Here is a 72,089-nt window from a genome sequence, read left to right on the forward strand (position 1 = left end):
CGAAAAGCCTGCGTAGCTTGACTGTCGGGTAGTAGGCCTCAATAGGCCTCCCGGAGGGTGAGCTCCCAGATTGTGGTCACTCGAACAAGGTAGTAGGCCCCATCAGGCCTCCCTAATGTGTTCCTGGGACCCAGTCATTTGAAACAGTTAGCACGTATTGCAAACAGGTAGTAGGCCTCTCCAGGCCTCCCTGAAGGCTGCTTATCAGGTAGTAGGCCTTAATAGGCCTCCCTTGAGGGCGAGTTCCTTAATCAGGATGCTCGAAAAGCCTGCGTAGCTTGACTGTCGAGTCCCAGATGGTGGTCACTCGAACGAGGTAGTAGGCTCCATCAGGCCTCCCTCTGGTGTTCCTGGGACCCAGTCATTTAGCACGTATTGCAATCAGGTAGTAGGCCTCTCCAGGCCTCCCTAAAGGCTGGTTATCAGGTAGTAGGCCTTAAATAGGCCTCCCTTGAGGACGGGTTCCTTAAACAGGATGCCCGACTAGCCTGCGTAGCTTGACTGTCAAGTAGTAGGCCTCCATAGGCCTCCTTGAGAAAACAAGGGTAACCTCAGCAGGCGGTATTGCTGTCAGGTAGTAGGCCTCACTAAGGCCTCCCTGAGGACGGAGTCCCGAGCCTGGATGCTTGGGTTTCCAGCATGGCTTGCGGTTAGGTAGTAGGCCTCTATAGGCCTCCCTGGAATACCCGCTATCAAGTAGTAGGCCCACAGGGCCTCCTTGAAGTTGAAGTTCCTGAGCTAGGCACTTTGATTACCAGTTCTCTGTGAGAAATTGTGGTAGTTGGGCTTACAGCTGGAGGTTACTCGCCAGGCAGGCTCAGCTGCTCCCCTCTATGAGGGTCGTCTATGAGTGCTCAGCCGCCTGAGCCTGGTCAGACGGTCGTAGGCCTCTCATGAGGCCTCCCTGTTAGATCAGTCATTAAGGCCCTTTCGGCCTCCCTACTGCTTTGAAACACAAGCACCTGGTAGATCCTTGATTTGAGCAGGCAGACTCCCCTCGATAGCAAGGGTTGAAAAGCACTACGCTGAGTGTTGCTCTCTTGGATAACCCGTCTCTGAGTTCCGGGCTAAGTAAGACTGCCTGTGTTTCAGTCCCTTAGCTTGGACGCCCCTTGGGCACCATCCAGAGGCTCTGTTTGAACAGACAGGGTTGGCTAAACCGAAGTGTCCATAACACTTAGGGCACCAGGTCAGGCCTCCCTGGTGGCACTCGGGAGAACATTTCCCGAGTAGTGACTGGCTGGGGTTCCTTCGGGTCCCCTAGCCACATTCCCTTGAAGGGACCCCTTCTTTGGAAGTAGTGGTCCCGGGCCTTCAAGCTGTCTAGATGGAACTCCACGCAGTGCGTTAGGGTTCCGTTTAGTTGTATAGCTTGGGCTATGACCGTAGGGAGTGCTGTCACTGTCAGCCCAGGACCTGAGGGGGAATCGCTCAGGTTTTTCTATGAATTACTTGAGTTGACAGTTGTCACTGCCAATGGGCAGACACTCCCCTCAGCATGGCGGCGTTGGTATATCGTTCCCCATAGCGTCAGCTAGACGCAGCGAGAGTTCCCTTTCGAAAGGGAACGTCTAAGGTTACGTATGTAACCTCTGTTCCCTGAGAACAGGGAACGAGCGCTGCGTCGCGTTGCCATGCTTCAGGGCCTATCTGCCATACAGTCCCTTCAGACGAGAAGATGTGTATGTGTTGGCACGGCGCCCTTTTATACTTCCGGGTCGCACGTTGATGACGTCATGGGCTGACGTCGGTCAAAGACTTTGCCGTGATTCGATAGTAGCTTCAGACACCAGTCACGCCGAGGGCGTTCCCCCCCCCATAGCGTCAGCTAGACGCAGCGCTCGTTCCCTGTTCTCAGGGAACAGAGGTTACATACGTAACCTTAGACGGTTTTGCGAGTGAAGGCAAAGTTTATCAGGCAAATGCAAAGGTTTTGTAAACGAACTAAAAGTTTATCAGGCAAACGCAAAGGTTTCGTGAGCGAACGCAAAGATTCTCAGGCAAACGCAAAGGTTTTGCGATTGAAGGCAAAGTTTATCAGGCAAATGCAAAGGTTTTTTAAACTAACTAAAAGTTTATCAGGCAAACGCAAAGGTTTCGTGAGCGAATGCAATGTTTCTCAGAGGGATGCAAAGGTTTGTCTTAAATGTTTATTCTGGAGGTTTTCTTTCTACTAGCCTGAAAGAAGACATGTTATGGAAGGTCAAAATAGCCCAAAATCTCAACTTTGACGAGTACATGAAAGAAAAAAAGTTTTTTCCAGTAGTTTCTTGTCTTAATGAGTGAGTGGAGTAAGAAAATGTGTGCTAAGGAATGACTCTTTAATATGGTTTACCTCATCAAATGTATAACTAATTTGTCAAGCAGTGATTGTTTTGGCTATGATTTTAAGGACTGGTGGACAATAAAACAGACAAAATATCACATAGACAAACATTTTAGCAAAGGCCTGACTCATATTTAGAGACCACAGTATAGAATTGGACTAGTAAGTAACATCCTAACAACCTAGCAACGCCTTAGCAACCACACACAACATCCTGGTGCATCCTACATCCAACAAGTTTTGCACATATAGCCTCTCAAATGTTCTTCAAAAATGTATAAATCTATCCATTTGCATAATCCGATCAACCCTAATGAATCAAATTCTTCTCATTAGGATAAGTATGTGATTATGTTGTGGACAAGCTGACATGCTATGTGAAGTGAATTAATGTTCACAAGTATGCTGGACACTTGTTGGCTGGTTTTCTTCTACTATTAATTTAAAAATAAATAAATAAATAAATAAAATGATTGTTTTGTTAAGAAATTTATATCCAAGTTATTTATACAAAAATGAATTAAGCATTCAAGAAGACATCTTTAGAACACAAGGTTTTTTAAATCATGAGGAGCATAAATTCGTGTCCAACATTTTTGACTGGTATAGTGCACATATCATAAAAACTTAAACACACAAATCCCTTTGCATATTGCAAAGAGGATGCCAAATTATGGACCCAGAATGGTGAACGTGATTACACCAAGTACAACAATGTTGATCCTGGAACAACATTCCAATCAACCAATCAGATTTTAGAGACAAGTTTACAGTTTGTCAAGTTTAGTCTTCCAGCCAGGGTTAGGTGCTTCTACATGACTGTTATTCACCATCATTTCACTTGGACTTTAGGGATAACTTATTGGAAGGGTTATGTGTAGGGATATGGGGATCAACAAAATTTGGCAAAATCACGGTGACCGTACAGGAATATGCACATGACTGTGGTACAAATTGATAGACACACACCAAAACAAATACAGCTTCAGGCTGCTGAAGGAGAACAGAAGGTTTGTTCCCATGCGTCGTTCAGCCAGTAATCGGCACATTTGACACACACATGACATGACAAGATGAAAAGAAAAGATGAAAGAGTTTTTAAAAAAGATGTAATCTGCCCTCTAGCATCACACACACACCAACCATCTCACACTGATGACCTCAAAGAGACCGGTAAGAATAATTATGCACAATACATGTTACGTGTACAATACAGCTTGTTCAGTATTCTTTGATTAATAGACAGTTCAAAAGAAAAGCATTTATTTGAAATATAAATATTTTGTAATATTATAAATGACTGTCAATTTTGATCAATTTAATGCACCCTTGCTGAATAAAAAAATGTATTTCTTAATGGTATATAAAAAATTATATTTAGCATTTTAATTGTAAAATGATTACATGTAATGTAACTATAAAAGTAACTTAATTTTAAACATCCTAGTGGGCAACACTGATGATCATATTGAGTTGACAATCATACGGAGCCACAGGAATTGCACTTGCAAAGCGGAAAGGTCCACTTACATGTGTTCAGGCTTGAGTGTATGTAATCAGACACCACTAAACATACGGTGAGAGCACTCAAGGTTAAGTGGCCATGAGAGGTGAAGTGTCTCAGAATACACACACAAACATTTACACATACTAGTGAGTCCTCCTATGGACTTCAGTTGTTCTTAAAGTAAACATACACACCTACCACCACTGTTCTTTTTATTCAATTCATATTTCTACCATAGTACATGCATTAATAGTGCGAGTTGGGAAATGATATGCCTGCGAGATCAAACATGTCACAAACGCTCTGAGTTAGTGCTCCAATTCTTATATTGCTGATATATTGATTAAAGTCAATATATCAAAAGTTTTAATAGAAATTGCATAATAAAACGTGTTTATAAGGCTATAAATATAAACTGTTTAGTATAGAAAAGCCACATAACATTAAGATTATTTTTTTCCACTCCTTATGCATAAAACAAATACTTTTTCTCATTGTATGTGGATTCAGATTAGTATAAAGCATATATTATAGGCTTTCAATGAACCTTTTCAGGTTACACCTGCTTTAGCATTCATCTTAATATAAATATAATTTATTCTAATAAAAAAACATAGTTTGAAGAACAAAGACAAAACAAATACCAAATGTATTGGCCTAGTATTTTATTTCATGCAATTCATTCTTTTATTTATTTTAAATATTTCTTACTTGCTTATCTGTAATGAAAAAACAAGACGCTTTACATGTGGCAATCTGAGGACAAATATCATCATGTCATTATATCTCATGTTCAAAACAGCTCGAGGTGTTTATATCATATCATTTTCAATGCTGTGCAACTACACTTTGTCAACAACAAGAACCTGAAGTAGGCCTACACAAAATTCAATGATAACTTGGAGTCCAGTCCAGTGAGTCGGATGTTGATTAATTCAGTAACCGATTAACAGATTCACGGAGCTCATTTTCCTCAGAAATGGTAACTAGATTAATTTAAATTACTCGCTCAAAAGAGTCATGAATCTGACATAAGAATGACTCACTCATAACAGCGCGTGAATCCGATACACTGTCGCGCGGTAGGCTGTTTGTTTTTACGCGGAACTCACGAGAAAGACGTTTCTAGTCATTATTTTGCCATACATAGTTTATATATATATATATATATATATATATATATATATATATATATATATATATATATATATAATCAAATGAGACAGCAAAATCACTTCCACAACTAATGAAATATAAGCTAGCCTATATTATTTGGCCTTTCCCCTGAAGTGGCTTCATGTTTGAAGTAAATACTGTGTTATGCAAACTAAATTATATATATTCACAATTATTTTACAATATGCCGTAGGTTAAATATTAACAAACACACCTGAAATTAGTGAATCATGCGCGCCAACAGGTGCATTTCCAAACCACGGCCAGAAACTGAGCGACCTCTACTGGGCTCAAATCAATCCATACATCCTACAGCAGGAAGGCCTGTGGCCTAAAAGACTCGGGTGCCACCTAGAGGATCTGACAAAGGAGACAATGCTTTACTACTGTTCCTTTCCATTTAATGGCTTCACAAAGTCATAATTTGACACTTTGGGGTCATTTTGGCTCTGTTTGTTTTGAATATGGGGGTGGGCCAAGATTTTTCAATATTGTTATTTTTGATCTGTTCGTATCCAAAACTTTCACATTTCACAATCCTTAGCAAAACCACAAGAGTGTGGGGAACTTGCTGGTGAAGTAAGCACTGTTCTGCTTGCAGATTCCTTAGTGATTCCTCACATGTTTAAGATTTTATAATGATATCTGATGGAGAGAGGACAGAGGCATCAATTGCTTTTTGTAAACTAGACCTGAACCGGCACAATCTGTTCTATAAATGGGAGCCAAAAGACGCCCTAGAATTTGAAGATGTAAATAAAAAAATAAAAAAATAAATAAACAACAAATAAATGGTATGATGTAAAATGAAAAATATTATAAAAATGCAATATAGAAGTATTTTCAATCGTGGCATCAGATATATGGACCCCACAGTGTACAATTTAAAATGTATTTGCAAAACAAAACACTTTATTAAATCTGTTTACTGTTTGTATAGTGTAGATACACCGATCAGGCATAACATAATGACCACCTTCCTAATATTATGTTGGTACCCCTTTTGCTGCCAAAACAGGAAAAAACTGAAGGTGTGCTGTGGTATCTGGCACCAAGATGTTAGCAGAAAATCTATTAAGTCCTGTAAGTTGCGAGGTGGGGCCTCCATGGATAGGACTTGTCAGCATATCCCACAGATTGGATTGATATCTGGAGAATTTGGAGGCCAAGTCAACACCTCAAACTCGTTGTGCTCCTCAAACCATTCCTGAACCATTTTTGCTTTGTGGCAGGGCACATTATCTGCTGAAAGAGGGCACAGCCACCAGGGAATACCGTTTCCATGAAAGGGTGTACATGGTCTGCAACAATGCTTAGGTAGGTGGTACGTGTCAAAGTAACATCCACATGGATGGCAGGACCCAAGGTTTCCCAGCAGAACATTACCCAAAGCATCACACTGCCTCCGTCGGCTTGCCTTCTTCCCATAGTGCATCCTGGTGCCATGTGTTCCCAGGTAAGTGACGCACACACATCCGGTCATCCACGTGATGTAAAAGAAAACGTGATTCATCAGACCAGGCCACCTTCTTCCATTGCTGGTCCAGTTCTGATGCTCACAGGCCCACTGTTGGCGCTTTCGGTGGTGGACAGGGGTCAGCATGGGCACCCTGACTGGTCTGTGGCTATGCAGCCCCTGAGCCCCATATGCAACAAACTGTGTATTCGGACACCTTTCTATCAGAACCAGCATTAACGTATTGAGCAATTTGAGCTACAGTAGCTCGTCTGTTTGATCGGACCACACGGGCCAGCCTTCACTCCCCACGTGCATCAATGAGCCTTGGCCGCCCATGACCCTGTCGCCGGTTCCCTACTGTTCCTTCATTAAACCACTTTTGATAGATACTGACCACTGCAGACCGGGAACATCCCACAAGAGCTGCAGTTTTGGAGATGCTCTGACCCAGTCGTCTAGCCATCACAATTTGGCCCTTGTCAAACTCACTCAAATCCTTAGGCTTGCCCATTTTTCCTGCTTTTAACACATCAACTTTGAGGACAAAATGTTCACTTGCTGCCTAATATATCCCACCCACTAACAGGTGCCGTGATAAAGAGACAATCATTGTTATTCACATCACCTATCAGTGTTCATAATGTTATGCCTGATCGGTGTATAGGCTACTCTTTCATTGTTTTGTTTTGTTGGTTTTTGTTATGCAATGTATGTTACACTGTTCTGTGTTGATTGTGTCTGACAGCCAGAGTACCGAAATTCCCCAGATATTTATTTAATGGTTTATACCCTTATAAACTATATGCATATTTCATTATCATCAGATTCATCACCAACATTGCTGTTTCCTGTGTTTTTGCATATTTGAAAAGTAAAAACTTTGACTTAACTTTTGATTCTGCAAGAATATGCGGTAATTGACATGAACATATGTTGTGTTGTACCCTACTGTACTATACACATCTAAAGCCCATCTAAAACATTTAATTGGTTAATTATTATGCATGCAATTTTTATGACAAGGTAATCAAGAGACTGCATGGTAGGCCTATATTTACTATATTATACTATAAAATAATTTTTCAGCCAGCAATGACAAAGCAAGCTAATGAAGACACACACACAGGCGAGCTAATGTGTGATATATATATATATATATATATATATATATATATATATATATATATATATATATATATATATATATATATATATATATATATATATTTATTTTTGGTGGATAAAATACGCGTCCAACTCCCCTACTACAAAAGTAAGTGCGCCGCCCGGGAATCGAACCCGGGTCGCAAGAATGGGAATCTTGCATGATACCACTACACCAGCGGCGCTTCAATGAGAATGGAAATATCCCGCCCATCCCAATTTCCTCACTTGTACCTGAATGGCGTAAAAATAGTGAATACCTGAATAGTGTTAAAATAACTTTCGACTTTATAACATATAGGATATATTTCAATTTGCATGAGGGAATATTTGAAACTTACATTCCCAGAACCGGTAAATGGGAATCTGATGTAGTGATATCACTTTTGTGAATGACTCGTTCTTTTGAGTCAGATGGTGGGTCGTAAAACCAGTCTGAACAATTCGTTTACGAGTCGGACCGAATTGGTTCTCGAGTGAACAATTCACTGATCCATTAAACCGAGAACCCTCTATTTTAAGCATGTCAGATTAGAAGAAAGCGAAGCAGTGTTGATTTCAATAAACAGCGTTTATTAAAACATGCTCAATCTTTATCAGCAATGACTTTAGTATGAATTTTATCAATGGAACTTACCACGCCCGCTGGGATGTCAGGTGACGTGGTGACGTAAGGAATAACTGAATCATTTTTTGAACCAGTTCTTTGAACTGTTCGAAAGAATCGATTCGCGGAAATGAGTCGAATTTCTCATTGCTAGCTAGCCGCCTGCCAGCTGTTCGGGGCGCTGCAGCACTGCTCTCTCATCGAGCTGACACAAGAATCAACGACACTATCCACTGTTACACATCACCATTTCCCTCCACCGATAAAAGTCCCTTAAAAAGAAGAATTTTGCTGCAAAATACAAACATCTAAAAAACAGCACTGCAAATAGAAAAATAAATCAATCAAATCGATAATGACCGCTGGTAACCCGAGAGTGATGTCACATCAGTCTCCAACACGCGCCACCCGGCGTCAGCCAATGGGAAGCGGCGAGAAGCCGGCCCCTGCCATGACAACGCTTCCATCACTTCCGGGCTGAGAGCTACGGCGGCGCGAGTCAGCCACCGCAACATATAACGACCCAGAAGGGGGGGGAAAACAATTTGTTGCTTTATATCTGCGTATAGCTTTTCTAGAACATATTTTCGCAATTTAAATGGGATGTTGCGAGTCTGACTGAAGCAGCTGCGTCAGCTTGGAAGAATAAGGTGAGTGTTTATTGTCTATGGTTCGTGTGGTGCCAATGCGCGCGGAGAAGGTTGATTTACATATCAAAGTCGCGCATGCATGTAGTAAAGCGTCAGATGCGCGTTATTACTTTGGTATAAGAGGGTTTGCATGCTCTGACAGCTCTCGGCCGGAGGAATGTAGAATATGGATGGTATCGCATTCCTCTCTTGATACTGATGATCATCTCTCAGGCCTCTTCTTTTCGCAATGACACATACATATATACATATATGTACATCTCTCATTGTCAATACACTTGCATGCACACTCAGGTGATGACCACACACTAATCTCTCTGACACATAAACAAACAAACACGATCTCACACCAGCGAACGTGACATTTACACATTTCACACGCCATTAGCTTAGATTCCCTGTGTGATGGAAAGGCAGATCATGAATAAGATGTTTTGCATTAGGGCACAGATCAGTGTGCTGGTGGCATTGGACTGCAGTTTGTTATGGGTGATTGGGAAGATAGTGGGTTGACATGCTTTGAGATAATCCTGTGGATTATGTGCTATCAGTTGAAGGCCAGCTCTAAGAATAAGCAGTGCGTTTGGTGACAATGGTGACCATGCAGGTCAGTTTTTACCAGATGACTTGACTTTAAGTTGGTTGTAGAAATCGTTTGATAATGAGGAGCTTCTGTATAGCCTTTAGGTCACTAGACTGTGTGTGTGTGTTTCAGGAATAGCCTTATGAGACAGAATGTCACCACAAAGATGGCAATATCCAAAACCCTCATCCTTGTGGAGACATATTTTGGTCCTCATTAGGAAAAATCATTATGTCTTTGAAAAGTCCCCATAAAACATGAAACGTGTACATATTTTTCAGCAGGTGGCTCTGATATACAGTATGCAAGATGATACTGAAAAGAAAATGGCAGCTTTTGTCACCACAAGACATTTTATACATTTTTGAAAAGATGATATCATATATATCTGAACTCTTGAACTGCAGGTGTCTGCGTATCTATGGACTTGCACATTTAGGCGCACTGGATTTTGAAACATTGACTTACTTATTCTTATGCATAGCATATTTATGTAATGCACACCTTTCCTCAAGATTAGCCTCCTTGTTTTTTGCAGGTGCGTCAAATCTTCATTTCACTGAATGCAAACATGCTTTTGTCGTTCTGCGTCTTGTTATTCTAATAAAGTCCAAAATACACTTGTGCTTAAAGGGATAGTTCACCCAAAAATGAAAATGTTGTCATCACTTATACTCACCCTGAGTTTCTTTCTTCTGTTGGATACAAAAGAGGATATTTTAAAGAATGTTGGTAACCAGACAGTTGACGGTAGCTAGAAAAATACTATAGAAGTCAATTGTGGTTAACAACATTCTTCAAAATATCTTTTGTGTTCAACAGAAGAAAGAAACTCATACAGGTTTGGAACAACTTGAGTGTGAGTAAGGTACGCTTGCCTGGACCGAACCCGAGTTCGATTGCTCTCCGCTCCCCCTGCCCTCGCTGGACTGTGTTCATATTATATTATTTGGGTCCGTCCCGGGGTGCGTTTGCGTCATCAAAGCAGCAGCTGTTTACCCCGTTGCTTGGTAACGACTGCGAGCGAGAAGGTGGCAAAATGCGTAGCGTTGCTCACCTCACTTTTATATTTGGTTTTGTTACCAAAGCTTCAGTACGTAATGTACTGCAAATGCTCTAAAGAACGCTGAAAACGAGCAGAAATTACATTTACAGCTCTCTGTTTGCCAGGAAAATGAGTGAAACTCACACAAACGCACATTTTTATCAAATCCTACGTCATTGATAGCGGTTCACTTCCGCGATTTAGTGCGATTGCGTTCACATCAGAGTTCACTGAACCGAACCCTAGACCACCTTTTCAAGCGGACTCGGGTACGGTTCTGCGCACCCGAGTTCGGAAGACAGCACTCACATTAGGATGCAACAATACAGTTAGTCCACGGTTCAATACATACCTCGGTTTTTAACCACGGTTTTCGGTTCGGTTCTGATGGCTTGTCACATCAGTTTTTTGCTATTCTATTCTAAGGCGAAAGGAACAGCAAGAGGTTAAGGAGAAAAAAGTTTCTTTATTTTACTTAAAAGAATTGAAAAACGTTACTTAAACTTAAAACTTTACTTAAAAAAAAACCCTTGTACACATTCCTAGTGTATTGTATAATATAAAATAAATATATATAAAGATTTACACTGGCAGCTCAGAGCTGTACAGCAGTATTTAAGTATGAAATTTAATGAATAAATGTACAAAAAAAACACTACATAGACTTCACTATAAAATATACACTGATTCTTATGAAAGCTACTGTATTAAAGATCTTCAGTCAAGAGCAGTGAGTGATTTCTTTTGTTGTTGTATTAACATTAAAGGGATATTTCACTCAAAAATGAAAATTCTGTCATTGAGAAATGAATACAGGTTTGCAACAACATTAGAGTGAGTAAATAATGACATAATTTTAGAGGTGAACTGTCCCTTTAAGGACAGCGTGTTCACTACTGCACTGCTGTCACTTTAAGACCTGCGTGCATCTAATATACAGACACACACAATTTTTTTTTCACTTTAGACATAACCGACTGTTTATGTTAACCTTGTGTGTATTTGACAGTATTAGCGCAGTAAGACTAAGTCCAGTAATCACGTGTTTGACAGGCGTTTAGTGCGCGCGCTCGGAGAAGCGCATGTTAAAACGAATGAAGGCTTTAAAACGCATAATGAACTTTCATGATTGTGAATAACTATAGTGTTCCGTGAGTATAACTCTACCTCTAACGTGTGATGTGAATGTATGTCGCGTTGTTCAGTATTGGGAAGGAGGCAAATGATAGAATTTGTAGAAAAATAAGTAATTAAATGCGAAACCGAAGCAATTCACAAGCGCTTATTGAACCGTGAATGCCATACAGAACGGTTCAATATTATATTGAGAATTGTGGCATCCCTAATTCACATCATCCAAACGAACCGAACTCTGGCGTCTGTCGAACCCGGGTGCGCACCAAAAGTGCTAGTGTGAAAGCCCCCTAAATGATGACAGCATTTTTGGTTGAACTATCCCTTTAATAACAGGATCACACAGCTCATTATCCATCATGATATTTAAATGAATGCTTCACCCTCAAAAATGTAAATTCTAGTATTTAAGTTTATCTTCTTCAAGTCATTCCAAACATATAAGACTTCTGTTCATCTTTTAAACACAAATTAAGATACATTTTAATAAAACCTGAGATGTTTCTTACTGTCCCTCCCTCCATCGAAAGTCCAGTTAACCAAAACATAAAAGATCCAAAAAGGCGCTGCAAAATAAATCCATATCAACAGATTTCATTTAGGCTAGGTTTCACCTACATTCATTGAATTACACATCTCTTAATTTGTGTTTCAAAGTGAGTTTGGAACATTTTTACATTTTTTGGGGAACTATCCCTTTAACGCTATAAATAGTCCTAAGCATGATGCTGCATCTTTTACAGAGTGACCAGTGCTGTGGGGCAATGACATTTATTTCAAAAACTCATTTAGAAGAAGGGGGAGATGCACCGAGCAAGATTACAACAGGAATACAATGTGATCTTTAGAATTTATTCTGGTTTGTGTATGCAGTGTTCCGCCACACATGGTTTAGACGCACACAATATCATAGTATTGCAGCAGTTCTGTCAGAGTGTGAATTGATTTCCTCCTTCCCAGTGGGTCGGATTCTTCACGATTGTCCCACTACAGGAGTGTATGACTAATGTCTTTTTTCCCACACCCTGAGCACGAGGTGATGGACCAGACGAACAAGTCTGATCACACCCAAGCTCTTCTAGTGGTGTATAATGGGGATTATGGGAAGTAAATGATGGGCCTCTGATTTGCCTGTTCCTTCACTTCTGCGAGCGCCGTCTGCATTTTTGTGCGGAGGAGTTTGATCACAAAAGGAAAAGGGAAGCGAACACTTTCCAAACTCGTTTTGTTTTTAGTTCAAGTGTCTGAAGTTAGTAGTTATTTAACCCAAAGCCCCTTAACTGGTTCCTCCTCTCCATGTTAAAGATTTGCCACTTGGCTTAAGTGTTACCAGATTTTCACACACAAAACATGTTGGTGCTTGCCCGTGCAAGTCTCACAGTGACAATGCTTGTGTGTTGTGAGTGCGTACCAGATGGTTGCTGTTTGGTTGTTAAGTTGTTCTAGTACATTGTTTTGTAGCATGTTCCGGCTGGTTGATATTTCTTGGGTATGTCCTTCAATATGACGTACGATTTGGCCGTCTGAGACAAAAGTTGAGAATCCTAAAAGATTCCTCAGATCCTAGGCCAAAATCTGAAGTCAGGCCTGATTTTGTTTGATCGAATCACAAGTAGACGAGTTTAATCCGTCTCTTTTGCCCACTTTCAACCACTTCTGTCCTGATTTCTTCGAGGGGAGGTCAATGGGTGGGTGAATGTATGTGTTTGTGCCGCGATCGTTTCGGCACAGAGTCTATTTTTGCCGCGCTGCTCACGCTGAATTAAAGCCACAGTGGATTATTTATCAAAATTGACCTGATTAACATGAAAAACGTCAAATTTCACCATGAAATCATGTAGTTAAGTGTTCAGTGTGTTTCACAATCACCATATGACATCCAGTGCTTAAAACTAGAGGCATATCTTGGTTAGTTTTATCATGCAAACTACCTAAATCTGTGTGCAGAATTATTAGGCACATTGATTTTCTGATCATATTTTTTTTTCAGGCACATTTGACCAATTCCAAACCACAGTAATCCTAATAACTACTATTCATTTAGTATTTAATGATGTATAAGTGATATATAATTGTTCATGAAGGCTGGAAATGAAAAACACCTTATATTTAGGTGTGCAGAAATATTAGGCATGTTTTCTTTTACAGATAAATTGAGCCAAAAAAGAGATTTAACTCAGACTGAAAAGTCAAAAATTATTAATGCCCATGAGAAGGATGCAATACTAATGCAATACTAGACATTGCAGTTAAGGCATGACCTTTGGACAGTGAAATGCTCATTGGGTCAGCAGGGTCAGACGAAAACGTGGCGGAGAAAAGACACCTGTTAACTGCAAAATAATTAAGAATTACGGTGAAGAATTAAGTGTGAAACCATCAGGAACCCTTTTTCCAGAGCTGCAACCTGCCTGGAGTCTCCAGAAGTGCAAGGTGTCAGGATCTCAGAGACTTAAGTTAGGTAAAGAATCCTAAAAAATGACCCCCACTAAATAAGAATCTAAAAAAAGCTGAAGTGTTGTAAAATACATGAAGACGACTTAATTTTTTTTAATAGGCTTTATGGACAGATAGGTTGAGAGTGACTCTTGAAGGACCAGCACCACATCCTCTTGCACCACTGTTTGAAGAATTCATCTTCCAGAATCTGGCAGTACGTTTTGGGAGTTCATTTTAGTCCATCCTGAAGTCCGTTTTGCAGAGATGGACTAAAAATTATAGTTATTAGGATTACTATGGTTTGGAATTGGTCAAATGTGCCTGGGAAAAAAATATGATCAGAAAATCAACGTGCCTAATAATTCTGCACACAGTGTATAGAATGATATATGCATGTGTGTTTGGGACAGAGTCCCATGGGACATGGTCGCATTTGCAGCAGATATATGCTGTCCATTAAGTCAGTAAGCGGAGAGTAGGTGGTTTTTTGTGGCTGTTCGAACTCATTCGATCACATGAGCGTTTATACAATAAATGGGATTTCGACTACCTCTGGAAGTGTTCGAAAGTGGACAAGCTCAAAACGTTTTAGACCCCGTTTACACCTGTATTTAATGTTGTCAACTTGTGCTCCGATTGGTCAAAACACTTCTTAATACCAGGTGTAAACAGGGCCTTTGATCGCTAGTTTGACATAACATTGTGATAAAATTTTACCTCAGAGGAAATTCTGTCAGTGTCAGAAGATTTGACATATAGTCCTGCAATTTGGCTTCTACGACAACCATCAAATCAAAAACCAATAGGAGCGCAGAACCTGATGATGCAATTAGCGAGACAACAAACCACCACTTCCACATATACAGGTGCTGGTCATATAATTAGAATATCATCAAAAAGTTTATTTATTTCACTAATTCCATTCAAAAAGTGAAACTTGTATATTCATTCATTACTCACAGACTGATATATTTCAAATGTTTATTTCTTTTAATTTTGATGATTATAATTGACAACTAAGGAAAATCCCAAATTTAGTATCTTAGAAAATTTGAATATTGTGAAAAGGTTCAATATTGAAGGCACCTGGTGCCCCACTCTAATCAGCTAATTAACTCAAAGTTTAGTTCTGTAGGCTACACAATCATGGGGAAGACTGCTGACTTGACAGTTGTCCAAAAGACGGCCATTGACACCTTGGCACAAGGAGGGCAAGACACAAAAGGTCATTGCAAAAGAGGCTGGCTCTTCACAGAGCTCTGTGTCCAAGCACATTAATAGAGAGGCGGGCGAAGGGAAGGAAAATATGTGGTAGAAAAAAGTGTACAAACAATAGGGATAACCGCACCCTAGAGAGAATTGTGAAACAAAACCCATTCAAAAATGTGGGGGAGATTCACAAAGAGTGGACTGCAGCTGGAGTCAGTGCTTCAAGAACCACTACGCACAGACGTATGCAAGACATGGGTTTCAGCTGTCGCATTCCCTGTGTCAAGCCACTCTTGAACAACAGACAGCGTCAGAAGCGTCTCGCCTGGTCTAAAGACAAAAAGGACTGGACTGCTGCTGAGTGGTCCAAAGTTATGTTCTCTGATGAAAGTAAATGTTGCATTTCCTTTGGGAATCAGGGTCCCAGAGTCTGGAGGAAGAGAGGAGAGGCACACAATCCACGTTGCTTGAGGTCCAGTGTAAAGTTTCCACAGTCAGTGATGGTTTGGGGTGCCATGTCATCTGCTGGTGTTGGTCCACTGTGTTTTCGGAGGTCCAAGATCAACACAGCCGTATACCAGGAAGTTTTAGAGCACTTCATTGCTGCGTCCCAATTCGCATACTATCCGTACTAAATAGTATTCGAAAAAAGAATTAGTATGTCCCAAATCTTAGTATGTTGAAAAAAGTATTCCAAAGATTCCCGGATGGTTTACTATTTCCGGTCAGAATCCGAAGTGCAGATCGATGCGCACTCTAACGGCTGATATTGCCCACAACCCATTGCGAGATGGACGAGGATTCGATTAGAACTACAAACGCGGATAAAAAGTGTTTAAAAAACTACAAACATGACGGTTACGCGAGTCTGACGGTTAAGTGGAGAGGATTAGATAAAGTGGTTTGAGTGAGCAATTATCAGTATTTAACCGGACGAAAAGATATTTATTCAATATTATCCACATTATATTTCACCTGCAGCAGCATTGAGAACTTTTGTAATGATACGTTTGGCCATTAACTTTGCAAACACATGAGAGGAGTCTAAAGACCCACGAAAGGCAGATCAACGAGCGACTACATTTCTCTCTGATACGGTAGGAAATTAAATTTAAAGTGGGGGATTTGAACTGTGACGATGATTGACAGTTTAAACGGTGACGGGACGCACGTAACAGAGTCCGTTAAAGATGACGAAGTAGTATGTCCCAAAGCTTGCATACTCTTCTGCTACACACTCAAAAGTATGTACTTTTTCTTCACAAAAAGAGTACATACTTTTAGGACGTAGTATAAGTAGGCGAATTGGGACGCAGCCCATGCTTCCTGCTGCTGACCAACTTTATGGAGATGCAGATTTCATTTTCGTACAGGACTTGTCACCTGCACACAGTGCCAAAGCAACCAGTGCCTGGTTTAAGGACCATGATATCCCTGTTCTTAATTGACCAGCAAACTCGCCTGACCTTAACCCTATTGTGGTATTGTGAAGAGGAAGATGCGATATGCCAGACCCAACAATGCAGAAGAGCTGAAGGCCACTATTAGAGCAACCTGGGCTCTCATAACACCTGAGCAGTGCCACAGACTGATCGACTCCATGCCACGCCGCATTGCTGCAGTAATTCAGGCAAAAGGAGCCCCAACTAAGTATTGAGTGCTGTACATGCTCATTCTTTTCATGTTCATACTTTTCAGTTGGCCAAGATTTCTAAAAATCCTTTCTTTGTATTGGTCTTAAGTAATATTCAAATTTTCTGAGATACTGAATTTGGGATTTTCCTTAGTTGTCAGTTATAATCATCAAAATTAAAAGAAATAAACATTTGAACTATATCAGTATGTGTGTAATGAAATCATATAATATACAAGTTTCACTTTTTGAATGGAATTAGTGAAATAAATCAACCTTTTGATGATATTCTAGTTATATGACCAGCACCTGTATATTGTCTGTGGAAGGCGTAGGACCATAAAATGTTTGTCCAATACGATGTCCTACCTGCCTGTCAATTTATGCGTATTTCCATATCTTGGCGCACCTGCTCGTGCAGACATTACACGTCATCAGTGTTTCATGCTATGTAGACAGACATCAGTCACAGAGCACCGCAACTGAAAGCAGCCACCTTTTACAGTTCCTCCTGAACCAAAACAACCAGCTTATGCTGCGTTCACACCATAACTACTGTCATTTAGAAGCGATGGAAATTCATGATGTTACACTCTGAGTGGTTTGTGACTCGAATATATGTGTTTCAATGGCAACACTATCAACGCTGAAATCAATCACCTGCAGCAGTCAGGTGAGACAGGTCAGTGCTCTTTAAGATGTTTATGTTCATTATTATTGTAATGTTATGGGCTGTGAGACATGAGGTAGTTTAACGCTGTCTTGGAGATGCACTGAAGGGAGGTTGGGATCTCATGCTTTCAAAGCTAGCTCGCTATTGCTAGGCGCGCTGAAAATTGCCTTCCCTACCTTTAAAGTAACAGGTATCTCTTTTAACTCTGAGTTGTGGCAGTGCTAGTGAGTTTGGATCCGTTGCTAAGGGGAGATGATATTTGATACCTGAGTTTTGCTGAAGATCTTCACTACACTGACCACTTCTCAGGTGACCATCTAGTAATTAACTACTGTGCCTCAGGTGCACTAGTCTATCACAGTTAGATGCGCTTGACTGGACTTGGTTATGAAATTGTGATTGAAAGCGTGTATAAATGGAAGTACAAGGGACAGAGGATGATTGCACATTTGTTAATCATATTTCAATGGTAGCTGTGGTTTGGCATCACCTGGTTATGCCCCATCTAGCTTTTTTGAATTGTAAATTTGGTGTTAACCATAGAAAAAAAATACATTTAAGAAGGGGTGGTTGGTTGTTAAATGCTTACTGATAAAGAAAGAGGATGTTTATCTTTCCTTGGCTTTAGTGTCCACTGTACAAAAGATTTTTGGTGGGACCATCTTTTAAAAAGAGGCCATATTCTTCATGTTCTCCCACTGAATTGGCCATTTTGCATTCTTCACCAAACGTGTCTGGCACAGCAGGTCACAACCTGACGAAATTAAATTCCTCCCAGTCCCATTATAGTAAGCAATTATAATAATAAATAATTAGACAGCTAGAGGCCTTAAATTAATAGACGCCTATTTTAATGTTCAGGACAGCTTCTTCAGCAGCGTCATTCCTTTTCCCCATCCACCTGGAAAGGATTTTTATCAAGAAATATTGTTTTTGTGATGAGAATTGATATTCTGGCCTACCAATTGAAATCATGATTTCATGAGGTTACTGTTAAAACTACTGTTCCAAAGTTTGCGGTCAGTAAGAAATTAAAGAAATCAATACTTTTATACAACAAGGACACATTTAAATTTATCAAAAGTGACAGTAAAGACATTTATAATGTGACAAAATAAATGTTACATATAATATATTTCTTGAGCAACAAATCAGCATATTAAGAATGATTTCTGAAGGATCATGTGACACTGAAGACTGGAGTAATGATGCTGAAAATTCAGCTTCGCATCACAGGAATAAATTACATTTTAAAACATTTATTTTAATTTGTAATATTATGCAATATTACTGTTCTTTTACTATTTTCAAATTAACCAAAAAATGCATCTTTCAAAAACATACTCTTAGTATTAGTTTGAAACAGTTTTTTCTGTTCTTTGGGTACGTAAATGACCTCTGTAATGACAGGCTTACCTCATTCTTCGTTTGCCAAATTGTGAAGAGGCTTTAAAATATTGGTCAAACTTGTCCTATTGTTAATGTACTCATGGTTATGATATTACTGCTTTCTGGACGACCTAGTTTTTGCAGCTTAGTTTCTATAAATGGTCTGTGTGGACTAGAGAGGGAGTTGTGAACATTACAGGTCTCCCTAGTCTGTGACATTCCTCTGGAAGGAAAGGTTTTCACATCCATGTGCTACCGGTCTCCAGGCGAACAAGTCTGGGATTTAATGAGAGGCATGGAATGTGCTGTCTGTTATTGCTGCACCTTCTTGCAACGACTTTACCACATGATGTTTATCACAGCAACATTCTGCTTACAACCTACTATCACAAGTAGTTTGAGAAGTCTGTTTTTCCCCTCACATGATAGAGTAGGTGTCTCCAACCCTGCTCTTGGAGGGATACCTTCCTGTATACTTCCGTTCCAACATAGTCTTGTGTAGCCAGACATTCAGACTGATGGTCTGGACTCTATCGCAGCTTTCATTGGTCAAGGACCGCCCAAGAGGACATTTGACTGACATGTGACGCAACCAATCACAGTTTGATTTGTTCCGCGTCATGTTTAGGGGAGTGAAAGTGTAAAGTCGATGTTCCTGCTATAACAGACCGGCGTGCATCTATATAAGTTATTAATTCAAAAACATTGTGTAAGTTTACTGCAACAATGGAGCCCCAAACTTCTCATACTTTTGCAAATCGTTTAGTTGATCCTGGTAAGCGCTCATTGTAAACACAACGGCGTTCTTCTTCCCTGGGGGGGGGGGGGGGGGTTTGGCGTCACAGCATTTGTAAGCGGACCGTTAAAGAACGCAACACACTCGTCTCGCAGACATCCTGTAGAATTCAACCAATCAGATGGCGACTTTGAAAGTCCTGAAGTATTTTGAGAAAAGTATGCCATATGCACCAGACGTTCAGCCAACAGTCCGAGGATGAGACTAGTTCCAACCCTGCTCCAACACACCTGGCTGTAATTTTCAAGTAACCCTGAACACCTTGATTAGGAGTGTGTGGTGTGTTTGATTTTATATGCTTGGATATACTTGGTATACTTGGATTCCACTCCATCTTGTGCACAGTTGAGCGTGCAAGCCATTTAAAGTATACACATTTTGCTGTGAGTGCGGAAATCACGTTCGACATCTGCACACTCTCTAGTGGACTCTCAAGCCACTCGCACATGCATTGTTGTAGTACTGTCCACGCGGTCGCATAAATAGGGCTGGGCGGACGGCGTGTGTGGACGTCTGCGGACCCTCCAAATGACGAAAATTGTCACATGGGCAGCATGCGGACCTTCACAGCCGGCTGAAGTATACTTTGGACTTAAAGGGTTAGTTCACCCAAAAATGAAAATTCTGTCATTAATTACTCACCCTCATGTCGTTCGACACCCGTAAGACCTCCGTTCATCTTCGGAACACAAATGAAGATATTTTTGTTGAAAGCTGATGGCTGAGAAAGGCTTCAGATAGGCCTCCATTGGCATTCAGTACATTTACACTCACAAGACCCATAAAAGGCACTTAAAAAAAAAATTCTAAATAACGCCTTTATCCTACTTGTTCTTGTCTTCCGTGTGTGCCTCCACGACGCATGCGCGAGAATATTACGCAGATCCGGCGTTCGGACACATGACCCAGAAGCGATTTGTTTACAAGCAGAGGAAGACGCGCCGTATCTAAGCTTTTGAATTCTACATTGATCGTGATTTAGGTCTCGGCGTAGTGCTCAAATGGGACTAAAGTGTGCATTCCATGGATTCCCGAACGCCAGCGCTACTTCATATTCTCGCGCATGCGTCGTGGAGGCACACACGGAAGACAAGAAGAGGTTGAATAAAGTCATTATTTAGATTTTTTTTTTTTTGCGCACAAAAACTATTGTCGTCGCTTCGTAAAATTATTGTAGAGTCACTGTGGTGAGATGGACTTTGTAACGACGTTTTAAGTGCCTTTTATGGGTCTTGGGAGTGTAAATGTACTGAATGCCAATGGAGGCCTATCTGAAGCCTTTCTCAGCCATCAGCTTCAGTGGTTCTTCAGCGGTTCTTCAGCGGTTCTTCAGCGGTTCTTTGACTAAGGTGCTATATAGCACCAAAAGTGGTTCCTCTTTGATTACGACGAAGAACCACTTTTACTGCCATATAGAACCTTTTTTTTTTTTAGAGTGTAAGTTCAAGTCTTAAAAAAAATCGCCTGGAAATCATTTACTCACCCTCGTTGTTCCAAACCTGTATGACCTTCCTTCTGTGGAACACAAAATAAAGTATTTTAAGAAATGTCTCTGCTTTTTTCGTTCACACAACGAAATCATGACGGGATTAGTTTAACATGGGGAGGTGGGGGTAAAGTAATTTTACCTCAGGACATCTGTAATGTTAATGGCCAATTCGCACGGGATAAGACATCTCAGTAAAACTGGCAGAAGTGGGAGGGGTAACTCGCTTTACGCAACACAGTAACCTCCTTGTCGTATGACGTTGCTTCCTGTTATCATGTGAGCGAACAAGAAAAACGCGAAACTGGAGCAGGGAGGAAATGCTGTGTTTAATCTCGGAATATTAAAAAAATCTTAAATAAGATTTTTATATTATATGAATATTAAAACATATATTCTAATGTAAGTGTTGTGCTTCTAATAATTGCTTTCAATCTTCTTTTTGGTTTAAATGGTATGCGGAAAATACTGGAGGTTTGCCACAGTTGTCCCACCACCTACAACGCAACCGAGTGCTGTTTGAAGCGGCTCCATGCTTGCAAAACGCGCCAAAAGCTACTTTTAAACAGTAAATGATGGAATTTTACTGTACATTTTTACAGTGGGTCTATTCGAACGGGATTAGTATTACCCGAGGTCATTTTTCCGGACCTTTTTACAGAAGTTAAAAGTCTCCATAATCTTTACTGACATTGTCCGTAATGATTACCTAGATGGCACATTCGGACGGGACTAAAATCACAGAGAACCTCTGGTAATAATTACTTTACCCCCACCTCCCCATGTTAAACTAATCCCGTCCGAATAGGGCTAATGAAAGTCAATGGGCTCCAATGTTGTTTGGTTCCCAATGAACATATCTACTTTTGTGCACATTTTTCCAAAATAAAGTTATAGGTGAACCTTGACTATGTTCTGTAAAATGTGCATTTAATCATTTCAGTATTCCACTTCATATATTGGCATTTTATAGGCCACCTGACTCTCTAGATATGCATACAGTGACATCGGCTGACCACCTCCACAGCTCTCTGGGGAGTCCATGATTGAAGATCCAATGGAGAGAACGCATTTCTGCTGTATAGCTGATATTTGAGACTGAGATTATATTCTGGACTGTCTTTTTGACCTTCCTCTAAAGTATCAAAACCAACGAAAAAGTCTGCAGGTTGTTTTTCCCAGAAGGAAGATGGGAAAGAGGCTGTTTCCTTATTTGTTTTGCAATTGTGCAAGAGTGTTGTGTTTATCTCTGGCTGTAAAACATGCATCTACCCAGGGGGTTTTAGGGGTTTTTTTGGACCTCAAAATCATTAACCTATTTCAAACCTCATTTTTAAGTTTAGCACTGCTCATATCATATGGGCTGCTGGATTATCAGGTCAATCTTTATTTGAGATGTCAGAATTTGGCCAAATATCCCAGTCTGTATGCTTGTCCACCCCCACCCCCACCCCACACATCTTCTCTTCCCCTCAACACGCACATGCATTCATGAACACATCCTCCTCTCGAACAGAACACTTGTTTTAGTGTGAGCTTCATCCTTCTAGAGCGACAAAGCCTGTGTTGTTTGTCCTCTGAGCTCAGAGTATACACTGTCTACCAGCCGTCCCTAGTTAAATCACAATGATCCTGTCAGAGTCTTGGCATAGTGGTTAACACACATGCTTATACGGGTAGAGTAGGCTGTGTCCGAAATCACCCCTATACCCTCATTCACTATTCCCACTTGAGAGAGAGAAATGAAAACAAGTAAATTTGGACACTTGAGTGTGCAAGAAGGTGTGTAGGTGTGTGTGAGTGTGTAATAATCATTTGAAACTTCACAAACTGGCAGCTCCAGTAGTAAAATGAAAAGATTTATCTTGAACCCTGTCATGGAAACTATGTATAAACCGTAATTAAACAAATTAATAATCAATTAAAAAGGAATTTATACCTGTATATTGTATTACGCTGGAATCACATTCTACCAGCGGTTTGTAAGATGGATGGATGATTCAGCTGCGGGCGCCATCTTCTGGTCAGATGTGGAAATTAATTCGGCAAATTACTCTCACAGTGCATTATGGGAATTCTCTAGCTGTTGAGCGTACAACGGTTGTACACTCGTTACTGCAGTGCATTGTGGGATTGAATAAGTGCACTCTATAATGTCCACTATTAGGGCTGCACGGTTAATCTAAATCGAACCGCAATCATGATTTGGCTTATGTGCGATTATGAAAGCGCAAAGGCTAGGATTTTAATGAAATAAATAAATGCCCAACGTGTCAGTGAAGAGCGGCGCTGTGATCAGTTTAAGGCTGCTCTGTCTGAAAGCACCGCGAGTTTGAGTCGCTTATAACGTGCGTTTGAAAAAACAACATGTGTCAAACATCTTCACAAACTAGCAGTGTGAAGTGTTCATAAACCTGTTGTCCAGCAAAATACAACGTTTAATAACATGTTTTAACTCTCTTCATATCGTCTGTCGAGCTTATGTGGCTTCTTATCACAGAATGTCAATCAGCACTGCATAATTTATTATTATGACAATACCCGAGAAGGCTTGAAGAACTCAGTATACCATATCTTGTTGCAAGTATTATCTTAATTTTTAATTAGTCAAAGTTTTTCTATCTTCGTTTACAGAGGATAGAAGCTACAGAGCGAGCTTCACATTAGGGATTTCCTGAAAACGATTACTTCTCTGAGGCGTCTGTGGAGTTTCTGCTCGAGGGCGCCCTCTGGCTTCCAGTATGAATGAAACTTTTGGGTAGAAAATAAGAAAAATAATACTTCTAAATAAATGTATATGACAATCCATATGTTTTTCTTCAATGTACAGGAGTTTTAATCCCCACAGTGGATGCAGAAGAGGCTCATATTTCATATTAAAGACATAGACTTTAAGAAATTGATATCACAGATAAAAAGCAAAAATATTTTTTTTACAATAAATCCTTAGACCTTTCTAATGATTTTTAGTCATAGGCATATTAACAGGTAACCCATATAGGTAACAGATAACATATATATATATTTGTAAAATAAGTTTTCTGTGAAATTTAAATATTATTATTATTATATTGTTATATTTATTCTTAAATGCTCTATTTAAAATGTTTAATAAAAATGTTATTGTAATAGTAATACTTCTTATTTTTATTAGCAATAATAATAATCATAATTATTATTAGTCATATTCATTTCATTTGTAAAAAAAAAAAATAATAATAATAATAAATCGCATTTTAAATCGCAATCCCAATTTTAACCAGAATAATCGCAATTAGATATTTTCCCCAAATCGTGCAGCCCTATCCACTATGATTTCTGACACCACTAAAAGTGCCATATTTAAGGGTATAGTATTTAGGACACCAGCTAGCATCATTTCCTGATCCCACATTATTTCAACAATGGTGTTTAACAGTGAAAATACTGGTGAAAAACTACGACGCTTACACACCCGGCCACTAAGCGTCCGGCCATCCGTCTCTATGTACATTCATAATGTAAATTGTGCAATCTTATTTTGTCCATTAAAAATGGACAAAATAAACTGAAATATACCCGCCCATAGACCCTACCCTCGAAGAAATCAGGACAGAAATGGTTGAAAGTGGACAAACGAGACGGATAAAACCAGTTGTAAACGGAAATGTGTTTCCGTCTTCCACTTGTGATCCGTTAAAACCAGGTGTAAATAGGGCCATTGATGCGTCTCAAACAATTCTATGATTGAACAATTTGTAAATCGTGATTTTTAAAAAGCATATTTACAAAACACATTTTGCTTGTGTTTCCCTGCAGGGAGAGCTCATCCTTATACCCAGGAGTCTTTGCACCCCGTCAGAGCAGGAAGCTGGAGTGGGAAAAGGAAATGGAACAGGAAATTACCCTCTCAGCCAGCAGGTTTGACAAAAGGCAGTAGAAAGGTCAAGAAGTACCATCTATACTATAAAGCACTTCAAGAAGAACCAGAAGAAGTCAGCAAGACCTTCAGAAAAAGAGGAATACCATCAAGTGCTTGGAGGAAAGTAAAGAACAACGCAAAGTGAGTGGAAGACAAACATTAAAGACAAAGCTTGTGTGGTTTGAGGGCAGTAATCACTAACTTCTCTTTCTTTCTTGTTTCTCAGGATGAAGTTGAAGGAGGACATGTCTCCTCTCCTGCTGCAGGTCTTTCGATCGGTCGTCTGGGTTTATTCTGTCATCACGTTCCTGCCCTGGTACCTGCTCTCCGGAGCCAGCGGGAACCAGGCCCGTGCTAAAAGGATCAAAGCGCGCGCAGTAAGTAGAGCTTCAGAAATCATACCAATATGCTGATTTGCTTCTAAAGAAACCTTTCTTATTTTTATAAATGATCAACTTTTGCAGGAACGGTGATACATTTTTTTCCTCAGGATTCTTTGATGAATAGAAAGTTCAAAAGAACTGCATTTATTTGAAATAGAAATCTTTTCTAACATTCTAAATGTCTTTACTGTCACTTTAATGCATCCTTGCTGAATAAAAATATTAATTTTATTTTAAAAAATCACACTGTCCCCAAAGTTTTAAACGGTTGTGCACCTATTATAAATAGAGATTATCGCAATTTATCTTAGATTAACGGAGGGATTTGAGTCACTTTCATTACTGAACAACATCACTTAATTAAATTGCTAGTTTAATATTTTAGAGAAACTAAAATGGGATGAATTATGACACGAGTGGTTTTGGATTTTTTTTGTCCAGCTTACAATAGTGTTCCCTGTCACATTTGACACCCTGTGCTTGTCCTACATATTCCCCATGATTTCATTCTAATTGCCTGTCCCATCAGGTAAGCGGGAATCCGGCAGGGCCGTACCGGGCCGTGAACAGCCAGCAGAGGTTGGCGTCCCTGTTGCACGAGGGTGTGGATACTTTGGATAAAGTGTTTGAATATGCTGTAGTACACTTTCCTGAAAGAGACTGCCTCGGCACGAGAGAGCTGCTGAGCGAGGAGGATGAGCTACAGCCTAACGGCAAACTCTTTAAGAAGGTAAGACACACACACGCCCAGTTTGACTCGATGGCTTTGGAACTTCAGCCCCGCTTTTCCACCATCGGACAGAACGGTTCTAAGAACCATTTCAGTTGTATTTCCACTTGAGCCTGGTACGGCACGATTACAAACCATTCTGTTTCTGTTTCATTAGTTAAAGGGTTAGTTCACCCAAAAATGAAAATTCTGTCATTAATTACTTACCCTCATGTCGTTCGACACCTGTAAGACCTCCGTTCATCTTCGGAACACAAATTAAGATATTTTAGTTGAAATCTGATGGCTCAGAAAGGCCTCCATTGGCACAATGCACTTTACACTCTCAATACCCATAAAAGGTACTAAAGACGTCGTTACAAAGTCCATCACTACAGTGGTTCTAAAATAACTTTATGAATCAACGAGAATAGTTTTTGTGCGCAAAAAAAACCTAAATAACGACTTACATAGTGATGACCGATTTCAAAACGAAGCGTTATGAATCAGCGAGTCGAATCATGATTCGGATCGTGTGTCAAACCGCCAAACTGCTGAAATCACGTGACTCTGGCGATTCAAACGCTGAATCGACTCACTGATTCATAACGCTTCGAAGCTTCATGATGCATTGTTTTGAAATCGGTCATCACAATATAAGTCGTTATTTAGGGTTTTTTTGTGCACAAAAACTATTCTCGCCGATTCATAAAGTTATTTTAGAACCACTGTAGTGAGATGGACTTTGTAACGACGTCTTTAGTACCTTTTAAGGGTCTTGAGAGTGTAAAGTGCATTGTGCCAATGGAGGCCTTTCTGAGCCCTCGGATTTCAACAAAAATATCTTCATTTCTGTTCCGAAGCTGAACGGAGGTCTGACGGGTGTCGAACGACATGAGGGTAAGAAATGAATGACAGAATTTTCATTTTTGGGTGAACTAACCCTTTAATGTCAATTTCAACATTTACTAATGCGTTATTAAAATCTTGTTAACATTAGTAAATGCACTGTGAACTAACATGAACAAACCATGAACAGCTGTATTTTTATTAACTAACGTTAACAAAGATAAACAAATACAGTAACAAATGTACTGCTCATGGTTAGTTCATGTTAGTTAATACATTAACCAATGTTAACTAATGAAACCTTATTGTTAAGTGTTACCGAAATATCTGATCATCTTCCATAAGTCACAATTTACATCTCATAACATCTGTAAACTCTTGCATTATCAAAGCAATGACTGACAAAGAGCTCCGTTATCAGCTCCACAGTGGAAACAATATCCAAAACCATATTTAGGGCCCTATGATTTCCGCGATGCAGAAAATGGGACGTAATCGAGGAATCCAGTCATAAAAACGGAATTTCACGGAATTTGTCAAATTTTTGATGAATAAATAAAAGCAGATCAGTAGTTAAATGATATAGACAGTGTCTCTGACTATTAAACCGCTAAAAAACCTATATATACAAATCCTGCATGCTCTGCATGAATGAATGGCGCAGACGCATGGTTTCATTTCCCACACTCACAGAAGCATGTGTGTTTTTAACCTCTGCCGCCTCACTATATGAGGACAATAATGCATGAACTCCAGAGCCGCTCTGAGAGTCACTTCATCAGCATTTTACTGTTTCATTTGAGAAAAAAATGCTCATCGTACAGCACGTTTTTGACAAAAAAAGTTTAATTTAATATGATTAAAAGATTCATTAAATGAATGTAATGTAAATTGTAATTTAATGTTTGATGGGGAAAAAACATTTCATTGGGGCCTAAATATGTAATTTTTGTTAAACATTTAACAAATTGTTGTTAAATTGTTTAAGTTTCATTATTTCAATGGACAGAAAAAAACGGAATCCAGAAAAATTAAAACGGAAAAAGCGGAATTAGGAAAAGAATTTAACGGAATTTGGGACAAAATAAAACTTCATAGGGCCCTACATATTCATATCGGCACGGAATGTAACTGTTACAAAGAGAACGGTTTGGCCTGACAGTGGAAAAGCGCATTTTGTTCACACCGTAAATACTCAAAGTCCACATTGGTTACTACGTTAATGATAAAAGAAAGTCTCTTGCCATTGTGCTTTTGCTTACATGTAAAATAGCAAGCTAGAAGTTTTGAAAGAAGATGGAAAACTAAAGATTTTGCATGTGCCCATGTATGTTATGACATCTCATTGTGATGCTGAACTATTGAGGCGCATCAGAGAAAATACATTTTTGTATTTCAAAAACAAAAATAATTAACACCCTAAACGCATTATGTATGGCGTTGAACGTGCTGAGTCTGGAATAAAACAACTTGAGTTTCGATCACACTACTAAAAATCATCTTTTTATGAATTTTTGGATTTCACTTGCTGTCCACACAGCAAAAAGATTATTTTTAAGATTTTTTTTTTTTTAAAGAAAAAGTCTTTGAAAGAAGATTATTATGCTCACCAAGGCTACATTTATTGAATAAAAAATACAGTAACATTGTTAACTAGATAAAAAGGTTTGTAGACAAACTTTAAGTTGGCTGGAAAAAGCTTAGCCAGAAACTTGAAATGGTTTTAAATGGTTTAATAGTATGGATGGATGGACGAATAGATAGATAGTACTCAGCCAGGGTGGTAGGGTGGTTGCTAGGGTGTTGCTATGTGGTTCATACTATATACAGCGCACTTTCTTTAATGGTCGCAAAGTAATCATATCAGTACATGATATCAACAACAATACAAACCATTGAACAAACTAATTCTATCCGTTACAGCCTGTCAAAAAATAAATATGGCACTACCTTGACTAAGGTCTATTATTATCAATGTTGAAAAGTTGTGCTGCTTAACATGTTTGTGGAATCCATGATCCATTTTTTTTTCAGGATTCTGATTATGAAAATTCAAAATTTCTTTGAACTCTTTACAATAAGGTCTCATTTGTTAACACTAGCTGATGTATTAACTAACATGGCCTAACAATAAGCTATATGTTTGTTTCAGTATTGATTAAACTTTGTTTACAGTAGTTCACTGAATAAAAGTAGTTAAATGTTAAGTAAAATATCTTCCTGACCCCGATGATTAGGCTGTCAGTGTGAACATAGCTCTTTCCATGAGAAATGGTTTAAACACTCTTCTAAACATATACTTACTTTCACAATATTCAAGTAGATACAGATTGTGTCCAAGGTTAAGTGAACAGATCCCGAGAGAACTCGCTGTCAACTCTCTTGAGCTCCACAGGAAGACGTTCAGTGGCTGTCTCTCTGTAAACAGAGTTTATCTCTGGCCTGTTGTTGTCCAGAACTGTTTACATGAAATTGAAAAGAAGTCACATGCTGTTGTGAAAGCCACTGAGAATTTCAATACAGTGCATCTCTAACTCATCTCTGTTTCTCTCTAGGTGATTTTGGGCGATTATAACTGGTTGTCGTATGAAGAAACTTTCCATCTGTCTCAGAGGTTTGGTAGCGGGCTGGCCGCTCTGGGTCAGAAGCCTCTTTGTAACATCGCCATTTTCTGTGAGACTCGCGCTGAATGGATCGTAGCAGCACAGGCGTGCTTCATGTACAACTTCCCCTGTGAGCATTCAAATCACGCACGCACACACACACACACACACAGTGTTGTCTCCAATATCTGCTGTATTGTGCTGACCAGGACAAAATATCAGGTCAAAAATAGCCGCACTGCTGTAGTACTAGATGCAAGACACATCACACTGAAAACAGAACTGTTATTCAGTATTCAAGCACACACACGCATGCATTCTGCAGCAAATCTGATTCTCATTCATCAGTTCTGGTTTCATTCTAGTTCACATGCTAAACAATACTTTACATACTAAAAGTATGCAAGATATTAATTAGTGCATCTCAAATTATAGATGCACTATGAAGAGAGAATGCCAAAGATGTCTGGATGGACTTTCAAAATGCCCATATGTGCATGCTTTTTTTAGATTAATATTACCCACAACCCTTGTCATGGACGTTACAGAAGAGAAATTTGTGCGTTTTGAGTTTCATTCAAAACATTGCATAAATATAGAAGCTTAAAGGGGTGGTAAAGCACATTCTTTTGAAGGCTTGACTGTGTTTGTAGGGTGCACTGTAACATGTGTTCATGCTTCGTTTAAAAAAAAAATTGCCTTATTTTTCATATATTTGACCTTTATTCTACACTGCTCTGTCCCTCCTTGTAAAACGGTCTGATGCTTTCCGGGTTGTATGAAGCCAGTCCCTCAAAAATACGCAGTGGGCTCTGATTGGTTAGCTGGCCCAGTGTGTTGTGATTCGCTAAACGCCTAGTGCACGTATGTCGGAAACGTCACGCCCCTTACCGGAGGCTGTGCTTGCTTTGGTCAGTGTTAGAAACAACGGCGTCAATAAAACCATATGAGCCCGAATCAGATCCAGAACATTTGAGTGAAGATGATCGAGCAGAACCTGTTCAGTCCTCAAGAGTAAAGACTGCGGATCTATAATGATCGCTACTGAATGGCACTTTAACTTTTGTATTTTTAGAATGATTACAGCCAAATATCTGTCGCAAGAACTAACCCAAAACAAACACTAAGCACTGGCTTTAACTAGTAAGTTAGCCAAATCACACACAGAACCATGTTTCGCATGCCTGTAGATAAACAATACATAAAAGCTCTAATCAAAGAATCATTTACACTAATGCCAAGTTCGCTGTTGAGATTTTAACGTTAGTGTTTGTAATGTTAGGTGTTCGTCGGATAACGTTAAGTATGAATGAGCATTTAACAGACTGGTTTGCAGAACAGCATTGTCATCTGTTTACTTCCTTGCTACAACGTACAATTAACCTATTACAGGAAAACACATCGATGAAAAATAAATCAGACTTACAGGTTGTGGCCCGTGAACAGCTTCTGTTTGTAAATCCAGCTTTCAGGACAAGCCGTTGTGCATATCCTGTATTGAACTCGCGAAGTTTGTGTTGTCCTCCGTGAAATGTGCAGCGCGCGCGTCATGCATCCACGCACCGGGAGTGTTTTTTTCACGCAGCTGACGTTGTGCAAATCTGGCATTGAAATCGCGAAGACGGTGGATGCAGGGAGCCCTGCGCGCGCCTGATTCCCCGCTGACTCAAACACACGTGCATATAACATGCTGTATGTTAAACGCTCTGCAAGGCACCCCTGTCCCAAGGAAGGCTGAACAGAGCAAGTACCCCAGACCTGCAATCCGGATGAAAATAACAGCGTTTCCTCGGCATCGCGGCAACAACACTCCAGCCTAACTAACTTATACCACAACAGCGCCGCGATACAAAATGGCCTCACCCCCCCTTATTTAATATTCTCGGAGGAGGGGTTTATGTAAATATTGAGCCTGTTGATGTCACCAACCCTGGAGGAATGTGTGTAGTCGCCTACTGGCCGTTTGCTGTAGTTCTTAGAAACTGATTTCTTTAAAAGCAAATATCTCCCTTTGCTTTAAACTTTGAACGTTGTAACTTTGCAGATGTTGTTTATGCTCAAGCAGCAACATTACACGTTAGCTAAAGTTAGAATAGTGAAATCGTGGTTTACCACCCCTTTAATAGAGTGGGGGTGATGGGATGAAACCCGGAAGACTAACGCTGCATTCACATGGGGGATCGGCCTCAACGCTTGATGGAGGGCAAGTCTGAAGCTTGGTGCTGATGCGACCGTCATAGTGACAACAGCCAATTATACTACTTTTCCGGTGTTGCATGAACGCAATTGGCTAGGGTCTGCGCTAAAGCATTTGCATAGGTGATCTGATTGGCTGACGCCTGCATTGGCGCTTAAAGTTAAAAACTTTTCAACTTCTGCAGCGAGCTACACCAGTGACACGACTCAACAGAACCCACAATTGACCTATCTGTAAGCCCCGCCCCCCTTAGTTACTGTTGCTAACTCGGACAAACAAACGGAGTTGCTATATCTTACAATGTACAGCTGTCAGTGTGAAAACCTTATCCCAAGAGGTTTTTGGACACCGATTGTAGCGTATATCCCGTCCGAATGATGGCCAAACTTAACTGATGGTTTATCAAGTTTATTGCATCGTTATTCACTCCAAAAAATCATCGTAAGAGCTGAACAAACAAAGCATAAGAAGTGCGCATTAACGTCTCATTCACAAACTATCTCTCTCCGTTGCATTACCATTAACATACACATTACACAAAAACACTCATACAACTAACAGTAAACAAACATATACACAGACCTTATGCCTTTTCGAGGGTGCAATTAATAACTGGTAAACTTTGTATCTGCAAAACAACTCCGATAAACTGCGTGCGAGCTCTTCCTTTCGTTAATGCAATTCAATTCAAATTCAAATTTACGTTTTGTTACCCGGAGACTATAATACCCATCAAAATAGGAGTCCTCCTTAGTAGGACAGATAATGTAGACCTTAAACATATTTAAAATGAAAATAATTTACATATAACCAGTTTAATATGGAGAGGTACTGAAATGTAGACCTTCATGTTTTTGACCTAACATTACAGTGTTAACGTTACATGACGTGAGAACAGTTAGTTATTTCGGTTTGTATGTTAGCAGGGACTTTAATCGTAACTTAACGAGAGTATGACAAACAGAAAATCCTCTCAGGATCCCTGGAATCAGTGTTATAGTACCTCAGGCACCACGTTTTAGCATTTTTGTAGCATAAACACCATCAAACCGATGAGATCTTCGGATTTTCAAATGTTTCTCTATGGCGCTGACACCTAAAGATGTCCGAGTTCCGGTCCCAGCGCAACTGATACTCAACTGCTATTGGCTCATCTGCGTTCGAGGGGAGGGGCTTACCAATAGGTCAATTCTGACGCATGACGTCACCCATTCAATGTAAATGAGAAGCGTTGACGCCGACGCCCCGCGTAAATTCGCCACTGGCTCCCTCGAGATTTTCCTATGGTGTTTTATAATAGGGTTTTTCAGTTTAAATAAAACCTGTGGTAAACATAACTTCACAATATAAATGGATTTAATAGATATAGAAATGATATAAATGGATAAAAAGGACTTCTGTACAGACATCTCAGCCAGAGTCGGTAATGAACATTCGCTAAATGCCAAATGTAAAAATTGTTGTTGGAGAGTATACTTTATGTAATGCTGTTACTCTCCAGCTTACCAATAACTTAGAGAACACAGATAAGTAATACTATTGTAATTTTACTGTTGTGCTGTAAATAAATTACTTTATTGTTGTTATTATTATTATAAGTATTACTATTTAATACATTATATTGCAATTCACCGTTCGACAGGCGATCTGACCAATCATAATCCGCCATTTTTGTCTAACTTTGCAGTCAAGAACGTTCGTAGATTAACGTTGGTGGACTTGAAAAACGGTGTGTACTGACGTCTTTCTGCGGTTGAAACAACATTCCTTCTGAAGTTCATTCATGTTTATTTGATACTATTAATTAACTAGAAGGAAGAGATGATCGGTTCACGAGCAGCTTTAACTAAGGCGCTACAGCGACCTGTCACCACACATTAAAGATCCACAAAACGGCATTTATTGTTTACATTTATTTAATAAATTACAATTTTAGAGTTGAGACTTTTTCATATTAAAAGTAACATGCTCTGTCCTGTCTGCGTTGTTAGTATCATGTCGGACATAGCAACAGTAACTAAAGGGGGCGGGTCTTTGCGAACGGTCAATTGATTTAATTTAGAAAATGTAAATAAATAAATTAAAAATGTTTAGTAATAACAACAACACTAATTATGATTATTATTAAAATATAAAAATTTATATTTTTTTATATTTTATATAAAATAATATTTTTTTATATATATTAAAAATATATATTTTTTAAATATATTTATAATATATATATATATATAATATATATAAAATATACAATATATATAAAATATTATATATATTGGGGGGGGGGTTGATGATTGGCACAAATATATATATATAATTTTGATCTTGATTCAGTATCAATACATATGTATATAGCTTACTTTACATATAGGGAAAAATAAGTTTGCCTTTTTAGCACTATTTTAAACTTTTATTGGGTTAAATTATATTTGCTTGCATTAATTAATATTCACTTGTGTGTACTTATATAAGTATCATTAAAAATATTAGGATGTAAGTCATTAACGTTTTAAAATTTCACATTTAAAGAAATCTAGTGTTTGAACATGTCTAAATATGTATTAAAATGCAAAACCTAAAAATAAGTAAGCAGTTATGATCTGCAATACTTTTTTGAGCAACTAGATACATGTAATTAATTAAAGAGCCATACAGGCACCTATAGTGGTTAACCATGGCATTACAAATGAAATGTATCATTTTTCCAGCCACAAAATGACTGTAATTTGCCTCTTTGCATTGGAATTCTCTATTTAACCTTAATTACACTAATTGTAATATAAATAAGAAAAATATTAGAAGAAAAATATTTTAATTCATTAAATGGTCATTAATGGACCATAATTATTGCACAAATAGTAGGCCTATTTAGTACCAAAAGATATCCTCAAAATATTCAATAAATATTATTAAACTAAAATATAGAAAATGTATTTAATTGAAAAATAGTCAAGGTGTATGGTCACATTTGACCATCAATGAGTAGGTATAAGTGTGACCAATTAATAAGGAATACCTGAGGGCTAAATACAAGAAAAACATTAACATTAATGTTAACAATGTTGCATCTCCATCAATCTCCATAATAAAATGATACTGTAAATGGTTGATTCTATCCATTCAAATGCATTGACAGCGCGGGTTTGTGTGGAACTATTGAGAGCTCCGTGAACCATGTGACCGCGTGCGCCGCCGGGAGATGAGAGCATGCCGCCACTCTGTTTTTCAACGCCTCAGGCGTTAACTGCCACATTAGTGCCAAAACGCTTTTTTTGTTTGAATTTCGTATTAAAACTTACATTTTTTTTAAAGCTTAGATTTTGTTTCATATCAAAAGAAGGTTTGGCCATTTGAGAATGAGAGACGCACGTGAGTGACAGAGAGAGAGCAGGGAAAGGAAATGCTGCTGAACGAATACGCGTGTTTTAATTTTAAATGGCGTAAAAAAATAAAAGAATAACAACGCGCAATATGTGGCGGCCGGTGTAGATTCTGTGGCGCACCGCCACGAATTAGTCTATGTGTGGGAAACACTGGGTTTGGAACGACATGAAGGAGAGGAATTACTGACAGAATTTTCATTTTGGGGTGAACTAACCCATTAAAATCACAGTAACTCATTATCTAAATGATTTTCTTTGTCTCCGTCTCAGTGGTGACTCTGTACTCTACATTAGGAGGACCAGCTATAGCTCATGGTCTAAATGAGACTGAGGTCACACACATCATCACAAGCAAAGACCTGCTGCAGAGCCGCCTCAAGGTGAGAACGAGACAGACGACACGCCAGTGGGCTCATGAATTATCAAAGCTGCTGTCACTTAATGCTCTGAATGATTCTCTCTCTCTCAGGCCATTCTGTTGGATGTCCCCAGACTGCAGCACATTATATTGGTTGATATAAAGACCACCAGTTGGCCTGATCTCCCCAGAGGTATCATGGTCCACAACATGGGTGCAGTGCAAGATCTGGGTGCCAAAACTGAAAATGGTAAGTGCCTAAACACTCAAGTAGCATACTACGTTGTTTGAAATGTTTATACTGGTGGTCGAAGGCCAGTATTATCGGCTGATATTTGGCACTGGACACGAATGAGCGAGCAAGTATTAATCCCTGGTTTTTAAACCATGCTGAACTATATCCAGTTTACCGCTATGTCAGTCATTTTCACTGTGTACTGTATTCAAAATTAGCATTACCTGGTCTTTGAGAAAATCTGATTCCCAGACCACCAGATTTCTGAATGACCTGCAGGTTCTTCATTTGTGAAAAATACTATAGGATCATAGAAGTACTTAGAATATCCCAAATGTTTCCAACTATTTGTAAATCGTGAGAAATTGCTATTTTAACCAAGGAACCGGGACGTGTGAGGGAGTCGCCTGTCGATTGCGTCATATCTGGGTTAGCCTCGGTTTCCGGTTTTATTTAGCAGAAACGCTGTACTCTCACTGCAGTGTGAACAAGTATCATAGCAGCCGCCGAGCGAACGTCATAACTTCCTTTTCAGCACACGCAGATATATCTAATACGATAAACAGAGTTGCATTACCTCATACTCATGACTGGAAAAGAGGAAGTGGCGCCGGCGACCGTGTCATAATAAAAGTCCTGCCGGCGACTATGCCATAATAACAGTCCCGCTCTTCAATCGCTCCCGCGGCTTTGCTCAGCTTCCACAACACTCGGTCCTGCTCTGCTTCATACTACAGTAACGTTAATAATCGCATCCATGAACATGATTTCTGCCCGAGTCCTATCCTGACTCTTTTCCACCGGCTGTGAGGTGAAGAACACATGTCCCAAGATTCTGCGCTCAAACATGGCGTCATTACACTACGCCTTTGTTTTGAACAGGCGACCTCTAGTGGACGGAAAAGTTACATAGTGTAGCTTTATGTATAAATCTTTTTATTTTAGTTTAAATTAATTTTTCAAATTGATTAATTTCCATATTATTTTAGTAAATATCTGTAAAATAAATCTTTAATATTATATAGGTCTATATCCTTTGGATGAGACGTTAAACCGAGGTCCAGACTCTCTGTGGTCATTAAAAATCCCAGGATGTCCTTCGGAAAAAGAGTAGGGGTGTAACCCCGGCATCCTGGCCATATTTGCCCATTGGCCTCTGTCCATCATGGCCCCCTAATCATACCCTTATACTGATTGGCTTCATCACTCGGTCTACTCTCCACCAATCAGCTGGTGTGTGGTGGGCGTTCTGGTGCACTATGGCTGCCGTCGCATCATCCAAGTGGATGCTGCACGTTGGTGGTGGTTGAGGAGATTCCCCCCTTCCATGTAAGGCGCTTTGAGTATCCAGAAAAGCGCTATATTGTAACAAATTATTATATCGCTATATATCGTCCACCCGGCTCACTCATCCTGCTCAAGATATCGGCATAGGCAAATAGAATAACACTAGTTTATATGCATACTGTTATATTTGCATGGCACATATGGATTCACATACTACTTTTAGTATATAGTATATACTACACAGTTTAAATATAGCCTTGGGTTTCCAAACACAGATTAAGCATGAGAGAAATTCACAGAAGCCTTTGCTTAGCCGGTGATAAAAACACTACTTTGTGTCATGTTTTGAAGTGTATTGACCAAAACAGCTGTAAACATGATTTTGTTCGGTGAAGAAAGACAGCGGGACCTTCGTGTCAGATGAAAAGAAGACTTGAGGGCATGCGGACCGGTGTTGAGAGCATACACGCTCAGCCTTTGTGTCAGATAAGAGCAACTGTTTAGAAAACCCTTCTGGAGATAAGAGAGGGAGATGTTATCATTATTTCTCAGGTTTTCTCTGTTCCGAAAGACTGAGATTAAAGGTTTGGACATTTCACTGGAGTATTAGACCTTTGTTTTTTATGAGAGCCTGTCTAGCTAGTCTTAAGAGGTACCAGTTACGGCTGCTGATGCCAATGAACATCAGTTGTACATAAATTCTGCCTTTAAAAAAAGAGATGTCTGAAATTTTAAATGCTTCATATTTAAAATATTTTGTTTTTATTTGAATAAATATAACATTTAATAATTTCTTACAGTACCATTCATATATAATGTGTATATGTATGTATGAATATATATGAATACAGAAGTAAACAGGACATTCAAGTAAGCAATTACGTGTTCATTTATTGTGTGATCTGCCGTGGAAGCCAGTGAATTTATGTGCAGGCAATATAAAAAAAAACTAAGACGAGGATGCAAAAAAAGAGCAGAGTTTTTAAAGATTTATGATACAACCCCTCATGTTTTGCTTGTAGAGATGTCACTGTAATACTGAGTTGTGATTCATCACTGTCCTTCACTGACTACCTTTCGCAACTGTCTTGATCATGTGGGGCATGTGAAATCTTTGAAGCGACTCCAATGAGTGCAGAATTGTGATGAATGTTTGTCTAGAGTTGCGTAAAAGTTGCATTTGATATATATTCATATTTATTCTGTTTTTATTTTAATATATATATAACTTACACACACCCACATTTTTAAAGAAATTAATATTTTTTTTATTCTGCAAGGAATTAATCAAAAGTAGATTAATTTATAACTTTACAAAATGTATATTTCAAATAAATGCTGTTCTTTTGAACTTTCATTTTATCAAAGAATACTGGAAAAAAAAATGTTTTCAACATTGATAATTAAAAAATGTTTCTTGAGCATCAAATCAGCATATTAGAATGATTTCTGAAGGATCATGTGACACTAAAGACTGGAGTAATGATGCTGATAATTCAGCTTTACCATCAGAGGAATAAATTACATTTTAAAATATATAAAATGGAAAACAGTTATTTTACATTTTAAGAATATTTCACAACATTGCTGTTTATATTGTATTTTTGATAAAATAAATGCAGCCGTGGTCAGTGTTTATTTATATATAAATAATATGTATATATGACTATCAAATATTAATTTCATATGTTAATATTATGAAAAATATGAATTTCTATTTATTTCAATGGATATACAAAATACATACAACTTGCGGTTTAAAAAAAAAAGGCTTTAAATGTTTTTAGTAACTCGACAGAGCTGAAGGGCTTCAAGGCTTTTATTAAACTAGAGCGCATTTACTGGGGCCAGAGGTTTAATTTACGTTGCATTGGGCAGATTTATGACATCTGTTTTGGACGGAGAGATTCTGATGATGTGCAAGAAATCTTGGCTGCAAAGTGGCCTGGCCACCAGCTTCCCATTAAAAATTAAGTCAGTTCTCCTTCAAAGTAGTTATTTTAGAGCACTTCTGTCTGAAATGGCACTACATGGCTGCCACTAATGAAGGGATGCGTGTCTTTCTCTGTGTGCAGTAATGGTGTCCCGCAGGCAGCCTGTCCCGTCTGATATCGCAGTGATCATGTACACCAGCGGCTCTACAGGCATTCCTAAAGGAGTCATGATCTCCCATAGCAACATCATCGCTGGCATCACGGGCATGGCTGAACGCATTCCTAACCTGAAGTATGTTTCTCTGACGCCTCTATCAAGCGTGATTCTGTCTGTCTTCATTCAGCTAATCTTCATTGTTTTATTCATTGGCAGTGCTTCATGTTGTCTGTATAATAAATTAGCATTTTAATGTTGTATTAATCAAGGTGTTAAAGAAAAAAGCTGATCACAGTGATGACATGATTAAAGACGCTGATGATCAAAAAAAAAGGTTACCTGGCAAGCAAATCCATGATGTTTGCGGAACTAGCACTGCTTTATAAATCATCAGTTTTCATTTTAAGTTAATTTACCCATGATCCTGACCTTATGGTTAATGTACTCTGTCGTTCACTATTGTTTAGGGTAGTGTTAATTTCGTCAGACGAGACGAGACTAAATATGTTCGTTAACGACCTTTTTTTCCATGACGAAGACGAGACGATGACGAGACTGCACCAATGTCCAAAAACACTGACTAAGACTAAATTAACATGCATTATTGTTGACGAAAAAGGACGAGACTAAAATGTTTTGCATAAAATAAAAACTAAGATAAAATCTCTCTTCATTTTCGTCTACAATTGTCTCTACTTTTTCATCATGAGATGAATATTCAGCTGTTCAAAATATTCAGAAAGAGTTCCCGCTGTTGCTGGAGTACAGGTCTCTCTCAGACTCCGCCTGTCATCTCGCGGCCGCGCGCGTGTGGTCACGTGGTTCCCGGAGCGCTCAACACCTCTAGCGCTGTGTCAGTATATTTGAATGGCTTAAGCCGCGTAAGTTACACAACAGCTTCATTTTACAGGTGTTTGCAGCAATTTTTGGTAAACAGTACAGCATAGTGTGCGTCAGCCACATTTACAGTATCATTTTATTATGGAGAGTGGTAGAGATGCAACATTGTTAACATTAATGTTAATGTTTTTCTTGTATTTAGCCCTCAGGTATTCCTTACTAATTAAGTCACACTTATAGGCTACTCATTGGTGGTCAAATGTGACCATACACCTTAACTATTTTAAAAATAAATAGCCTATATTTTAATTCAATAATATTTATTGAATATTTTGAGGAGATCTTTTGGTACTAAATACTATTTGTGCAATACTTATGGTCCATTAATGACCACTTAAAATATTTTTCTTCTAATATTTTTATTATTTATATTACAATTAGTGTGTTAATTAAGGTTAAAATAGAGAATTCCACTGCAAAGAGGTAAATTAGAGCCATTTTGTGGCTGGAAAAATAAAAAAAAATTCACTTGTAATGCCATTACCCACTGGGTGCCTGTATGGCTCTTTAATACATACACATGTAGTCTAGTTGCTCAAAAAAGTATTGCAGATCATAACTGCTGACTTATTTGTGAAATTTTGAAATGTTAATAATAGTGAATAGTAAAGAATGCAAGCAAATATAATATAACCCCAAAAAAGTGTAAAAAACGTATTCTTTATATGTACAGTAGAGTATACATATGAATTCATACTGAATCAAGATCGAAATCAATATTTGTGCCCATCGTCTCATGAGCTAATGCTGATTTTAGGCATCTACGCTGTAAATCAACCAGTTAGCTATGGTGTTGTGGCACAAACATTATGCAGGTTATATATATTTTATGTAACTTATTTTGCCACAAAATATATTGAGTTTTCCTTTGACTAAAGCTAGACTAAAATGACTAGACTTTTGGTCGACTAAAACTTGACTAAGATACCTTGAGTTGTCTTTTGACTAAAACTAGACTAAAATGACAAGACTTTTAGTCGACTAAAACTTGACTAACAAAAAAAGATATGTGAATGACTAAATATGACTAAAACTAACAAGGACATTTGGCACAAGACTAAGACTAAGACTAAATTAAAAACAGGTGACAAAATTAACACTAGTTTAGGGTCAGTAAGATGGGTAAGAAATTAATACTTCTATTAAAAAAAGGATGCATTAAATTGATCAAAAGTGACAGTAAATACATATATAATGTTACAAAATATTTCTTTATAATAGTTTTTTTTTTTTACTTTCTATTCCTTAAAGAATCCACAAAAAATATTAAGCTAAATAAATGTCGTCAACATTAATAATAATAATAAAATCATCATATTAGAACGATTTCTGAAGGATCATGTGACCCTGAAGACTGGGGTAATGATTACAGGAATAAATTACATAAAGCTCATAATAACATAAATGCAGCCTTGGTGAGCATAAGAGTCAACAAATCTCACCGACCCCAAACTTTTGAGCGATATTGTATATTTAAATCTATAAAATCTCATTAAAATTAGATTTATTCATACTTTAATGTATTACTGGGCAGTTTATGTAACTTTTTTTTAATGTGACTTTGTATATTGTTCCTAAATGTTCCTAAAACACTTTAAATTGTGAATATTGTTTCTGCATTTAGAATCAGAATCACCTTTATTGCTAACTAAGTACAATGGGTTTACATGTACAAGGAATTTGTCTTGGTGTACTGGTGCTTAGAAATAGTAAAAAAACAAGAGGAAAAATTATGTTAATAAGATAGACATCTATAAGTTCAAATAGGAAAGTGAAAGAGAAGTATAAATATAAATCAACTGTAAAGGAATTAAAAAACATAAAGGAAGAATAAAAAATAGATCCATTAACTGTAGGATGTGAAAAGTAGGCCAGTGTAAAAGCTCACAGTTTGAAGAGACACTTTTGAAGCTGAACTTAAACTATTCTAGCCATTTTGATGCTTTCTGTGTCTGCGTGACTGAACACTGGCCTGCCAAATTGTCTGAAATGTAGTAGCTTGTTTAGATACCGGTATCGGATTTTCTGTTAACAATGTTTCTTTTTTATCGTGACAGTGAGAATGACACCTACATTGGCTACCTGCCACTTGCTCATGTCTTGGAGCTCAGCGCTGAACTGGTGTGTGTGTCACATGGCTGCCGGATTGGATATTCGTCACCTCAGACTCTTGCTGACCAGGTACAAACGCACACATGCATACACTTTAGTCATGCTATTGTGTCATCATCACCATGTCAAGCTCTTTTACAATCTTAGAATACTTTTGATTGCATTATTACTATCATTGTTTGCAATTATGATGCAAATGCAAAGGAAAACAAAAAATGCAAAAGTAGCATCTAGTGTGCAATATCTTCTCATGTTTTGTCCTTTCTCCCACAGTCATCTAAAATTAAAAAGGGCAGTAAAGGAGACACCAGTATGCTCAGACCAACACTGATGGCAGCTGTACCTGTAAGAACTCACATTCACATAAACGCACACAGTGGTCATAATTAGGGCAGGGTTGATATATTGATATTCTCAATTTCAATCGATTCTTATTTTGATGAACCTATATCGATTCTTAAAGGGTTAGTTCACCATTAATTACACATTGTCGGTCCCAACCCGGTCCCACGCCGACTTTTTGGGACTTTAGCTTATTCACCGTATCCCCCAGAGTTAGATAAGTCCATACATACCATTCTGATCTCCGTGCGTGCCATAACTGTCTGACGCACCCACCACTAGCCTAGCTTAGCACAAAGACTGGAGGTAAACAGCTCCAGGTAGCCTCCTGCTCAATAAGTGACAAAATAACACCAACATGTTGTGATGTGTATAGTTACAAAGTTACATTATAGGTACATTGAACAATCACTTTTCTCTGCACCGCTCCATTATGAATGCCCGAGGACGAGCCGAGCGCATTTACATTCTGTGAGTGAGATCCCATCCCTGTGGGCGGATTGAAAACATGCGGAACTAGTTCCTTCTACTGGCTGTAGTCTTCAAGGCCTGTTCACACCGGGACGATTTTCGCGCGCGTTTATCGCCGACGTTTAACGCCTCGTGACTAAACAATGGGCGCCAATGTGAGTGTTCACACCGACGCGTAAAACGGCAGGCGTAAAAGCGTCATTTTTAAAAAAACGCCTCGGGTTCGTTTTTTTATTTTGACGCGGCGCGTTAAAAACTGGCCGACCAATGAGATCAGCGCTTTTGTTCACGTGCCTGGAGCTGCTGAAGTGACAGTAAAACACGACTGGGTGGCGCCCAAGCACAAAATCGGTCTTGCCGAGCACACATTGATACGACGAAGAAGTAGTAAGTAGACAAAGAAGAAGATGAGCTGCTAATGCTGCTTGCCAGTTAGCAAAAAGTGTGTGAATGGTTTTGCCATAGACATAATATATCTGTGGTTTTGGCAAGCACGTAAATACTGTCTCTCTTCTTCTCCTGTGTGACAAGCGAGTGTCAGAAGCGTAAGTGCCGCAGCACCACCTTGTGTACCAGGAGCGCATCTACTGAATGTGCACATTCACTCTGCGCATCGCCAGTGGAAATCGCTTGGGTGTGAACACTCAAGACGCGCCGAAAAACGTCACGAAAAACGCTGGCGATAAGCGCGTGCGATATTCGTCCCGGTGTGTACAGGCCTTTAGGCTCTGGCCAAAAAATCCTCAGATGACGCAAAATGCCGATATTTGCATCATCTGAGGATTTTTTTCCAGAAATAAAATGTATAATTCTCTCGTCTCTGGGGGATATGAGGGGGGAGTACGATAATTCGAATATACTACCGGGTTTCTACTGATACATAGCTTAATCACTGAAGTAACCCTTTAAGATATTTTTGATGAAATTCGAGAGCTCTCTGACCTCTCCACAGACAGAAGGTCCAGAAAGGTAGTAAAAACATAGTTTAAATAGTCCATGTGACTCCAGTGGTTCAACCTTAATTTTATGAAGCGTCGAGAATACTTTTTGTGCATAAAAAAAAAAATAACGACTTCATTCAACAATTTCTTCACGTCTGTGTCAGTCTCCTATGCAGTTTACATTGGCCAGACACTTCATAAAATTAAGGTTGAACCACTGGAGTCACATGGACCATTTTAACGGAGGGGGTCAGCGAGCTCTCGGATTTCATTAAAAATATCTTTATTTTTGTTCTGAAGATGAATGAAGGTCTTACGAAGGGGTTTGGAACGACATGAGGTAGCGTAATTAATGACAGAATTTTCATTTTTGAGTGAACTTACCCTTTAATTCCCAGGAATCAATCTTTTAGTCTGTGCTGTTTTCAGTTGGTGCGTGAACAAAACTTCAATAAACGTTATCTGTAGCGTGCCTCCCGTCTAATAAATATTTTGTTACTTTTTACATGAAACAAAGTCTCAGCTGTCATATTATGTCAGTTGTATTATGAAATTGAAACTATAAATGCCGCTCTTTAACATGGTGTGACAAACCGCTGTAGGGCCTCAGTTCAAGTGAAGCGGCACCGCATACTTGAACGGATCATCTCTTCATCATTACTATTTATAGAACAAAATAAACATGAATGTACATCAGAATGTATGTTGAAAGATACAGTACAACTGAATCCTGTCTCATGTAATTGTGCAATCCGTTTCCACCGCTGAAAAACGTCAATAAAACAACTAGTGAACATTGTCATGTAACATTACATTTAATTCAGAAAAGCCATTCAATGACCATAGATTGATAGTTAGTTATCTAGAAAAATCCACTCTGGTGATGAGCATTTTGCTATATATTATACACTATATTACATATTCAATATATTTTTACTTAAAGGGATAGTTCACCCAAAATTTTAAATTAGCCCATGATTTACTCCCCCTCAAGCCGTCCTAGGTGTATATGACTTTCTTCTTTCAGACAAATACAATCGGCGTTATATTAAAAAAATGTCCTGGCTCTTCCAAGCTTTACAATGGCAGTGAATGACAGCCCAAAATTTGAAGCCCAAAAAAGTTTAATGTTAAGGTTTAATGTATATTTGAATAAATCTGTCATGAAAACACAAATTATGACAGCCACCATTTAAATGTTTATATTTCAAATTAGGAATTGGAGTAGAACCCTAATTGTCATTAAAGTCCCCCTGTGGTAAAAATCAAGTTTTTAATGTTGTTTATTTGTGTATGTGGTGTTTTTAATATGCTTTAAGACAAACCATGTGCAAATTCATCGGTCAACATCACAATGCTGAGTATTTTTTTCCTTAAAACTACAGTTTACCACAGACAGTCTCAAAAATGAGGTTTGAAATTGGCCATCGTAATCCCTGTATTTTTCTGTTGATACGAAAAATCAGGTACATTAGCAATATAGCGGGTGAATGTATATGTATATTACAATGTTATGATGAACTATATGCCTTTCTCCACTGCCGTTCTGGTGTTCAAAGCGTTTCTAAGGATGCTGATTTCTAGAAGGCAGCGGTCTGACTCTGAGATGGCAAACGGGAACATGGTTTGTGTAACATTAGCAACGCATTATTAGCTGTTTGATAACATAGTCGATCCAAAGGCTAATCATATCAGTACCCATTATGTGTCCGATGTAGAGAGTGATACATAAAACGCATTACCATTCTGATACATTGACTTGTATAATTCACTCGTCCACTTCTTCTGAATCAGTTTCTGGTTTAAACATATATGGCTGAATTAATCAGTATTTCCCCTTGCCATTGTGTAGCGTTTACTATAGTAAAGTTGACCGAGTGGAGCAGGTATTCTGAGCTGGTGTGAGTGAGTGGAGGCGGGGTCTAATGTGCATATTCATGGCTACACATACACTAAATGAAGCACAGTTGTAGAGTTACAGTCAAGCTATTTTAAGGCATGAAGACATTTTCACAGTTTAAAAAACTTTAAACATGTAATTTTGGTTATCAAAGATGAGTTTTAATAGATGTGTTTAATAGATGAAGTGTTTCTCTCTCATTTTGTCTGTATAGGAGATTATGGACCGGATCTATAAGAATGTGATGACTAAAGTTGACGAGATGAGCAGTGTGCAGAAAACTCTCTTTGTTCTGGCGTACAACTACAAGATGGAGCAGATCTCTAAAGGATACAACACGCCTCTCTGTGACAGGTATAATACAACAATAATGTGATGTCTTCCAAAACTCACTGGGTTTGTCCAGATGCAGTTGATTTTCTGTGTTATATATTTTTATGTCTAATTGCATCTTGTTTTTGTGTTCTGCAGGCTTGTGTTCAAGAAGGTTCGCTCGTTGCTGGGCGGTAAAATGCGTGTGCTGTTGTCTGGCGGAGCTCCTTTATCCGCAGCTACTCAGCGTTTCATGAACATCTGTTTCTGCTGTCCTGTAGGACAGGGCTATGGCCTCACCGAGACCTGCGGAGCTGGGACCATCAGCGAGTGTAAGCACGGGATTCACATAGAAGTTGAACCTATGAATCCGGACTGGAGTAATGGGACTTAGCGCAGGCCTCACAGACCTCATAGTATAAAATCAGAGACTGGACCAGTAAGGTGCAGTAAAGCCAATAGTGAGCTCTAGAATTAAAAGGTGTGTCGTGTCAGTACTTCAAATCAAGGGTGTAGGAGGTTCTAGTATTAAAATAATTATATAGAATTAGAAGCTTGTGCAGATTCTCCAAAGATTGTTAAGAATAAAATTATTCTTAGCTGCTGCTTTCTTATATTCTAACTTAAAGTCTGCATCTAACGGAAGTTGCGATCTTTTCTCCCTTATTGTGACTTCAGCGAAAAATGTGGGGCGGGACTTGATTTTGTCCTTCGGGATTTGATTGGATGGTTATGGTTTGCTATAGGTTGATCTTGTGAGTCACAGGTTGTCCCGCCAGATGTTGTTGCAAGAGGAAGAGAAAGTCAGTTTGATTAAAGATTACGAGGGCACATGATTTAAAAGAAACAAATTGTGCAAATCAATGTGCATGGATAAATAATTTATAATAAATACTGCAATATTTCATAAATTAATAATTGTCAATTGTGTTTTGAAGAACCAATGAGTTTCATTATTGTGTTATGCATCACGTTTGAGCTTCTGCAAGAACCAATGAGGTTGTTTCTCGTGTTACGCAGCACGTTTAAGCTTCCTCAAGAACCAATGAGGTTCATTCTTGTGTTACGAAGCACGTTTGAACTTCAGCAAGAGCCAATGAGGTTCATTTTCGTGCTGAGATTATTATAATTTTTGTGCAGTGTGATCAGAAGATACAGTAAAAGTTTTTCCCATATTCTGGAGCAGGGGTCTCAAACTCAATTTACCTGGGGGCCGGTGGAAGTAGACTCTGGGTCAGGCTGGGCAGTGAGATTGTGTGTGTGTGTGAAGATTGTGCACGAACCCCGCCTACTTTGATTTGATTGGCCATCTGAGCGCTGTTAGACCACATTGGTTTCGACTGTCTGATCAGCCCGGATCAGTCTCAAATTCTGTTCCTGTCAATCACGCGGTGTCAACCAATTATACTGCACGAGGGAGGGCCGAGCTAACGCTCTCTCTCGCACACACACACACATACGAAGTGAGGCGGCTAGCACGGCACACGCAACGACTCAGCAAAAAGGTGCTTTTCAGAACAACCCGCGGCCCGCACTTACACTAAACTTTGATGTCAAGTAGGGGGCCACCCGCAGGCCGCGAGTTTGAGACCCCTGTTCTAGAGGTATTCAAACTTTTGTAAAAAAATAAATAAAAAAACACTTAAAAAGAAAACGGAAAAACACTGAAGTATTGCAAACATGCATTTGTTTCTCCCTAGACATTTAGAGAACATATTGATATACTGTATTTCCTTCAATTTTATTCCTTCAATTTTCTTTAAGGAATAAACCCTGCTTTTGTGTTAAGTTCAACTCTGACATTTTTAGTCGTCCAGAAATAACTCTTTGACTGCAGTCTCTTTGGAATTTAAAATCATTATCTAGCAATCACAAACGACTAAGAAAAAGGTCATTGGAATTCATGGTTCAAAAAGTGTGGGATTAATACATTTAAATCAATGCCATGGGGTCTTGAATAAAAACCTGGGTTAATCCACTGGGTTAATGGAACTATTAGTTAGATTACAGGAACCTATTGCTCATAAAAATATGATAGCAACACCTTCAGTGCAGTTTACATGGAATTAAATCTGAGTAAATTAATGTGTAAAATTGAATAATTGTATTAATACTGTGTGTGTTTGTTTAGTTGCTGATTACAGCACCGGACGTGTTGGAGCTCCTCTAGTGTGCTCAGAGATCATGTTGAAGGACTGGGAGGAAGGCAAGTTCAGCTTTTTAGCAATTCAAATACTGAGATTTGAAATCTTATAAAATGTTGCCCATTGTAATGTATTTTTCTTTCTGTCCTTAGGTGGTTATTTCAGTACGGATAAACCAAACCCACGAGGAGAGATTGTTGTTGGCGGTCCCAATGTCACCATGGGTTACTATAAAAACGATCAGAAGAACCGAGAGGACTTCTTTGTGGATGCGAACGGCCAGCGTTGGTTCTGCACCGGAGACATCGGAGAGTTTCACCCTGACGGCTGCCTCAAGATTATCGGTGTGGAGAGACACATACACACAAACAAACCTTTTTTCAAGACATAGGCCCGGTTTCACAGACAAGGCTTAGATTAAGCCAGGGTTAGGCCTTAGTTCAATGAGGACATTTAAGTCGCTTTTATAAACGTTCCTTAGAAAAAAAAACATTACTGATGTGCATCTTGAGACAAAACAATAACACTGACATATTTTAAGGTATGCCAGTGCAAGTTGCTTTCAGTTAAAACAGCACAAACATGCATTTTAGTCTGGGACTAGGGTTAAGCCTTGTCTGTTAAATCGTGTAATAAAATCTCAGCACAATTTAAGTGTTATCATAGTAGTTTCTATGTACGTTTCTCTAAATCAGTGGTTCCCAAACTGGTACATGAGGTGACAGAGGGGGTGGTACGCAAATAAAATGTGGAGTTTTGACTTTCATTTAATTTGACGCCACCGAGCATGTCATTCTAGCAAGCAAAATGCCATACATACATGACATCCAATCAAATTACATCATCTTACGCGGTCCAACCTGACTGCATCCACTCAAGCAGCGTGCATATGATTGTGTTGCCTTAGCAAATCGTGCTACATTACTGCCATTCTGGAGAATGTACCTTTGTAAAAGTGGGTTTTTAGGAGACTGACAAGCCAGACCCACATCGAGATGTTGGGTCTGGGAACACACCATTGGCAGGGCTCAATCCGAGCGGAGGGATAAACGCTTGTCTTTCAAATTCCCTCTGCACGTTATAGGATAGCGCTATATCCAGCCAGAGCCATATCAGTGGTGACAACAATCACAAGCGGTTTGTGGCTGAGTTCCATGCGTTTTCCCACCAGCGGAGCTAGTTGATAGATTACACTTTTGCTGTAATCGGTCGGCAAAACTCAGAACACATCTTCCTTTTTTAAGAATGACTTCAGTGCCGTAACGTTCTTTGTTAGCAGGGATTTCACGCGGAACCGCCACAACCCTGCCGTCATTATGTTAAGCCCGCCCACTGACTCTATACACGCTGTGATTGGCCTGACCAGAGTTTGGTTTTTCAAGCTCGCAAGTCTATGGAAAGTTGCTAGACGACCCTGGCTGCAAATTACATTTGCTGCCGCTAGGGTGCGTCTAGATTTCTAGGCTAGGTGTTTAGCACTTTAAAAATAATAGCCTATAGACACAAGACTGTATAGGGATTGATTCAAGACTCAATATATTCTCAAAGAACTTTTGTTGAGTTTATGCAAGCAAGAATGCAATTTTTCTTTCCCCCAAATATCCAAATGTGACATTTGATTTTATACAATTGTTCAACAAACAAAAGCGTAATATTAAGTGATGTGCATTTTAAACACAGTACTGTCATTATTGTTTGCAACTAAATAATAGTTCCAAAGAAAGCCACAGCAGAACTGCAACACACAGCAGTGTTTCGTGATCTGTGGCTTTGAATGAATCGTGAGAGTCAATGAATCAAAGACCCATTCCTAAATACAGCCACTTGCTTTATTACTCAAAGGGTTAGTTCAACCAAAAATGAAAATTCTGTCATTAATTACTTACCCTCATGTCGTTTGACACCCGTAAGACCTCCGTTCATCTTCGGAACAGAAATGAAGATATTTTAGTTGAAATCTGATGGCTCTGAAAGGCCTCCATTGGCACAATGGCACTTTACACTCTCAAGACCCTTAAAAGGTACTAAAGACATCGTTACAAAGTCCATCTCACTACAGTGGTTCTAAAATAACTTTATGAATCGACGAGAATAGTTTTTGTGCGCAAAAGAACCCTAAATAACGACTTGCATAGTGATGACGATTTCAAAACAAGGCATCATGAAGCTTCGAAGTGTTAAGAATCAGTGAGTCGAATCATGATTCGGATCGCGTGTCAAACCGCCAAACTGCTGAAATTTGGCGATTCAAACCGCCGATTCGACTCGCTGATTCATAACGCTTCGAAGCTTCATGATGCCTTGTTTTGAAATCGTCATCACTATGTAAATCGTTATTTAGGGTTTTTTTGCGCACAAAAACTATTCTCGCCGATTCATATAGTTATTGTAGAACCACTGTAGTGAGATGGACTTTGTAACGACGTCTTTAGTACCTTTTATGGGTCTTGAGAGTGTAAAGTGCATTGTGCCAATGGAGGCCTTTCAGAGCCATCAGATTTCAACTAAAATATCTTCATTTCTGTTCCGAAGATGAACGGAGGTCTTACGGGTGTCGAACGACATGAGGGTAAGTAATTAATGACAGAATTTTCATTTTTGGGTGAACTAACCCTTTAATGAATAAATGACTCAATGACTCACTCATTATGATATTGATTTACTGGCGGTTTTAGTTTAAAGGTCCCGTTCTTCATGTTTTTTTGAAGCTTTGATTGTGTTTACAGTGTGCAATATAACATGTGTTCATGTTTCGCGTGTAAAAAAACACAGTATTTTTCACACAATGTACTGATCTGTGTACTGCTGTTTTCACTGTCCTAAAAACGGCTGGTGATTTCCTTGTTCTATAAAGTCCCTCCTTCAGAAACACGTAACGAGTTCTGATTGTGCCAGCGCTTACCGTGTTACTGTGCTGTGATTCGACCGCAGCTTAGCGCACGTGCCAGCAGTTCCTGTGTTGTGATTCGACAGCAGCTTAGCGCATGTTGGAAAGGTCACGCCTCTTAACGGAGAGATGTATGCGTTCAATAATCTCTACAGCGTCCCTGGGAAAGCCAAACAAAGGTGATTTGACTCCTGGATGAAAATAACAGCGTCTCGACGACATGGCGATAAACACACTCAACGCAACAGTTCCTTTTCTCCACGCGACACGTCCTCTTCTCCACGTGGGACAGCAACAAGACCACGCCCCCTTTTTCGCGTTTCTTTGTGGGCGGAGGTTAGTCTGCTCTACTGCTCTACTGACGTAATTAAAGAAGGAAGTACCAGGATGTAGTCCAAGCCAGCCGTTCGCTGTAGGCTTTGAAAGGGAACTTCTGTTAAATAAAATATCTCGCTTGGCATTGAACTTTGAGCTTTATAATTTTACAGGTATTATTTATGCTCTAACAGCAACATTACACACTAACTAAAGTTTGAACAATGGGATCATGCGGAATGGGACCTTTAATATTTAAAAGTATCACTTCTGTTTTTACCATCATTGCATATTTCTCTATTGAACATTGTTTTATTTAAAACACGCACTGGAAAATCAATTTAAGTGTGCAAATATTGTCCCTTAATGACTGCTGTCTAAGGGGTATGCAGAAGGATGATAAATGCCTCAGGGGGTACGCCACTCAGAAAAGTTTAGGAACCACTGCTCTAAATGGTTTTGGCCTGTGTGTGTAGATCGTAAGAAGGACCTGGTGAAGTTGCAAGCTGGTGAATATGTGTCTTTGGGCAAAGTGGAGGCTGTGCTCAAAAACTGCTCCTTCATCGACAACATCTGTGCTTATGCCAACAGGTGAGTGCAAACGTTCACATACACACTGTGGCAATTCAGCACTCACACATGCTTCACAAATGTTGTGTGGTGTTTTAGATGAGATGTATAAATCTTTCCCTCTCTTTACACAGTGATGAGTCTTATGTGATTGGGTTTGTGGTGCCCAATCAGAAGCAGTTAACCACCCTTGCTGCGCAGAGGGGCATTAGAGGATCATGGGAAGAGATCTGCAACCATCCAGTGATGGAGAAAGAGGTTCTACGTATCATCACAGACGCGGCTATTTCAGGTCTGTCAACAACAGGGCAAAATGACAATTGTGTAGATAGAATATATATATTTTTGTTTTAAAAATTTGTATAGTTTTATTCAGCAAGGATGTATTAAATTGGTCTAAAATAACAGTAAAGACATTTATAATATCACAAAATTTGGTTTCCTCAAAAATAAGCAGATCAAATGTTTCCATTACCCTTTAAATTGCGAAACACGTCAATCGCAAAAACAACGTTTTTACGCTCCCATGAGGTGGTTTTTCAGGCAATTTGAAAAATTACAGGTCGCCAGGGGTGTAGTTTAGGGGGGGATGGGGGGGAGGTAACCCCCCCCAATATTCAAATCCATCAGTTACAACCCCCCCAATATTTCAACATGAAAATCACAGTAGATCAAATGAAAAATATGTAGAATTAATTTATTTTGTAACAATAATTTTGTTCCTAATCAAATATGAGTTTGTCATAATAAATCAGACAAAAAATACTCCCCCTCCATTGAACCCATTGGTAACGGCGTGGTGTTTGAATGGGAGAGCACACGGGTAACGTTAGCGCCAAAAATGAAGAGAAGCTGGTCAGAGAGGGATGCAAAAAAAATAAAGCATGTACTGAGAATGAGGTATGAGAATATTGTGTATAGCTAAATAGCTAAGTACACACCACATATATTTTAAGTAGCTAATCCATTGCAATGTATTTAGCTATAACTATTGGTATAACAAGTTACCAAAGCAGCCGTCTATTTTGCTAGTTAATTTTCAATAGTGTCTGTAATTATCAATGACAAAAGTATTCACATCGGTGTTTGTTTTCTTCCTAAATTAATCTGACTTTTGAACGAATTGGATGAATGAACGATTTAAGTGGCTCACTCACTCACTCACTTTCAAAAACATTTTTAAATGCATTAAGGTGGAATGTAAAAATCTTAAAATAAATGTCTAAATGTTGTCTCTTTCATATTGAATTTGTAATCAGTTAAAGCATATAGATGTTCCCCCAATGTTCAAACCAAATCTACGCCCTTGCACCTGGCGTATGTAATAAACAATCATTCTGTAAAGATGACGCCGTATGTCGGACAGAAGACGAGACCGAGTTCTTTATTAAAATCATAAAAGACAATAGAATTACAGGAATACTGGATTCTAAACAACAAAGAAATGCCACAAATTATTAAGACCTTGAAGCAGATGTGAGGGAGAAACACCCACAAACACCTGTGGCCGCTCCCAAGTATAAGGTGCTTTCCTTGCCATTAATACTTGGATAACACGCCTACGTCTCCTTTGATTAAAAATAATGGCTAGTGCAGTGACTGGGATATACACAAACCTACCAGCATACGTGCATAATTTTGTAATGACTTATCGCGAGAGGAAAAAAAAATGTTGTAGTCGTATAACAATTGTTAACGGAAAGGCTGTCATTTCACAATCGTTTTTTATTGACATTTAGTTTTGGCAAATCTGTAATGGAAACACGGCTACCGATATAAGGAATGTTTCTTGAGCACCAAATCAGCATATTAGAATGATTCATGTGACACTGAAGACTGGAGTAATTTCACTAGCCCAGTTCCAATAAAAAAACAATTAACTGTCACTCAAAACTTTTGCTAAAAGACTATCCACAGTATTTTGCCATTTTTTTAAGCTTCTTGCTGTTTATTACTATGTTTAATATTTATAGTAGCTTAGCAAGCTACAGTTCTCATCACCATAAGGCTTTGAATTTGATATATAATCTCCTTTTTCTTATTCACAGATAAGCTTGAGCGCTTCGAGATCCCAAAGAAAATCCGTCTGAGTGCCGAACCCTGGACGCCAGAGACGGGCCTGGTTACCGACGCCTTCAAACTCAAACGCAAGGAACTAAAAACACACTATCAGGACGATATCGAGAGGATGTACGGCGGCAAGTGAATGAAACCAGGGGTCAGTCGGTGGTGTGATGTGGGGGGAAGGGGTTTAGGACACACCATGCCACAATGCCTATATACGAAACAAACAACCCACAATCCTCTGCCTTCCTGCTTCCTGTGATGTTCTGCGATCAAAACAGGGACACACTTGAATTCTGGTTATGGTTCGATGAGAGGGAACGGAGCGAAAGCGAACGCCACCTGCTGAAGCGGGTACTAAACGACGCATTTTTCTCAGATGATTCGCAAGAGTGACTCCTGGAACGGGCACAATACAACCTACAGACTGTGAGACTTTTGGACCCCACCCATTTCTCTTCCTTTTCTCTCATTGGCTCTCTTTGGTAGACACCCCGTCCTCACATTATTCTGTAGGCAGATGCGCTTGATGATTCCACCTGCAAAGCGCTCGCACTGAATTCTCACCTCGAGTCTATGCAGGGAAACTTCTTTTTTTTTTTGCTTATTTCTTTGTTCGCTTTGACCCATTTGTTTTTTCAAGGACTGACGTTTTGGTATGAAACTGATTTGTGAGCCGTGCAAGATTTGGATGTGTATGGAATGTTGCTCTAAATGTATCTGTTACAATGTATGGAATCTTGGCGTGTGTACTTGACATTTTGTTACTCGGCTTCTGTTGTTTACCTGTATCCAAAGGCTGTTACTGTCACCCTGCGTGAAATTAATGCTAACGCACATTGAGGACTGTGTACCTAGAAAGAGCTGCAGAAAATCCTAACAATCCAGACCAGGAGAGACCAGTATTAAACCAGACAGTTGTTCTAATGCGAAAAAAGCAGCTCTAATTCTACACAAAATGCTAAGAGCTTTTATGGAGAGCAATCTTAAGCCAGAGATGTGCTCTAATACAATACAAAAACCTCAACATTAATCCAATTTCACTCGCATACATAATCCAAATTTTGCGTTTCTATGTCAGCGAGTTGGCGTCCACCCAAGTGTATGCTTTGCATCTAATATCTGATCTGCATCTGAACAATTCTCTCCTCGTACGTTCCTCTTACTCATGTCTACAGGGTTTGCCTAAGGATCACACAAAATGTATGACTCCATACTTTCAGCGTATATATTCCTTTGAACTCATTTTTTTTTTGGTCTGAATTTGTAAAGCCTTTAACCTTATTCCTTTTTAAAATGTCATGTAAAGTATGATGTCTGCCATTGTGTTGCATGGATGTTTTGCAAGGGAGCCAAGTGTTGAGGTGGAGTAGTCTGGGTTTTCTTAAATGGCCATTTTTTTTATTATATTGTGATATTGTCATCGTATGAAATGATTAGTGACTTCAACAAAGAGGAGACATGAATTTGAATGTGCAATAGACAAATGATACGCACAGTCCGGCCCCAAGAGCATGAATGTCTCCAGCCTCTTCGATGGAAGAGACGCATTTATTCTGCTTCAGACTGTGCAGATCGCTAACACGATTCGACAACTGATGCATTATGATTCGCATTTGACTTTGCATGATTCAGGAGATGTAAACCAAACAAGCTTCGAATAAGAACATATTGTATCTCGGACATGGACAAATGTGGCATACGTTTCTAAATCTGTACATTTATTCATTATTTATGTGAAAATGTCCTGTATTTGTTGATTTTCAGCATTTTGTTTGTTTTTTTTATAATGTTTTCTGGTTTACTTTAGATGCTGTTTTGATTAATCTTTGGTTGTAGAAACACTCCAGCTTTACCGTCACAACATGATGCTATTTCTTTTATTTGTCCTAAAAGGAACTGAAGGCAAATGGTGTTCCTAAACTAGACAAGTCTGCCTTTCCTGAGCTCGATGGAGGATGTCGATTGCCTTTTTTTACACAGTGGAAATTAAAAGTGGTTTATAGGAATTTATACTTTTGATTAATTTATTTTTGTCTTCAAATTCAGGGAGTGACTCATCCCCTCTTAGAGCTGCTATTCTGCTCACCTTGATTGTGCTTAATTTACATCCTGCAATAGCATTGGTTCCAGCCGTAAGCAGCTGGCCAATCAGCTGTCAGTCCAGAGAGACGGGAACGTAATCTGATTGGTGTGTTCGCTTGTCAGTCGTGTCCTTGGCAACAACTAACCCAAATGAATCACAGAGTTCAGCCTGTTGGACACTGATGCCGTCAACATGTCTCTTTAACCGCATTTTAGCTTACGTTCTTGACGTCCATGATTCAGAATGATGTTTAATGTCTGCACGCAGACCTATTGAGCACACACAAAAAGGACGTTTGGTGGATTCATTCTCTCTCCTTCTGTTGCTCGCTCCATAAATATGACGTTTAGGTCAGAAATTGCATTTAGCAGATGTACGGTTATTAACTCCTTTAAATTTGTTTAGTCTATTACTGACCGGGTTTGGGGTCTTTTCTCCTCTGTGTGGGTGGTTACTGTCTTACGACAAGCAGGTCATAGCAAACATCTCCATTATTTATTTGTAATTTGGCCTTGAAACTATGTTATATGGAATAAAGTTTTGTGAATTATGAGGGGATTTTTGAGTATTATTCATGTGCCATTATTTTCAGAAAATGAATGGTTCATATTTATGATTTAGAATTATTAGGGGCCAAGCACCGAAGGTGCGAAGGCACCTATTGAAACCGTTCCCGTTCTTATTAGGGGCCAAGCACCGAAGGTGCGAAGGCACCTATTGAAACCGTTCCCGTTCCTATTATTATTATTATTAGGGGCCAAGCACCGAAGGTGCGAAGGCACCTATTGAAACCGTTCCCGTTCTTATTATTATTATTAGGGGCCAAGCACCGAAGGTGCGAAGGCACCTATTGAAACCGTTCCCGTTCTTATTATTATTATTCATCTTCTTCTTCTTCTTCTTCTTCTTCTTCTTCTTCTTCCGCCACAAAGTCTATGGCAGCCCATAGAACCGTATGGTAAAAAGTTGTGAAATTTGGCCCACTAATAGAGGACAGTCTGAAATGTCACCGTAGCAAATTTGAAGTCTCAAACTCAATCCCTCTAGCGCCACCATTAGTCCAAAATTTGACTCATGTTTATGCTAATAACTTTTTAACCATAAGGGCTAGAAACAAAATTCTTTTTTCCTCTGATTCCTTGGCTCAAGACGATTCGATTGCACCCTATGACGTCATTTTCCGTCATAATAATTTTCCCGCCATTTTGAATTTTCCGAAAAACCTACTTTTACGAACTTGTCCTAGACGGTTCATCCGATTTGCACGAAAATTGAACCAGATCATCTTCAGACAATGTTGACAAAAAATCTTGCAAATCAAGTTGATTCGTCAAATCATTTGCGATAAACGCGCAAACAAATTTTACGTAGCGGTTGCAAAAACACACTTAAGGCAATATCTCCGCAACGCTTTATCGTATTCAAACCAAACTTGGTACATGTCATCACAAGCATGACTTGAGGCATCATACAGCGTTTCGGCGCAGCGCCACCTACTGGTCCGGAGATACGAAAAATTGCTATTTTTGCTTATAACTTCTGAACTGTTTGTCCAAAAATCATAAAAGTGGTCTCGTTACATTCAGGACGGCATGCCGAGTCGTCTGATATTCAATTTTACCATATCGGCCATTTTGGCTGTCGGCCATTTTTAATTTTGTCAAAAAATGCTCTATTTTACAAATGCATTAGTATATTGTTACTAAACTCGGTATGTGACTTCCATGCTATGCCCTGAAGGTACTCAAAAAGTTTTAGGGCAGTGCCACCTTGTGGTCAAAAGATATAACAAACTTGACAAAAATGCTAATAACTTTTGATTAAATTAGCCTAGTATATTGAAACTGGTCATAATAGAGTCATTGGCTCATGCCGATTCAATTGCAACCTATGATGTCATTTTCGGTCATGATAATTTCCCGCCATTTTTAATTTTCCAAAAAACCTACTTTTGCGAACTCGTCCTAGACGGTTTGTCCGATTTGCACAGAAATTGAACCATATCATCTTCAGACCATGCTGACAAAAAATCTTGCAAATCAAGTTGATTTGTCAAATCGTTTTCGAAAAACGCGCACACAAATTTTGCGTAGCGGTTGCAAAAACACTCATAAGCCTATATCTCCACAACGCTTTATCGTATTCAAACCAATCTTGGTACATGTCATCACAAGCATGACCTGAGGCAACATGCAGCGTTTCGGCGCAGCGCCACCTACTGGTCCGGAGATACAAAAAATGGCTATTTTTGCTTATAACTTATGAACTGTTTGTCCAAAATTCATGTCTTTCACACCATGCTTTGAAGGTACTCAAAAAGTTTTGGGGCAGTGCCACCTTGTGGTCAGAGGTTATAACAAAATTTACAAACATGCTAATAACTTTTGATTAAATTAGCCTAGTTTAATGAAACTGGTCATAATACAGTCATTGGCTCATGCCGAGAACAGAGATACTAATTTTGCCATATTTGGTCAAACATCATGTCCTCAATGTTCTTATTTGATCAAAACCTACTTTTTCAAACTCATCCTAGACCGTTTGTCCAATTTCCACCAAAATTGAATCGTATCATCTTCAGACTGTGTCAACAAAAAGTTAGGAATTTTGCATCAATAGATGAAACCGTTTTTGTAAACCGCAGTGACGAAGTTGAGCCATGATGCCAAAATGACTCTTGAGGCTGTATCTCTGCAATGCTTTGACATATTGGCATCAAACTTTGCATGTGTCATTGTTCCCTTATTCTGACCACACCACATACATTTCGTAACTGTGCCACCTATTGGTCAAAAGTGATAAACCATTAACTTATATTATCAGTGACTCTATATATGATATTTCAGCCATTTTGCCTAATCTTCTTAAACTGTATAATTGTTCATAGCTGCAGTTGGTCTGACACTCTCAGACTACAATGCATTTTCAGCCTTATGCCTAAAATCATCTTAAAACGTGATTAATTTCTCATTGCTGCAGTTGATCTGACACTGCCAGCCATTTTGGCATGTCTTGTCTTCTTCTTTGCGCTTGGCCCCGGTATTGCTGCTTGCAGCTATATTTCATCTTCTTCTTCTTCTTCTTCTTCTTCTTCTTCCGCCACGAAGTCTATGGCAGCCCATTGAACCGTATGGTAAAAAGTTGTGAAATTTGGCACACTAATAGAGGACAGTCTGAAATGTCACCGTAGCAAATTTGGAGTCTCAAACTCAATCCCTCTAGCGCCACCATCAGTCCAAAATTTGACTCATGTTTATGCTAATAACTTTTGAACCATAAGGGCTAGAAACAAAATTCTTTTTTCCTCTGATTCCTTGGCTCAAGACGATTCGATTGCACCTCATGACGTCATTTTCCGTCATAAAAATTTTCCCGCCATTTTGAATTTTCCGAAAAACCTACTTTTACGAACTCGTCCTAGACGGTTCATCCGATTTGCACGAAAATTGAACCAGATCATCTTCAGACCATGCTGACAAAAAATCTTGCAAATCAATTTGATTCGTCAAATCATTTGCGATAAACGCGCAAACAAATTTTACGTAGCGGTTGCAAAAACACTCTTAAGGCAATATCTCCGCAACGCTTTATCGTATTCAAACCAAACTTGCTACATGTCATCACAAGCATGACTTGAGGCAACATACAGCGTTTCGGCGCAGCGCCACCTACTGGTCCGGAGATACGAAAAATTGCTATTTTTGCTTATAACTTCTGAACTGTTTGTCCAAAAATCATAAAAGTGGTCTCGTTACATTCAGGACGGCATGCCGAGTCGTCTGATATTCAATTTGACCATATCGGCCATTTTGGCTGTCGGCCATTTTGAATTTTGTCAAAAAATGCTATATTTTACAAATGCATTAGTATATTGTTACTAAACTCGGTATGTGACTTCCTTGCTATGCCTTGAAGGTACTCAAAAAGTTTTAGGGCAGTGCCACCTTGTGGTCAAAAGATATAACAAACTTGACAAAAATGCTAATAACTTTTGATTAAATTAGCCTAGTATATTGAAACTGGTCATAATAGAGTCATTGGCTCATGCCGATTCAATTGCAACCTATGATGTCATTTTCGGTCATGATAATTTCCCCGCCATTTTTAATTTTCCAAAAAACCTACTTTTACGAACTCGTCCTAGACGGTTTGTCCGATTTGCACGAAAATTGAACCAGATCATCTTCAGACCATGCTGACAAAAAATCTTGCAAATCAAGTTGATTTGTCAAATCGTTTTCTATAAACGCGCACACAAATTTTGCGTAGCGGTTGCAAAAACACTCATAAGCCTATATCTCCACAACGCTTTATCGTATTCAAACCAATCTTGGTATATGTCATCACAAGCATGACTTGAAGCAACATGCAGCGTTTCGGCGCAGCGCCACCTACTGGTCCGGAGATACAAAAAATGGCTATTTTTGCTTATAACTTTTGAACTGTTTGTCCAAAAATCATGTCTTCCGCACCATGCTTTGAAGGTACTCAAAACGTTTTGGGGCAGTGCCACCTTGTGGTCAGAGGTTATAACAAAATTTACAAACATGCTAATAACTTTTGATTAAATTAGCCTAGTTTAATGAAACTGGTCATAATACAGTCATTGGCTCATGCCGAGAACAGAGATACTAATTTTTCCATATTTGGTCAAACATCCTGTTCTCAATGTTCTTATTTGATCAAAACCTACTTTTTCAAACTCATCCTAGACCGTTTGTCCAATTTCCACCAAAATCGAATCGTATCATCTTCAGACTGTGTCAACAAAAAGTTAGGGATTTTGCATCAATAGATGAAACCGTTTTTGTAAACCGCAGCGACGAAGTTGAGCCATTATGCCAAAATTACTCTTGAGGCTGTATCTCTGCAATGCTTTGACATATTGGCATCAAACTTTGCATGTGTCATTATTCCCTTATTCTGACCACACCACATCAATTTCGTATCTGTGCCACCTATTGGTCAAAAGTGATAAACCATTAACTTACATTATCAGTGACTCAATATATGATATTTCAGCCATTTTGCCTAATCTTCTTAAACTGTATAATTGTTAATTGTTGCAGTTGGTCTGACACTCTCAGACTACAATGCATTTTCAGCCTTTTGCTTAAAATCATCTTAAAACGTGATTAATTGCTCATTGCTCCAGTTGATCTGACACTGCCAGCCATTTTGGCATGTCTTGTCTTCTTCTTTGCGCTTGGCCCCGGTATTGCTGTTTGCAGCTATATTTCATCTTCTTCTTCTTCTTCTTCTTCTTCTTCCGCCACGAAGTCTATGGCAGCCCATAGAACCGTATGGTAAAAAGTTGTGAAATTTGGCACACTCATAGAGGACAGTCTGACAAGTCACCATAGCAAATTTGGAGTCTCTAACTCAATCCCTCTAGCGCCACCATCAGTCCAAAATTTGACTCATGTTTATGCTAATAACTTTTTAACCATAAGGGCTAGAAACAAAATTCTTTTTTCCTCTGATTCCTTGGCTCTAGACGATTCGATTGCACCATATGACGTCATTTTCCGTCATAAAAATTTTCCCGCCATTTTTAATTTTCCGAAAAACCTACTTTTACGAACTCGTCCTAGACGGTTCATCCGATTTGCACGAAAATTGAACCAGATCATCTTCATACCATGCTAACAAAAAATCTTGCAAATCAAGTTGATTCGTCAAATCATTTGCGATAAACGCGCAAACAAATTTTACGTAGCGGTTGCAAAAACACTCTTAAGGCAATATCTCCGCAACGCTTTATCGTATTCAAACCAAACTTGGTACATGTCATCACAAGCATGACTTGAGGCAACATACAGCGTTTCGGCGCAGCACCACCTACTGGTCCGGAGATACGAAAAATTGCTATTTTTGCTTATAACTTCTGAACTGTTTGTCCAAAAATCATAAAAGTGGTCTCGTTACATTCAGGACGGCATGCCGAGTCGTCTGATATTCAATTTGACCATATCGGCCATTTTGGCTGTCGGCCATTTTGAATTTTGTCAAAAAATGCTATATTTTACAAATGCATTAGTATATTGTTACTAAACTCGGTATGTGACTTCCTTGCTATGCCTTGAAGGTACTCAAAAAGTTTTAGGGCAGTGCCACCTTGTGGTCAAAAGATATAACAAACTTGACAAAAATGCTAATAACTTTTGATTAAATTAGCCTAGTATATTGAAACTGGTCATAATAGAGTCATTGGCTCATGCCGATTCAATTGCAACCTATGATGTCATTTTCGGTCATGATAATTTCCCCGCCATTTTTAATTTTCCAAAAAACCTACTTTTACGAACTCGTCCTAGACGGTTTGTCCGATTTGCACGAAAATTGAACCAGATCATCTTCAGACCATGCTGACAAAAAATCTTGCAAATCAAGTTGATTTGTCAAATCGTTTTCTATAAACGCGCACACAAATTTTGCGTAGCGGTTGCAAAAACACTCATAAGCCTATATCTCCACAACGCTTTATCGTATTCAAACCAATCTTGGTATATGTCATCACAAGCATGACTTGAAGCAACATGCAGCGTTTCGGCGCAGCGCCACCTACTGGTCCGGAGATACAAAAAATGGCTATTTTTGCTTATAACTTTTGAACTGTTTGTCCAAAAATCATGTCTTCCGCACCATGCTTTGAAGGTACTCAAAACGTTTTGGGGCAGTGCCACCTTGTGGTCAGAGGTTATAACAAAATTTACAAACATGCTAATAACTTTTGATTAAATTAGCCTAGTTTAATGAAACTGGTCATAATACAGTCATTGGCTCATGCCGAGAACAGAGATACTAATTTTTCCATATTTGGTCAAACATCCTGTTCTCAATGTTCTTATTTGATCAAAACCTACTTTTTCAAACTCATCCTAGACCGTTTGTCCAATTTCCACCAAAATCGAATCGTATCATCTTCAGACTGTGTCAACAAAAAGTTAGGGATTTTGCATCAATAGATGAAACCGTTTTTGTAAACCGCAGCGACGAAGTTGAGCCATTATGCCAAAATTACTCTTGAGGCTGTATCTCTGCAATGCTTTGACATATTGGCATCAAACTTTGCATGTGTCATTATTCCCTTATTCTGACCACACCACATCAATTTCGTATCTGTGCCACCTATTGGTCAAAAGTGATAAACCATTAACTTACATTATCAGTGACTCAATATATGATATTTCAGCCATTTTGCCTAATCTTCTTAAACTGTATAATTGTTAATTGTTGCAGTTGGTCTGACACTCTCAGACTACAATGCATTTTCAGCCTTTTGCTTAAAATCATCTTAAAACGTGATTAATTGCTCATTGCTCCAGTTGATCTGACACTGCCAGCCATTTTGGCATGTCTTGTCTTCTTCTTTGCGCTTGGCCCCGGTATTGCTGTTTGCAGCTATATTTCATCTTCTTCTTCTTCTTCTTCTTCTTCTTCCGCCACGAAGTCTATGGCAGCCCATAGAACCGTATGGTAAAAAGTTGTGAAATTTGGCACACTCATAGAGGACAGTCTGACAAGTCACCATAGCAAATTTGGAGTCTCTAACTCAATCCCTCTAGCGCCACCATCAGTCCAAAATTTGACTCATGTTTATGCTAATAACTTTTTAACCATAAGGGCTAGAAACAAAATTCTTTTTTCCTCTGATTCCTTGGCTCTAGACGATTCGATTGCACCATATGACGTCATTTTCCGTCATAAAAATTTTCCCGCCATTTTTAATTTTCCGAAAAACCTACTTTTACGAACTCGTCCTAGACGGTTCATCCGATTTGCACGAAAATTGAACCAGATCATCTTCATACCATGCTAACAAAAAATCTTGCAAATCAAGTTGATTCGTCAAATCATTTGCGATAAACGCGCAAACAAATTTTACGTAGCGGTTGCAAAAACACTCTTAAGGCAATATCTCCGCAACGCTTTATCGTATTCAAACCAAACTTGGTACATGTCATCACAAGCATGACTTGAGGCAACATACAGCGTTTCGGCGCAGCACCACCTACTGGTCCGGAGATACGAAAAATTGCTATTTTTGCTTATAACTTCTGAACTGTTTGTCCAAAAATCATAAAAGTGGTCTCGTTACATTCAGGACGGCATGCCGAGTCGTCTGATATTCAATTTTACCATATCGGCCATTTTGGCTGTCGGCCATTTTGAATTTTGTCAAAAAATGCTATATTTTACAAATGCATTAGTATATTGTTACTAAACTCGGTATGTGACTTCCTTGCTATGTCCTGAAGGTACTCAAAAAGTTTTAGGGCAGTGCCACCTTGTGGTCAAAAGATATAACAAACTTGACAAAAATGCTAATAACTTTTGATTAAATTAGCCTAGTATATTGAAACTGGTCATAATAGAGTCATTGGCTCATGCCGATTCAATTGCAACCTATGATGTCATTTTCGGTCATGATAATTTCCCCGCCATTTTTAATTTTCCAAAAAACCTACTTTTACGAACTCGTCCTAGACCAGGGGTGTCCAAACTTTTTTTAAAGGGGGCCGGATTCGATATTGTGGACATACCCGGGGGCCGGTCCCTTTTCTATTATATATATATATATATATATATATTACATGTTTTGTTTCTTTGAAACATGACACAGATTTGACAAAAGCTCGAGCTGACAGTAGAGTAGCTTGAGATGGGACACAGGAAATGTATAGATATTTAATAATATCTGTAAAACTTTCATCAACCAAAAGGTTTTAATGGGTGAAATTTTTTTATTATTAAGAGTTAGAACTCTGTTCTTATTTACATTTAATAAGTGCTCTATTTAGATCACCACAGGTAAAACCACACTACAAAACATGCTTTTCTGACTAGGTATTTCTGTCTTTTTTCCAGTCCAAATATCTAAAAATTCTTAAATCAAGATGCTTTTACTAAGGAAAGTTACATATTTTTTTCTTGATTCCTGGGGGGAAAAATCAAAATGAATTGAGTTTTTGCTTGAAACAAACTAAATTATCTGCCAATCGATTAGAAAAATAATCTTCCAAAATCTTCCTTAAAGATTCCAAACAGAAACATAATTTTTCTTACCCCATGCATTGGCAGATATATTTGCTTGTTTTAAACAAAAACTCACTTCAATTTAATTTTATTTTCCAGAAAACAAGAAAAAATATCTAATGTCATTTAACTTATCTCGTAACATCTTGATTTAAGAATGTTTAGATATATTTAGACTAGAAACAAGACAAAAATACTAAATGACAGCATTTTTTGCAGTGCACACAAGGCAAAAAGTAATACATATACACAAACACACACACACACACATATATATATATATATATATATATATATATATATATATATTATATATATATATATATATATATATATATATATATATATATATACACACACACACATATATATATATATATATATATATATATATATATATATATATAGAATGGTATTTAGTCTATAGACATATAAATACAAATGCACAAAACTGCAAGTTTATGACAAAAAAAATAGTCTGCAATTTTGCCTTTATTACTCATTTAATACATGTCTACATTACAAATTTAATCAAATTAGATATTAACCTACATTTCTGACAAATTACCATGGTTACAGGTAGTGTTACCACAGTAAATCCATGATAAATTCGAAATGCGAATTGTTGTTTGAAAAGTATTTTGAATCGGCTCAGCTGATTTGCACGTTAGTGTTGTTCATTAAGTCAGCGCTGTTGAACTGGATTTAAATTAAATCAAATCACAGAGAGATTCGCAGCTCGTACCGGAGACCTCTGCACTGAACTCGAACACTTCTCATTGGCTGTTTAGTGGTCGCGTGATCGAGACTCTCAACAGGTAAACACATTTGTTCAGAGTCAGAGCTCGCGAGTTGCGCAGAGCACAAGCAGCGCTGTTTCGTTCCGCTTTGGGCGCTGTTTCCCTGGCCTAAAGTCTAGTACTGCCACCTTGCGGTCACATCGTGAAACTGCATGATTTGTAAATGATCCGTGGCGGGCCACATATAATACATTTTAATAGACGCGCTGCGGGCCGTTTGAAATTCATCCCCGGGCCGCATTTGGCCCGCGGGCCGGACTTTGGACACCCCTGTCCTAGACGGTTTGTCCGATTTGCACGAAAATTGAACCAGATCATCTTCAGACCATGCTGACAAAAAATCTTGCAAATCAAGTTGATTTGTCAAATCGTTTTCGATAAACGTGCACACAAATTTTGCGTAGCGGTTGCAAAAACACTCATAAGCCTATATCTCCACAACGCTTTATCGTATTCAAACCAATCTTGGTATATGTCATCACAAGCATGACCTGAAGCAACATGCAGCGTTTCGGCGCAGCGCCACCTACTGGTCCGGAGATACAAAAAATGGCTATTTTTGCTTATAACTTTTGAACTGTTTGTCCAAAAATCATGTCTTCCGCACCATGCTTTGAAGGTACTCAAAACGTTTTGGGGCAGTGCCACCTTGTGGTCAGAGGTTATAACAAAATTTACAAACATGCTAATAACTTTTGATTAAATTAGCCTAGTTTAATGAAACTGGTCATAATACAGTCATTGGCTCATGCCGAGAACAGAGATACTAATTTTTCCATATTTGGTCAAAAATCCTGTCCTCAATGTTCTTATTTGATCAAAACCTACTTTTTCAAACTCATCCTAGACCGTTTGTCCAATTTCCACCAAAATCGAATCGTATCATCTTCAGACTGTGTCAACAAAAAGTTAGGGATTTTGCATCAATAGATGAAACCGTTTTTGTAAACCGCAGCGACGAAGTTGAGCCATTATGCCAAAATGACTCTTGAGGCTGTATCTCTGCAATGCTTTGACATATTGGCATCAAACTTTGCATGTGTCATTGTTCGCTTATTCTGACCACACCACATCAATTTCGTATCTGTGCCACCTATTGGTCAAAAGTGATAAACCATTAACTTATATTATCAGTGACTCAATATATGATATTTCAGCCAATTTGCCTAATCTTCTTAAACTGTATAATTGTTAATTGTTGCAGTTGGTCTGACACTCTCAGACTAAAATGCATTTTTCAGCCTTTTGCCTAAAATCATATTAAAATGTGATTAATTGCTCATTGCTGCAGTTGATCTGACACTGCCAGCCATTTTGGCATGTCTTGTCTTCTTCTTTGCGCTTGGCCCCGGTATTGCTGCTTGCAGCTATATTTATTATTATTCATCTTCTTCTTCTTCTTCTTCTTCTTCTTCCGCCACGAAGTCTATGGCAGCCCATAGAACCGTATGGTAAAAAGTTGTGAAATTTGGCACATTAATAGAGGACAGTCTGAAATGTCACCGTAGCAAATTTGGAGTCTCAAACTCAATCCCTCTAGCGCCACCATCAGTCCAAAATTTGACTCATGTTTATGCTAATAACTTTTGAACCATAAGGGCTAGAAACAAAATTCTTTTTTCCTCTGATTCCTTGGCTCAAGACGATTCGATTGCACCCTATGACGTCATTTTCCGTCATAAAAATTTTCCCGCCATTTTGAATTTTCCGAAAAACCTACTTTTACGAACTCGTCCTAGACGGTTAATCCGATTTGCACGAAAATTGAACCAGATCATCTTCAGTCCATGCTGACAAAAAATCTTGCAAATCAAGTTGATTCGTCAAATCATTTGCGATAAACGCGCAAACAAATTTTACGTAGCGGTTGCAAAAACACACTTAAGGCAATATCTCCGCAACGCTTTATCGTATTCAAACCAAACTTGGTACATGTCATCACAAGCATGACTGGAGGCAAAATACAGCGTTTCGGCGCAGCGCCACCTACTGGTCCGGAGATACGAAAAATTGCTATTTTTGCTTATAACTTCTGAACTGTTTGTCCAAAAATCATAAAAGTGGTCTCGTTACATTCAGGACGGCATGCCGAGTCGTCTGATATTCAATTTTACCATATCGGCCATTTTGGCTGTCGGCCATTTTGAATTTTGTCAAAAAATGCTATATTTTACAAATGCATTAGTATATTGTTACTAAACTCGGTATGTGACTTCCATGCTATGCCCTGAAGGTACTCAAAAAGTTTTAGGGCAGTGCCACCTTGTGGTCAAAAGAAATAACAAACTTGACAAAAATGCTAATAACTTTTGATTAAATTAGCCTAGTATATTGAAATTGGTCATAATAGAGTCATTGGCTCATGCCGATTCAATTGCAATCTATGATGTCATTTTCGGTCATGATAATTTCCCCGCCATTTTTAATTTTCCAAAAAACCTACTTTTGCGAACTCGTCCTAGACGGTTTGTCCGATTTGCACAGAAATTGAACCATATCATCTTCAGACCATGCTGACAAAAAATCTTGCAAATCAAGTTGATTTGTCAAATCGTTTTTGATAAACGCGCGCACAAATTTTGCGTAGCGGTTGCAAAAACACTCATAAGCCTATATCTCCACAACGCTTTATCTTATTCAAACCAATCTTGGTATATGTCATCACAAGCATGACCTAAAGCAACATGCAGCGTTTCGGCGCAGCGCCACCTACTGGTCCGGAGATACAAAAAATGGCTATTTTTGCTTATAACTTTTGAACTGTTTGTCCAAAAATCATGTCTTCCGCACCATGCTTTGAAGGTACTCAAAACGTTTTGGGGCAGTGCCACCTTGTGGTCAGAGGTTAAAACAAAATTTACAAACATGCTAATAACTTTTGCTTAAATTAGCCTAGTTTAATGAAACTGGTCATAATACAGTCATTGGCTCATGTCGAGAACAGAGATACTAATTTTTCCATATTTGGTCAAACATCCTGTCCTCAATGTTCTTATTTGATCAAAACCTACCTTTTCAAACTCATCCTAGACCGTTTGTCCAATTTCCACCAAAATCGAATCGTATCATCTTCAGACTGTGTCAACAAAAAGTTAGGGATTTTGCATCAATAGATGAAGCCGTTTTTGTAAACCGCAGCGACGAAGTTGAGCCATTATGCCAAAATTACTCTTGAGGCTGTATCTCTGCAATGCTTTGACATATTGGCATCAAACTGTGCATGTGTCATTGTTCCCTTATTCTGACCACACCACATCAATTTCGTATCTGTGCCACCTATTGGTCAAAAGTGATAAACCATTAACTTACATTATCAGTGACTCAATATATGATATTTCAGCCATTTTGCCTAATCTTCTTAAACTGTATAATTGTTAATTGTTGCAGTTGGTCTGACACTCTCAGACTACAATGCATTTTCAGCCTTTTGCTTAAAATCATCTTAAAACGTGATTAATTGCTCATTGCTCCAGTTGATCTGACACTGCCAGCCATTTTGGCATGTCTTGTCTTCTTCTTTGCGCTTGGCCCCGGTATTGCTGCTTGCAGCTATATTTTTCAATAGATTTGTTGGTTACACTTTATTTTAAGGTGTCTTTCTTACACTGATTATACATTTAAGTACTGAGTAATATTAAGTAACTACATGTACTTATGGTTAGGTTTGGTTTAGGGTCAGTTGCATGTAGTTATGCATACTTTATAGTTACTACTATGGTATAACTACACTATTACTACTATAACTACATGTATAACTAATACTATACTATATCTAACTATGACACTGTAAAATAAGGTGTTACTGATTTGTCTATACTTTAATATATATACTGTATATAAATACACACATTATATATATATATATATATATAAATACACACATTATATATATATATATATATATACACACATTATATATATATATATATATATATATATATATATATATATATATATATATATATATATATATATATATATATATATATATATATATATATATATATATATGTATGCATGTATGTGTGTGTGTGTGTGTGTATATATATATATATATATATATATATATATATATATATATGAGGAGTAATTTAATTTAATAATTTAGGTGGATCTCTTGTTATTCGCCAGTAGATGTCACCATCAGATAATTTACCCTAGAGAGAATCTCTGAAATCCATTTCTACTGTACCTTTTGCCTAGTAATGTCAAATAAATAATATATGCTTGAATGTTCCTTATCATTATTAGCATATTGTTCATGTAAACTTTTCTATGAAAAAAGGAAAGAAAATGGACACGCTTTCCAAGATCCAGATTCACAGACGCACAATGAAAATGCTGTTCCATTACAAAAGGAAAATGGTTCGCAAAAGGCAATTTAGATTTAAATACATTTCCCAATACAACTAAAAGTAAAATTCCCCTTTTTAAAGAAGTGATCCGTCCTTCGGATAAGACGTTAAACCGAGGTCCTGACTCTCTAGTCATTAAAAATCCCAGGATGTCCTTTGAAAAAGAGAGGTTTAACCTGGACATCCAGACCACATTTGCCCATTTGTCCATCAACATGGCCTCCTAATCATCTCCATATATACTGATTGTTCTGGCGCACTACGGCTGCTGGACATTAGTGGTGGTTGAGGAGATTCCCCCCTTCCATGTAAAGCGCTTTGAGTGCAGAGAAAAACACTATATACATGTAAATGTAATGAAATAAGTGTGTCTGCATATTTTGCATAAGTACGCATTTATATAAATCCCATCTCTGTGACCTTGCTCAGTTGACGTCAGACTATTTAATACTCTTTAAACATCCGGGGCTTGAATCCTCATATGATGTGCAGCACTCAATGCTTGGCAGATTGCTGCTTCAAAGCTCGCCTATACAACACTAGAGTCAACTAAACAAGTCAGTCCTTAGAACAAGTATCAGTGTCCATGGAAACCAAGGCCATAAGCCGACAGCGACTGTCTTTTGTGAACATCAGGAGGTGGAGATGGAAGGAGACAAAGACATTCTTAGAAACTTGGTGATAAGTCAGCATAGCTTAGTGAAAGAGAGAGAAAAAAAAGTCAGTGAATGGCATTATAGAAGATGTGTTGAAAATATCAAATAAATCAAGCATAGTTCTTTTAATTAAACAGAATGAGTCAAGCGCTGCACACAGCTGTGGATCGGGAACAGATCAATGACTCAGCCACACGCCGGTCATGCTACAGTAAACCCAAAACATGGTGTCTGTTTTATGTTTTGGTGAATTGGTGGCTAACTCGTATGAATTTTAGTACGAATAGATATATACGAGTAGAAGTTTTAGTACGATCTGCTTATGCTCCACTGGCAGGTATGTTTAGGGGTGGGGTAAGAGGAGGACCTTCATGCTTACTTTCTTCACATCAAACAAATTCATACGAAATCACCTCATAAAATAGTAATGATTTCCTGTGAGATTGAGCTGTCAAAACATTTCATGCTATCACCTATAAACACTGCAAAACATGTTAGACAGATCAATCGATAGATCGAACGACTGGATGGATGGAGGGATAGATGGAAAAAATTATGGATGGATGGATGGAAAAAATGTTGGATGGATATTAAGTATGATGGATGGATGGAAAAAATGTTGGATGGATGGATGGATGAATGGATGGATGGATGGATTGATGGAAATAAATGTTGGATGGATTGATGGATAGATCGAACGAACGAACGATTGAATGGATTGATGGATGGATGGATGGAAAAAATTATGGATGGATGGATGGATGGATATTAAGTTGGATGGATGGATGGAAAAAATGTTGGATGGATTGATGGATAGATCAAACGACTGGATGGATGGATGGATGGATGGAAAAATATTATGGATGGATGGAAAAAATGTTGAATGGATGGATGGGTGGATGGATATTAAGTATGATGGAGGG

General features: G+C 38.7%; 1 protein-coding gene across 1 annotated transcript; it reads left to right on the plus strand.

The window, feature by feature from the left end:
• Positions 1-8,690: 8,690 nt before the first annotated feature.
• On the plus strand, positions 8,691-56,873 carry acsl3b (acyl-CoA synthetase long chain family member 3b). Its single transcript, XM_079820539.1, has 17 exons — positions 8,691-8,889; positions 25,075-25,318; positions 25,404-25,554; positions 26,090-26,290; positions 29,674-29,851; positions 35,572-35,681; positions 35,771-35,909; positions 39,257-39,407; positions 42,230-42,353; positions 42,558-42,629; positions 46,153-46,292; positions 46,410-46,582; positions 48,382-48,456; positions 48,547-48,738; positions 52,073-52,187; positions 52,301-52,458; positions 54,215-56,873. Exons 3-17 carry the CDS (start codon positions 25,405-25,407, stop codon positions 54,370-54,372), a joined length of 2,136 nt encoding a protein of 711 aa, XP_079676665.1. The 5' UTR covers positions 8,691-8,889; positions 25,075-25,318; position 25,404; the 3' UTR covers positions 54,373-56,873.
• Positions 56,874-72,089: the final 15,216 nt, after the last annotated feature.

This window comes from Gobio gobio, assembly GCF_949357685.1.
Source record: "Gobio gobio genome assembly, chromosome: 6".
NCBI classification, from domain to species: domain Eukaryota; kingdom Metazoa; phylum Chordata; class Actinopteri; order Cypriniformes; family Gobionidae; genus Gobio; species Gobio gobio.

What these genes read in the sequence shown, in the direction of transcription:
- acsl3b (XM_079820539.1), top strand. Translation starts at nt 25,405, where the DNA reads ATGAAGTTGAAGGAGGACATGTCTCCTCTCCTGCTGCAGGTCTTTCGA. An exon ending in ACGGCAAACTCTTTAAGAAG is followed by an intron (nt 26,291 to 29,673) that starts GTAAGACACACA and finishes GTTTCTCTCTAG; the next exon opens with GTGATTTTGGGCGATTATAA. An exon ending in GAACGCATTCCTAACCTGAA is followed by an intron (nt 39,408 to 42,229) that starts GTATGTTTCTCT and finishes TTATCGTGACAG; the next exon opens with TGAGAATGACACCTACATTG.